The 62660-nt window shown below is 45.5% G+C and overlaps 3 protein-coding genes across 4 annotated transcripts; 2 read left to right on the top strand and 1 right to left on the bottom strand.

The window, feature by feature from the left end:
• Positions 1-5713: 5713 nt before the first annotated feature.
• SKIL (SKI like proto-oncogene) lies at positions 5714-25071 on the top strand. Of its 2 annotated transcripts, none has more exons than XM_086754786.1 (7): positions 5714-6016; positions 6644-8579; positions 13460-13557; positions 14983-15221; positions 15433-15674; positions 16781-17005; positions 19873-25071. In XM_086754786.1, the coding sequence occupies exons 2-7, from the start codon at positions 7473-7475 to the stop codon at positions 20032-20034; spliced, it is 2073 nt and encodes a 690-aa protein (XP_086610912.1). In that variant the 5' UTR covers positions 5714-6016; positions 6644-7472; the 3' UTR covers positions 20035-25071. The 2 variants fall into 2 exon arrangements, with proteins under 2 accessions (XP_086610912.1, XP_086610910.1); XM_086754784.1 differs by lacking the exon at positions 5714-6016 and adding an exon at positions 6255-6268.
• Positions 25072-28061: 2990 nt separating this feature from the next.
• Positions 28062-37719, top strand: CLDN11 (claudin 11). The gene is made up of 3 exons (XM_086754639.1): positions 28062-28495; positions 31070-31234; positions 36553-37719. Exons 1-3 carry the CDS (start codon positions 28270-28272, stop codon positions 36783-36785), a joined length of 624 nt encoding a protein of 207 aa, XP_086610765.1. The 5' UTR covers positions 28062-28269; the 3' UTR covers positions 36786-37719.
• Positions 37720-40482: 2763 nt separating this feature from the next.
• On the bottom strand, positions 40483-56704 carry SLC7A14 (solute carrier family 7 member 14). The gene is made up of 7 exons (XM_086754955.1): positions 56401-56704; positions 50748-50984; positions 49772-49989; positions 47749-47895; positions 46681-46889; positions 45251-46128; positions 40483-44169 (listed from the first exon to the last, which is right to left on the bottom strand). Exons 1-7 carry the CDS (start codon positions 56702-56704, stop codon positions 43847-43849), a joined length of 2316 nt encoding a protein of 771 aa, XP_086611081.1. The 3' UTR covers positions 40483-43846.
• Positions 56705-62660: the final 5956 nt, after the last annotated feature.

The raw sequence follows: 62660 nt of genomic DNA, 5'->3' as shown, positions 1-62660 counted from the left end.
TTGTTTCTGTTCAGTTTGGTGGCCAACTGCTCTCAGCTCAGTCTGAGCAATTGTTTATGTTAAGACTAATAGCTTGTATCATCTGTATATACTTCATACCTTAACTGCTAAGCGTGTATCCTCACTTCGTGATGGATGGCATAAGCAGTTTAAGCAAGAAAGATATCTGAAATTGCCTGTAGATTAATGAGGCTTTCCTGGGAAGAGGGAGTTGGACATTGGAGGCCGTTTCAGAAAAAGAGCATTTTACCATATCTTGGGTTTTCTTGAGAAGAAATGTTTTTTTTAAGACTTTCTTGTTTCTCTGCTTGTGATAAAGAGAATCTGAACGGCACACTTGAAATGTGTGATCTTAAATCACCAGTGATTAAAGGTAGAGAAGCATCTACCTCCTGGATCTGTTTGACTCTTGGGGGAGGTGGGCATAAATAGAATGAGAAATCTGTTGCATCCGCACTTGACTTCTAAGCTTAGGTTGAGTGGTGAAGCATCTAGCTGAACAGATGTAGAAACTAAGTCATAGCTCAGGTTCTTTACTATCTGTAGCGTTTTGTACAGCACTATTTCCAAAGTAGCTTGTCCTTTAAGATGTGGAGCATGCTAAGATCTGTAACAGGGTATCTAATACACTATTTTGTCTATACTTAACCTGTCGTAGGAGTATCACAAGAGTGGCCATAAATACTACAACTTACCATTAAAAATCACCACTGAAATATCTTTTTCTCTTTAAAATGTGCAAGGTATCTCTCGTATCTTCAGAGAAGAAAATGCATAATTTTTGTTCTCTGTCCAGTGTTAAATTGTGCTCACCTTTATAAGCTGTGTAAGCACTTTAAAAAAATACTGCTTTATCTTTCTGTAGAAACCTCCCTTTGTTCATAAATATGCAACTTGAATTTTATTCATAAAACTGTGACAAAGTTCTTTACAGGCTTAGCAGTCTGACAAACAACTTTGCATCTATGTTAGCCAGCTCAACTGAAAGATAATTTTGTTCTGTTTCAATATGCAGTAGTTTAAAGGATTTATTTTTATTTGCGCTTAGAAATGCAGATTAGCTTGTCTTACTTGCCCCTCTTCCTAGTGTGCAAAGGGAAGAGGTGTTGACCCCGGTGACTGTCAAAGGTGGCCTGCAAGGACTTGAAAGGGGCATTTGTGTAGCGAGGATGGGACTTAGTATTTTTTTAAACATACTTCCCCACCCACCCCCCCCCCCGGTATTTTGGAGGGCTGTATTTCTTGGGTGTGTCCTGCTTGGTATTACCTTAGGAATACATGAAATAAAAATTACGTACTTTCTAGGGAGCCTCTTAGTTTCCTGTACATAATTTTTACTTTATTCGAAGAGGAGACTTTAGCAGTTACTAATTGTAAAGTAAGAAATTATTTTTTAAATAATAACTTTTCCTCCTTAGAGCTGACTTAAAAGAGTAAAGACAAAAATTCTGTACAGGCTGCCTCGGTGTTAAACCTAAGGTGTTGAAACCAAGCAGTGCAGGTGCTATTTGTGAATTACATTTTAAGACAACCTTAAATGTTAATTTTGTAAGCTTCCAAAGAGCTTCAGCACTTCCTGAAAATTCAGAGGCATTAATAATGAAAGAAAGATTCCTCCTATGCTCTATTAATGCAATTTAGTGCCTCTTGCAAAGGTCTCTTACTCGGGTTTTAGTTGCACAGTATCTTTGGAACTGCTTTTCACTGGCTACAGTAGAAGTTGTAGGCAGAGTTAACATCTTTTTTTAGACAATCCTCTCTACCTACCAACTTTGCCATTGCTCGATTATTGTAGCTCTATAGCAACACTATCATTACAGCACAATAGCTACCAGAATCTGCAACCTGAAATGGTAAAGCTGCGGAACCCAAATTAAGCAGTGACACTAAATTCCTAACCTTCCATGACATCAGTAGGTCTAATAAAAGATGTAGTATCTGCCTACGTGCATTGCTTTCCTTACATCCATAGATCAGTCCAGCTTTGGTGTTATAAATCTTGCATGTTCTTGAGTAAATTTAAAATGGAAATATGATATAATGCATTTCACTGATTTGTATTTGGAAAGATTTTTTAAAATCAGATTCTGTACTCCTAGAGGGTGGAGAAGAAGCATCCAGAGCGTTTGGACAATTACAGCACAGGTCCATGTCTTTTGAGATCAGTTCCAAAGGCTGGTACGTTCAGAAATCTGTTTTTATTCTGCTACATTGTTGTGGCTTTTAAGCATGTGCTTAGTAAATGAGCACAGTTAGTATTCTTCATAAACTTACTTTTTCATAAAGCTATTTGTTGTCCTACTCTCAAACATTTTATTTCAGTAGAATAAAGAATTAAACAATTTAAACAGTCATTTGAGATCAAACACGAAAGCACTTTTGTGTGTTCTCCATCAATTTCCTCAGTCTCCCTGCTCTGCACAAAAGCAGTTCATGTTTTTGTGTAAGGCTAGTGATTGTACTCTGGCAACTGCTTTACCTCTTGTTGTTTGCTTAGCTGTACATGGAGAAAAAATACCAGTATTTATAAAATCCTTCTGCAGAATCATTACGTGAAGCAATCCTCTTTCCTTAAGGCTGGAAATGCAGAAGCATCTGATGTAGCAGCCAGAGTGAGATGATGCTTGCACAGTCCTGTGTAATTGTGTTGCTGCAGGCTAAAGAACAGCATTTATGAAAAGCACCAGGGCGCTGCACATTGCTGCACAATGCTGGAATTCATTTAAACACGTTTATAACGCATCCCTGTTTTGAAAAGTACAGGCAACAAGCCTAGATATAAGACTGCATATTGAGGTGGAATGACTGATGTTTATTAACCACTGTGTTTTGCTAAATTACATCAAGTGCTGTCGGATGCAAAGATGAGCCAAGAGTAGGTTTATGGTCCGACATCCATGAAATTTCCTTAAATACACAAACCCTTTCTGTGGTGAATCTCGAGCGGCTGGAGAGCAGAGAGGTGTCAGTCCTCATCATCCCTCAGTTCATGAAACTCAAATAATGCGTAGAGCCTGATGGTTTTGTACCTGTGTGTTTCAGCTGTGGTTCTGCTGCTGTGGAGGAGTTACACAGATGAAGTCTGGCAAAAGGGCTGGAAAGTAGCAGGGTAAATGTAAGTAAGGAAAAATGCCCTCCCTGTAATGGTAGTAGTTATTATGATAAATGCTCCTTGAGGAAAGATTGAGTCAATCTCTAGAGCTTTACAATAAAAATAAACAAAATTATAATGGAAAAGGACAAATAAGAGTATTAAAGAGGGAAAAAAAATTGCATTCTTCCCCAAGATTAAATCTTGGTTCCAGTTTTTGGGAAGCTTTTATCTCTGCTTTGGCCTACATAGAATGGAAAGAATTTATGCCTGCCTTCTCTGTTTTCTCTAGCCTGTGAAAACAGCAGTTACGATTTTCTGTAGGCATTCTATGAAATATCTATTTCAAACAGCTGCAAGAAAGAGCACACAATTTCATTTGGAGGTTTACATCCCTCAACAAAATGAAGGCTGCTTTTTCGTACCCCTTCATTTGTAGGAAAGCCGCCTGCCCAAGACTGCAGCAATATGGCAACGGTAAAAAAATGGTCCTTGTTCAACACCTTTCGCTGAATATAAAAATTGAGGTCGTGCTCTATTTCAGTTTTACAATTCCTTCATCTGTCCCCGAATTCTTTCGTAACAGAAAGGTCAAGTGGTTTTCTTTAGGTTTTAAAAAATAAATATAACCATTATTGTCTTTGTGATCACAGAGTTACCGTTAGAAGCCCAGGCACTATTTATGTAGTTATTCTACTACTTAAACTGTCCGCAATTTATTATTTTTGCAATACAAAGCACCAGGGGTCCCAAAGATTGCACTAGCTGCTGTGCAAACACAGTAGGATAGCTCCTACCTACGGATGTGACCCATCTAAGGTTAGCAACAATGGCAAAACCTGCACAAAATATCACCAGTCACCCCAGATCACTCTCTGCCCAGCCGTCATCAGAAGGAAATGCTGTAGATATTGCCACTGATGCGGTGCTTTAAAAAAGAGTCACAAGGTGACCCGTGAAGCAGCTTTGCAGTGATTCTAGCAGGCCTCTCTCTCCATCAATAAAAATAAACCCTGCCAGCCTGCAGGACACTAAAGTGAATCAAACCCCTCTGCTGATCAGCGGCTGGGCAGTGAGGTGCGTTTTATGTGCTCTGTGCCAATCCTTCTGGAGCTGACACGGAAAGGGCCCGCTCGCTGTGTGCCGGTCACGGAGCTGACACGGAAAGGGCCCGCTCGCTGTGTGCCGGTCCTGGAGCTGACACGGAATGGGCCCGCTCGCTGTGTGCCAGTCCCGGAGCTGACACGGAAAGGGCCCGCTCGCTGTGTGCTGGTCCCGGAGCTGACATGGAAAGGGCCCGCTCGCTGTGTGCCAGTCCTGGAGCTGACACGGAAAGGGCCCGCTCGCTGTGTGCCGGTCACGGAGCTGACACGGAAAGGGCCCGCTCGCTGTGTGCCGGTCACGGAGCTGACACGGAAAGGGCCCGCTCGCTGTGTGCTGGTCCTGGAGCTGACACGGAAAGGGCCCGCTCGCTGTGTGCCAGTCCTGGAGCTGACACGGAAAGGGCCCGCTCGCTGTGTGCCGGTCCTGGAGCTGACACGGAATGGGCCCGCTCGCTGTGTGCCAGTCCCGGAGCTGACACGGAATGGGCCCGCTCGCTGTGTGCCAGTCCCGGAGCTGACACGGAAAGGGCCCGCTCGCTGTGTGCTGGTCCCGGAGCTGACACGGAAAGGGCCCGCTCGCTGTGTGCCGGTCACGTAGCTGACACGGAAAGGGCCCGCTCGCTGCGTGCCGGTCCCGGAGCTGACACGGAAAGGGCCCGCTCGCTGTGTGCCGGTCACGTAGCTGACACGGAAAGGGCCCGCTCGCTGTGTGCCGGTCCCGGAGCTGACACGGAATGAGCCTGTTGGCCGGTGTTCAGCGGTGCCTGCTGGTTGTACAGCTGCCCCATCTTCACGTGCTACGCTTTTATACTCGCTTTGCATCAAAATGTGTAACTGTGCGGGACGAAAGGCCACGGCAAATTGGATTGTGTCTTAATCTGAGCGGAAGCGCTGTCTTTACAAAGAAGATGTAAACCAAAAAGCTGCAGGCTGCTGGCAGCCAGAGGCAGCTGGTAATACATAACTAAGTTGTACAAAGACTAAGCCGTCCCTGAGGAGCATCCCCCCCTTCCAGCAACGAGCCTGGAGCGGGAGAAGCCCCTCACGTTACCCCCTCTTCGCAGAAGCGATTGTGCCAATTCCCAGCCGGGCTCTACCACCGATTTTGGCGTCTCCTCGCTGTCAGTGCCTCACGGTGAGCCAGCGGCTGGAAGGCGAGGTCTGTAAAACCCCTTTGGGGACAGACACCATCACGGTCTCCTGCTGTCCCCGCACCTCCCCGTCCCCAGTGGCGGGGTCTCAAGAGCGCAGCCCCCCCCCTCGCGTTGGGGGGCCCCTCACACAGTGGCCCTGGCTGTAGACCGCTGCTACGCCTGGCAGCTCCCTGCCGGTGTCCGGGCCTCCTCTCCCGCCGCAGCCGCTCCCTCTTCCCTTCTCCCTCTCCGCCATGGCCGCTCCCGCCTCCCCGCCCCAGCCACCGCTCCGCACCCCGGCCGTCAGCGCCTCCCGGGCGCCGCGAGGACGAGCAGAAATAACACTTTTTAATTTTTTTTTTTTTTCCTGTGGGTTTTTGTTCCCCCCCCCTTTTTCCTGTTGGCCGTGGCGGGGGTGGGGGAGGCAGAGCCGCGCTGGGCTTCCCGGCGCTGAGGCGGCGGCCGCTCCCGCCGCTGCCCCAGACAGTGGGCGGGGCTGCGGCGGCGGCGGCGGCGCGCGCCGCCGGCGGGTTCGTGCCCGCGCGCCGCCGTCGCCGCCGCCGCCGCCGCCGCCGTCTCCGTGTCTGCCTCCGCCGCCGCCGCCGTCTCCGCAGTGAGGTCACGGGTGGGCGGTGCGTCCGCGGCGCCTGTTCCGCTCCCCGGCTTACCGGAGCACCCCGCGATAACGGGTGAGGAACCGGGGAGTTATCGGAGGGGGGAGGCTTGTGGGGGGGAGGGGGCGCGGCCGGCCCCGCGGTGGAGGAGGGGCGGGAGCGCCTGAGGGGGGGATGGGGCTGAGCCGGGGGGAGGGGAGCGCCGGTCCCGGGAGCAGGGAGCGGCGGCGGGGGGGTGCGGGCGAACGAGCGGGGAGGGACCGACGCGGAGGGGGGAGCCCGGCGGCGGTGGTGAGCGCAGCCCGGAGCGGTGCCGGCGGGGCCGAGGTGAGTCACGGCGCGGCGGGGGAGGGAGGGAGACAGCGAGCGGCGGGGTGCGGCGTCCCGGGCCCTTCCGGGAAGGGGCTGCGGGGCCGGCTGGCGGGCGGAGGGGCTGGAGGGCGCCCGCCCGTCCTCTCTCCGGCGATCACCCCCCCCACCCCCCCGCGGCCGTGGGAGGGCCGCCCCGGTGCCCGCGGCTGGGCGGGAGTCGGCTGGTGCCGGCGGCCCCCGTCTGCCCGGGCTGTGACGGGGCTCGCGGCTTTGGGGGGAAGCTCCCTGCACCCCCAGCTTCCGCCGTCGGCGGGGGAACGGCTCCCCCCTCTGCCACCGCGAACTCGCGTCTGGGGGATTGCTTGTGACTGCTGCGCTCTCTTTCCGCAGGGTGTCTGGAGGCACCGGTAGAACTCGGCGGTGGCACAGGACATGGGTTTAGCCGGTGGCCTGGATCGTACCTCTGTTACTGGTAACTCGGGCTGGGAAAATTCCGGCACACGCCCGTGACATCCCTGCGAAAGGTGACTCTCTAGGGACGTTTGGTTTTTGCCGGCGATCGGGATCAGCCCTCAGTTTGGGATTTTATTTGTGAACTACCATAGTAAGTCTCGTGGCGGTGGTGAAATCACGAAGTTGGCAGCACGATAACGCAAGCCTTTAAGACTGCGTTTGATCTCCGAGGACTGAAAGTGGCGAATAAAATCTTCATACAATTTAAACTGAATTTTGGATCAGTTGCATTAAGATCAGCGTTCTTCAAACAGAGACAATTTTTGTATTTTAATATTTAAATAGAGGCTTATTTGAAAAGACGGTATATTTTTTAAAGGAAAAAAAATTATCAAGGATAGACACTCCTGCATCAACTCATCATTTTTTACTGAATCACTGTAGAAGACTACTGTGTAAAATAGCAGGTAGAGTATGAAGAATTTTGTATACATACTGCAGTGAGTTTTTTATATGAGAAAATTGAACGAATAACTATAAAACTAAAAGAAAAATTTGTGTAACCTCTCTTATTAATTTTATGGTATTACATGCAAAATGGGTTACAGCTTTTACTGTTGGAGGCTGAAGAAGTAACATTTTACTGAAAGGGGTGCAAAACTTGGTGTGCCTGGGGTAATCAGGATCACTTGAAATTGTTTTTTGTATGAACAAGCAGGAAGATGCACATTCAAGACTGACTTAATTAAAGCTCTGGTGTTCAGCAATGGAAAGCCCACAAATAAACTTCCCTCTAGGTCTAGTTTCAGACCAAAAAAGGACTGCGATCCAAGAGGATGGGAGTCCTCCGTTAAAAAAAGCAATGACAGAAATGCACGTAAGTAGCAAAGTACGAGTTGTAATAAATAAATTGCCAACAATAAAGAAAGAAAACTTGGACGAATATGACGAAACTGCTGTGGAGGCTGATGGGGAAACCGCCAAGCCAAACAGTTCTTCGCTATCTGAGCCTTTGAATTTAAATCCAGGTTTGAAACACACGTTGGCACAGTTCCACTTGAGCAGCCAGAGTTCACTGGGCGGACCAGCGGCTTTTTCAGCTCGTTATTCCCAGGAAAGCATGTCACCCTCTGTCTTCTTGCCTCTTCCATCGCCGCAAATACTTTCTGGGCCGTTGCTCATCCCGCCAGACAGCTCCACAGAACTCACCCAGACTCTGCTGGAGGGGGAATCTATCTCTTGTTTTAAAGTTGGAGGAGAAAAAAGACTTTGCCTGCCTCAGGTGTTGAATTCAGTTCTCCGAGAGTTTTCCTTGCAACAGATCAATACGGTGTGTGATGAACTGTATATATACTGCTCAAGGTGCACTTCTGACCAGCTTCATATTCTGAAGGTTTTGGGAATTCTTCCATTTAATGCTCCATCCTGTGGGCTCATTACACTGACTGATGCTCAGAGACTATGCAATGCTTTACTCCGTCCTCGCACTTTTCCACAAAATGGCAGTTTTCTCCCTGGTAAGAACACCTTTGCCCAATTGAAAGAGACTGGCAGCGCTTTTGAAGTCGAGCATGAATGCTTGGGCAAGTGCCAAGGGTTGTTTGCACCTCAGTTCTACCTTGCGCCGGATGACCCGTGTATCCAGTGTTTGGAGTGCTATGGGATGTTCTCGCCCCAGACGTTTGTGATGCATTCACACAGATCCCCGGACAAGAGGACCTGCCACTGGGGATTTGAATCGGCCAAGTGGCACTGCTACCTGCATATCAACCAAAAATACTTAGGAACATCAGAGGAGCGGGAACTGAAGCATCTCTTGGAGGAAATGAAGGAGAAATTTAGTGAGAAAAATCAGAAAAGAACTCGGTCCAAAGTAAGTTCACCTACTTTTGTAAAACTCCCACATCTCTCTCTGCTCACACATAAATACTTGTTTTGGAAGCGCGTTTCTTGCCTTTTGTAAATGGGAATGCTTGGCAAATCAAGCCTAAGTTAAATCTGTGGGAGCGCTTCACTGTGGAAATACATTTTCATTAAAAGGTGCGGTAATTTGTTCCCTCTTTGGGCTGTAACTTCATTTGAGCTGGTTTGGTGGTGTTGGTTCTTGTTCTGAAGTATGCAGTCTCTGAAAAACCTCAGAGCTATTGTGGAAATTTTCATTCTCCCATTTGACCTTTGTTTTCTGCAGTGTGTGTTGCAGCAGCTGAGCAAAGCAGAAAGGAGCCTGAAAATCAAGTATTACAAATTATTTCTTCATTTGTTATTTTTACTCAGCACACGCACGTGCGGTGTGTGGTGACCTGACTTGCTAACCACCTATGTCATGACTTTGCGTGTAGGGTATTGATAGCATTGATAGCATTGATAAGTTGCTATTTTGAAGCCCAAAGTCTGCTTGTTCAGCAATAGCTTGCTGTTTAAACCAGTTGTATGGAGAAACATGCCAAAAAGAGGGGGTTTTAAGCAGCCCAAGTAATGAGCTGTGGGCCGGTATCTTGACAATGGTTAATAATAGACGTTGTATTTTTTCCTAAAATACTGCTGTAAGTCTGCACTGAGGTTCAAAAATAGAGAGCTTATTTTTCCCTTAGAGAGCCTCTACTGCAAATAAGATGAGCACCAAATAAGTATTGAACATCATAGATGTTTCCATTCATAGAAGGTACAATTTTGGGGGTATAATTCTAACTTAAGAGGTTTTAAGATGATTCTTGCCCCGTGACTGTTTTTCATTTCAGTGTATTTGGTATTTATATGTCTGTTTGATGGCTACTGGTGTGATTACATATCCATTTTGCCTGTTGGATATTTTGTGGTGGATTTCAAAATAGCAGCACGAGCAGGGCAGATGGTTGAGCCCAAAAGGGTGTGTTGCAAGTTGACACCTTTCAGCATAAACTTCTGAAAAGTCAGTATTGCAGAAAGGCTTACCGCTCTAACAGGTATTTTTACAGTTATGCCAGTCTACAGTAAGGGATTTTAGCAGAAAATTTACACGGAAGTCTGCAGTATGGCATGCTTCCACATACTGAATTAGTTGAAAATGCAACTTCATAGTTGAAGTTCGTAGCAAGGAGACTTTGCTTTTCATCTGATAAAGACATGGCTGTCTTTATCCTTGCAATGTCAGCGTAGGTAATAAACTATAGTGTACTGGATGCTTCTGTGGGAATAGTCTTCTGTGTTCATACCTATAATGCTGCTTCCCTTTTCACAGTGGCAGATTTCAGACCGTGAGATCTTTCAGTTTCATGTGTACAGATGAAAAAAACCAACTGAAATTAGCAGTAACAGAAATTTGGGCTGAACTGATGCAAATGAAAAACAAAAACTCTTTCTGGAGTCTTCCATTGCAGGCCTGTATAGTTCTTTCTTACAAAGCAGCATATGAAATCCAAATGAGAGAGAAGCTGTGAAAACTTGGAACAAAGATAAAAAGGTGGAGGCGGGTTCTTCTTCTTTTTTTTTTTTTAATCTCATGGATATTCATCTGGGAAGTACAAAAGACTAGAAGAGTTTAATAGCAGTGTTGGAGCACAGCCTCTGTTTCCTTGTCCTGGGGAAGCCTGGACTGCTTCAGGCATCTTTTCTCGCCCTTATGGTATGAGAGAAGTATTAGGTACAAAGGGGTAGAGATTCCCTTTTCTTACACTCCTAGGGAAATTTATTTGCAGGATGGTCCGTGTGCTATTCTGTCACCTTCTTACCACCTTTGCTGAGTCAGCCCTCAGAAGTGCCGACACATCTTTGAGATTATCTTGGAGGGCCAAGGAAGAACAGTTGCCCTTGGCTAGGTCTTGGTCCATCCAGTAGTAAAAAAAAATTGCAAATTAAATCCCATAGTCTTCAGAGCATCCTAGATCCTGTGCCTTGCCGTTCTCCTTAGCATTTCACTCTGATTTCACTCACCTCCCAGTGTAAGTATGCTCTTGCTTTCAGTATTTTAAGAGCAGACGATGTAGGCTCTCACCTGCTGTGCTGACAGGGTTAATTTCTTTCTGTTCTTTGCGCTAGTCAGGAAGCTGTAAGGTGCAGATTTGATTGTCGCAGAGTTTCTCATTTTCTGTTGAGTTCTAGACTCTGCGGTGTAACATCCCCTGCTCTTCACGGGAACAGCTGTCACTGAGTCTGCTGATCTCTGTGCTGTCAGATCCTCATTCCCTCTGACTTTGCGACAGTTTCTGATAATTGCTCTGCACTACAATTTTGTGTTACTTCTCAGACCGGTTCCTTGAATTCATCACCGTGCCTGGGGAACAGCTTGCCCTGTGAAGAGTTTGGCGTATTTTTGTAAATCGCATCTCTGCTAAAGCTACTGGCTTAATGATTAGGCTGATCCACTACTTATTTTTATATGTTTTGTTTTTTTTTTTTTCTTAAAGAACAGCTTTGCACAACTAGCTTCAGAAGAAAAATAAGACATCTTTTTAACATAGGGCTTTCAAACAGTTTAGGTAGGAGTAATTCAGTTTTAAGTTTACTTGGATATATTGTGCTTGTAGAATTTTTTAAGAGCATCTAAACTAAACAGATTGTTAGGTAATGAAGTACACATGTATATGTTGAAATAGATACTTCATCTCTATTTTATTAACTTAGATGATGAGGAAGGTATCGTGTTAGAGAAAGACTTTGTATTTATTTATGATTACTGTTCATTTTCTTCCCTAAGTAAAAAAATTGATTGCATGTTACGTAATTCATTTGCAAAATGCACACTAATGGGTAGACAGTACAGTTGGTTTCTGCTTGAAATAGGTGAGAATGTAAAAATCTGACCTAGTAACTTGAAAATACAGATTATCTGATACATAATTTCATCAGTAAATATGTTAACAAGTTAAAATGTGAGTCCTAAAACATGGACAAGATGTGAATCAGAAGTTAAAATTGGATTACTGTGTACTAGCTGTAAGCTAAGTAGGAGAATGTGCACATTATTTAAATTATAGGAGTGATCTGAATAAGTAGAAAAAACTTGACCAGTGTCAGGATGACGCCGTTTTTCTAGCGATTATTTGCTGTATTTCAAATCTTTATTATTTAAAGACTTGATTATGAACTTACTATTATGGAGCTCAGCTTCCTTGTAGCCTCCCTGCTTTCTGTCTGCATTTGAGGAATTTGGGATTTGTTCTCTCTGATGATCAGGTGGCTTTTGGTTCTGCAGGCCTCGGTACAAGCCGCGTGTGTCATTGGGTACTCTCTTGCCTGCCAGAGGTGAAGTTCTGTGACGGTTTATTTCAGGGTGTGCAAACACAAACTTTTCTGATCGTGTATCTTGTACACAAGAAGTTGAGAAGATGTTGGAACGCTAGATGAAACCTTTGGTACAGTAGGATTTTTATTTATTTATATTTTTAATCTTTATAGGCTTTTTTAAAATTGAGCAACTTTCCAAACTTACTGGTTCTGACTGGAACGATGTTAACTTTCTTCACAGCAGCTCGTGTAGTGCTGTGCTTTGGATTTGTGGCTGAAGTAGTGTTGGTAACACACCAGCGTTGTGGCTGCTGCTGAGCAGCGCTTAGGCAGTGTCAATGCTTTCTCTGTTTCCTGCTCAGCCCCTGCACTGAGTACGGTGGAATTTGGGAAGGGGACAAAGCCAGGACAGCTGGCCTAAATTGGCCAAGGAGATATTCCATACCATGTAGTGTTATGGTCAGGGAAAAAAAAAAAAAATGCTAGAAGAAGAAGAAAGGGGGTTTTGACATCCAAGGTGGATGCTGTTTGGAGACTGGCTGGGCATCAGTGTGCCTGTGGGAGGTGGTGAGCGTCACTTTGCCTCACTTGGTTTTTTTCCTCTTTCCTTTGGTTATTAAACTGTCTTTATCTCAACCCGGGAGCTTTCTTCCTTTTGTCCCCATCCCCTGGGGATGGTGGTGAGGGAGCAACTGCGTGGCTGCTGGGCTGGGGTCAACCACACCTTGCCCGAAAACCCACTTCCCAAGGCAACTTTAATAGAATGAAATTAAGAACCAATTTCTTAGCTATGAGTCTTGTTTAAACGTATGACGAGACACCTTTCGCTTGAAATTAGTAGTAACTGCAGTGGAACACAAAGTATCACCAGGAACTTTGACTAAAGAATAATTCCAAAAATGTTTCTTGAGACAAAGAGAACAAGAATTACTATCCAGATACAAAATGCACAGAAGTTTTTTAACATGATATATTCTGATGTGCCTCGAGTAATTTTGTTTGTTGCTGCAAAGGGAATGGAGTTGCCATGTTACTGCAGCAGCTTTACCCACTTCTGTAATAAAAGTTTGTGATAACTAAAGAAAGTTCTGTCTCTGGAACACCAGTAATTGTTCCGTCTTATTCACAGGACAACCTCTTATTTTTTGTTTTATTTTGTAGTAAGTGTCTGGCAGGTGCTTACTATGATGTGGATGCTTTATTGCAAATGGCTCCTACAGCCTTTTGGGAATTCTAGCTTCTGCTTTCTGTTTCTCCCAAGTATTTTTAGCATGCCTCTGGCAGAGTTCTGGGAACTCAGCAGAGCTTTTATATAGGATTGTAAAGAGATTCTCTTTTCATTTCATTGCTACTTTACCCGGAATGGGAAATTTGGGATCGAAGAAACTTCTGTGGCTGCATCTCTGCCAAAGACACACAATTTTCCAGTACCCCAGTTTCTCTGGTGTGTATGTATTAATGATGTAAATGCCATTCCATTGAGAAGCGTTTATGAAAGTGTAAATAACATGTACCCATCTTCCAATTACCAATTTATTTTCTTTTCTTTAGGCAGATTCACAGCAGAGCCTGGAATTACCTCAGTGGTATCCAGTTGTAAAGCAAGAAGCAGAAACTGATCCTCCACCACCCTCCTTTTTCCATCCCAGGTAACTGAATTTCCTGTGTAGAACTGTAAGAACTGTATGTACAAGTATGTAAATACTTTTGTGTATTTAAAGATAATTCAAACTGAAAAAAAGATACTTCAATGTGAGCTGTTAGGAGAACTCCAAGGGATTTCACAAGAATAATTGAACTGTAACTTTTAATGCATTTCTTGGTGTAAATATTAATGAACTGCTTGTGAGTGATTTTTGGTACGAGATTCAAGCTATGATCTATGAGTGTTCTTCAGTTGCAATACAATTGAAATGTAATTACAATTTCCCTTTTCAGAGTAGAAATAACAGAAGGTAATTTTTAATCTTTCCTGTTATGACACAATGCATGCATATGGAAAGCTGAGTAGGTCTTATTTACCATGAGTGCAACTTAATTTCCTTTCCAAAAAGGCTTGTAAAAAGTGTTTGGAGGCTTTATTCCACACTGGAACAATGACTACAGCTGAATTGACTGTTGATCAGTTTCCTGGTTGTAGAAAACAAGTGCATTTCCTCAATGTAGTACAAAGTTTGTTGTCTGCATCAACGACGGAAACAGTTTTTCTTGACACATCTCTTGCCCTCATCCCCGTGTGGTGATGCGTTTACTGTGTATGGGTGAGATCAGACTCTTTTGGCTAGCAGCTTGCATCAAAGCAACACACACACACATCAGATTAGCTCCCACACAAACGTGTGAGCGGTGGATCTTCTGTGATGGTCCCTCGGTTTGCTGTTTCTGTTGGTGCCTTCCTTCAGATCTAGGAGAGAGGCACGTGTTGAAGACAGCAGCGTTAACTCCAGCATCCTGACGCTGATTATCCTGGCACTGACCTTAGCACATCTGGCACTCTTTTCCTCTGTAGCAGACACAAGCTGAGTGGCTAGGTTAGAGCGATACAGAAGCGTGCTCCCAGGAGTCCAGGAGCTGTGAAAATCCAGATGGATTGGTCAGTATGTGTGGGGAAAAAGGGTCTGGCATTGGTCTCAGACATGCCTCAGCACTGCTAGTACGCGGCTTTGCTATTTAGAGTGGCATGCTCATGCCCACTACACTGATTGCTTCCTCCATTGCCAATATAAAGATTATGAAAATACTAGAGAGTCTGGATTCAGTGGCATTCTAATTTCACTCTTTGCATTTAAATGAAGACTTCGTGTGATTTTCTGTGTGATTTTTTTAATCAGCCATGTTTGAAAAATCCTCTGGTTTAATAGCCTCAAAACCTTATCTAGATAATCTACTCAGTAAAGATTAAGTGGATCATTAGGATTTCCTTTTGGATAGGAAAAAATTTAAAAGGACATGCTTATTTTTCACTGAAACATTTACAGTTTGAAATCATGATAAATTAAACTTACTGCTCCCTACCAGTCATCATGTATTATGCCTTACCTTTAATTCTTAATTTTACTGTTCTACTTTTTCAGTTACTACCTTTACATGTGTGATAAAGTGGTTGCCCCAAATGTATCCCTTGCATCCCAATATAAAGATGTTGCAAAAACAACAGTCAAAGCTTCAGAAGTAATTAAATCCTCACCTGGACAGTCAGAGAAGAGGCTTAGTAGTGGAAAGCACAAAAAAGCTGCCTCCTATCCAGAGCTTTCTCTTGAAGAACAGGAAAAAATTGACTTGAAAACCGGTGTGGAGCAGCATAAATGTTTTGGTGAGTAGTGAAAATTATGTTGAAATCTTTTCAATTTTTATACCATATAATTTTGGAAAGCTTAAGACCAAGCTATTATTTTGTAATGTCACTTCAGTTTTCCGAAAATTCTTTTGGCCTTCTTATAATATTTTGTTTTATTTGGATTTTTTTTCACTCTAGAAGATTGATTTTCTTTGATTATTATGCTGTGTTCTTCTTTTCTCTGTAGATCCATCTGTGTCAACTCATTCTACAAGAGGTGGAAAATCTGAACGTATTTCTTCCAAGATTGCTAGAGACTCTAGGCATGTTGTAGTAGGTGGTGATGTGCGAAGCTTGTCCCCGACTCTCATGAAGGACATCAGTTGTGAAGATGACAAAGGAAGGATCATGGAAGAAGTAATGAAAACCTACATCAAACAGCAAGAAAAACTAAATGCTATTTTGCGGAGGAAACAGCAGCTTCAAATGGTACAGTGCCAGTCTGAGTGCATTTCACCTTTGTCATCAGTAAACTGACGTTAGCTTGTTGGTTCTAGAATCAATATTGCAGATTACATTCATTTAGAAACACAAAAACACATGATGATTTTCCCCCAGCTTGAATCCAGATACCAAATCTTTAATGTTCCTTATGCTCGTCGGGTTCACGTCCACTACTAATTGGTGACTTTTTCAGTTTGCAGCTACTGTGTTCAAGCAGCTCCTTTTCTATTTTATGCAAACTAAAACTACTTTTTAAACTTTAAAATGTTTTCCAAAGTTGTATGTATTTTGGCAAATATAGTTTAGGTAATCTAAAACTTCTCAGTTTTCATGATTTTAAAGATGCAGACACCAGTATTCTAGGAATGGTCTTTTCACTGGCCTTTGTAAAAAAGAATACTACCTTCCTATTTCTGTTTCATAAACACTTGTTTTTAGAGGGATTTTGTTAGTCTTTTAGTAATGGATGACATTAGAAACTGGTGTTCATTTGTGATTTTGCCTTATTTTTGTTTTCTGCATTAAGGTAAATAACTGACTGTGCTTCTTACGTTCATAGACGAGACCTAATTTTTTCTTTTATTTTGTTTAACGTTAAGCTCAGAATCTATGAGCTCAGAAAGGGCCCTAGAGCTGCTGCTTTTAAGTTGTTCTGCTGTTGGAGGTAAAGCTGGTAGCTAAGTTAAAAAAATTTAAGACTTTAAAAATATCTAAATGCTAGTGGAAACAGAAGTCAAACACATTTATTCTGTTTTCTGATAATACACTTCTTACATCTTCAGAGTATATTTTAGTAAATTGGTGCTGCTGGTTTCTGAGGTTCACTGCTGGAAGTTGAGAATCTGATTCTGGAAACTCTGTGTATGTGGAAGTAAACATAGTTTCTTTATATTGAAATGCTTGCTTCAAAATTCAAGGCTACCATTGATAAGTAGACAACTACTATTGTCAAGTGGTTGTTATCAGTAGATAAATGTGCTCTTTGTGGCCTCATTGTTTTCAGATACACATATAAATCCAGTTTTTTACTTTTCTGGTCTTAGAACCAAGATGTATGTGATCCTGATTTTTTTTTTTTTTTTTTTTTACAGGAAGTGGAAATGTTAAGCAACTCTAAAGCTATGAAGGAATTAACTGAAGAGCAACAGAATTTACAAAAAGAACTTGAATGTTTGCAAACAGAGCATGCTCAAAGAATGGAAGAATTTTATTTTGAGCAGAGAGACTTGGAGAAGAAACTGGACCAAGTGATGAAGCAAAAGTGTAGCTGTGACTCCAATTTAGAAAAAGACAAAGAGGCTGAATATGCAGCACAGGTGAGAAAAGTTTGTTTCAAACCAAACCGTATTTAGTGTATCAGGAAACTGTGAAGCTGTTGCTCAACCACCTTAAGGTCTCATCCTTTCCGTGTGTTCAGATGCCATAGACTAATACCAAAATAGGTCGCAGTGACAGCAATATTTATTTCCTTATCCCTTGATTGAAACTGAAGTAGAATGCAACTTACAGAAGCACATCACCTGTCAAGCGCTAGTTATAGAAACTCTTAATATTTTTCTTCCTTTATGTTAAAAAAATAATCCAAACCTCTCAACCACCTCTTTGTCAAGTTAGTAGCATACCTTGCTGCTTTTTCTGTTCCTTGGTGGTAGAATCTTCTGCACCATTTGATGAGCCCCCTTCTGTGATCTATCAAAGCATTTGGTCGAGGAGTTCCCTTGGAAATTAAAATCGTATTTTTCACTTCCATTTCTCCTCTTGGGTTCATAAGTCAAACCCTATGGAGATACTTTTTTTTTTCTTTTTAACTTTTACTATTGCTTTCTTCACATTGGGAGTTATTCATGTTATTCCAATGGGAAACATCCAGTTAGTGTCAAAGGGAGCCTTGGAATGCGCTTTTTCAAAATCAGTTGCAGTTAAGATTAAGTGTATATTGATGTATTTCGTAGTGTGTCACAGAAAACTAGTCCTCACAGGCTTTTTTAAAGTAAACAAAATCTGAAACTTAAGCTCGGTAAAGCTTTGTGGGCATTTGATCGTCGCTGTGTGCATTTCCTGTTCTTACTCTCTCAAACTAAGAAACAGGCAGTACTTGAGAAACAGGTTTTGGTGTTTTTGGGGAGTAGGACAGAAACTAACATCATAAATCCTTCTCATGAATTTAATTTTGTGACATCCCACTCCACAGATTCCTAGCCTTTGCTGCCAGAAATAATCCTCTCTGACTAAGGCCTGATTTACTAAACATCTGGTACAAGCCCTGTTACTGCAAGTAACAACATGTTCTAATTTATGATGATAATGATGTATAGCGCGTTATATGGGGCTGGTGTAGTTTGCTTTCTTTAGAGGGTAAAAGCCATAGATTGTTCCCCAAGGAGATTGGTTGCTTGTTTCTTTTGAAGTTAGACCTTGAAAACTTTAATATGTTCCTTGCATGAAAGTTTACTTTGTTATTACCTGTGTGGTAGAGCCATTCACAGCATGTAATTTGAACCTTTTTCTGCATTTATCGCGTCTTGCAATAGATTTTGGACCCCAAAAGTACCCAAGTTAAACAGAGGTCCTGGTAACAGAGAGCTTCCCCAAGCTGTGTGTACAGTAATTAAAAAAAGTCTCGATCTGATGTATTCTTGAAGCAGTTGCCCAGGCTGCCCTTTCTCTCTGAGAACTGTGGACAGGGAAGAACGCTCTTCGTCCATTAAAAAAATTAATAATTTGGGATTTTGAACTTGTTTAAATGTCTATTCTTCTTTCTAGACCTGCCTGAAGATGCACTAAGTGTCTTCTCCCTCTTTTGACTTCTTTATTGAGTTGTCTAGTTTAATTGTTACTTTACCCTGTCAATCACAATAGGGCAGTGTAACCAGTACTGAAACCTTTTCTTAGAGCTGGAAATCAAAACTCAACCAGAGGTGTGCTTGTGCAGTACGTGCTGCGACGTGCAGGCAGTGGGCGTTACCGTACTGCACCAGTTTGCTTAATCCAAGTAGTGGAGCCAGAAGACTGGCATTAATGTGCAAGGAAAATATTGCTGTCTAAGAATGGCTTAAATATTTCTGATTATACTACTAACCGTTTAAATATTTCTGAGTATACGAGTGGAGATGAAGGGCCACTGAATGTGATGTTTCTCTGAAATCAGCACAGCAGTTCCTTTGCCCAGTACCTTTTATAGCACTGGGCAAACACCAGTGATCCCGTACGCTCCCGCTTCTTTTATTCTCTGGAGCTGTCTTCCTCATTTTCAGTGAGATGTATGCTTAGTGATGATTTAGATCAAATAGATACCTATCATTATAAAGGCAGATGGAATTTTAGGTTGTGAGGTCTTTTTTGTAGGAAATAGCCCCTTAAATCAGTGGTAGAAAAGATAAGTGATTTCCAGTCCCCTCCTTGTTTTAACTGGTGGTAGTATACATATAAGCAATTTGGCAATAACTAGCCTACACTTGAAAAATTCATCAGACATTTCCAGATCTCACAGTAAATAAGTTTTGATAACACTCTAGCAAGTTTGAGTTTTATTGTATTCCAAAGATGAAAAACTTACTTAATTTCTGTGTTTAAACACAAAATACTTTACAGAATAGACTCATATTTATGTTTGAGCACACATATAAATGTACAGGCAGTTACCGTCAAGATTTTCTGAATCTCATTTCTGGTAATCCTGTTTCATTTTTACTAAAGAGTATCAGAAAACAGTGTTCATAGTTTTGTTTGTTCTAGAAATGCATTCAGGCTTTGAAATAAAGCAGTAGTATTTTGTCAGGTAAGAGGAATGAGCCTGGGAAATGAAAAGGTGCTATTTATTCTGGGATTTGTGAAACATCTGATGCAGACGTCATCACAGTCTTTCTAACAGATTAGATGTACTGAAATGATCTAGTGTGACAGTTCATATAACTACAATTTGTATGTATTTAAAAATTACTTTCCCTTTTTTAATTACCGTATGATGTTTTTGCAACTGTGCATATTGATATCATCTGCTAGTGCTGTAGTAGGTAACTGCATAATTCTTGATAACTGTAGAAGATGAGCTGATAAATGCTGCTGGACTGAAATAATTTTATGTGATGCATAGGATGGTCATCAGTGACATCGTTAAATGAATAGTTGGTGTTTACAAATAAGTTTATTCAAATTTGCTCTGTCTCTCCTCTCTATTTTACAGCTAGCAGAATTGAGGCAGAGATTGGATCATGCAGAGGCAGATAGACAAGAGCTTCAAGACGAACTGAGGCAAGAACGAGAGGCAAGGGAAAAGTTAGAGATGATGATAAAGGAACTGAAGCTACAGATCTTGAAGTCTTCAAAAAATGGAAAAGGAAAATAGAAACTGGAAGAGGAAGCATGACTGCGTCCTTCAAACAGGGTGTTTTCGTTTTTAATGAATTGTGAGCAGTTTCTGTGTGATAAGAAAAAATATTCTCTACAGATTTCTATTTCCCAGACAAGTCTAGGTGAAGATATACATATATATAAATAAATAGATAGGTATACATTTTTAGATTTTCCTAACCAATGAAAATCTGCATTTATTTCTACTGCTGTTTTTCTCAAACAATGAAAAATATGAAACTCTTTATGTAGAGTGACCAGTTTCTGTCTATTCCTAATGCAGTCTTGAGGACCCTTTAACACTGTCTGTTAAAACATATGTGGTGATCTTTATTTTGGTATCAATTGCACATCCAGTTATAAAAGTACATTAAAAAATTTCTTGAATTCTTCAGGGTCAAAAATGGTTTGGGTTTCAGTGAGAATTACATGTTTTTAAAGTGGGGGAAAGTAAAGGCAGCTTTTAACCTGTAAGGTATTACTCAAGATTGCCACAGTGATAGATGGTTGGTCACCTCAGGTGATTCACCAGGGTGAATTTTGCCCATAATTTCATTGCGTGAAGTCAAGCTGATATTTTTGGTATTTTCTATTTAACAACTCGTTATCAATCTAAAGAGTTTTAAAGCCAGCATTTGATTGCCATGCTGGAAGAAGAAAAATAGGGGTTTTTTAAAATTAAAAAATTAACAATTACGATGGCATATTTGGAAATTAAAAATTTGCATAGATTCTTTTGTTTTCTTCTGTATAGTAGGTATGAAAGTAACATTAATAAAAGGCTTAAAGGTGGGGCTTTTCCTTCTGGAAACTGAGAAATTTAACTGGTTTTCAGATACTAATACTTTCAAGAAAAATAGTATTTATTTTAAAAGTGTGTATTAGTTTCTTTAGTACCCTAAGCCTCCACACTTTGAGCTCCTTGCCAACTTGAGGATTTTTCTTTCATTAGATAGAACAGGCCTTAACTGACATTGTGATAATAGCTTAAAAAATAAAATTCTGAGAATATGGCACTTTGAAAATCATTTTGATAGTCTCTGTATTTGAATGGCATAGTAATGTTGCCATGAATTAAGAAATACGGCATGTTTGTTAAGCTATAACACTGAAAATGTGTGCTTGTACAGCATTACTGTTTTGTGTATATATGATGTTTGAGTGCTTCAGAAGTCTGGTTGCTGGTGGGTTAAATGCATGACTACAAAGTTGGATGAAGAAATACTTTTTTGCACTTCTCTCCAAAAAGTTTGATACAGCTGACAGATGTTAGCTGATTACGTCAGTAACTAGGAAGCTTTTAGCAGTTCTAGTGTTTCACCACATCATTTTAACCCGTGCTTTAGCTTCTGGTTTTGAGGTGCTTAGGTTTATTATTCTCTTAATAATTCAGTTAATTCTGGATGAAACCACATTGGGTTTGTTTGTTTTTTTTCCTGAATTAGTAAAACAGAAAAATTCTGAGTTCTTTTTTGTTTCTCTTTTAGTGGTATAACAGGACTGAATATCACAGAGAAAGATAAAATTGCACATATCTTTAAACTGAGTGAGAAATGAGGTGGTAAAGTAAATGTCATGGAATCATAGGATGATTCTTTTATAGCTGTGTATAATTTTGTTGGTGGACTTTGTGTCATATTTACACTGACAATTAAAGCCATTTAGATGAAAAAAAAAGCAAACAATTTTTTTTAATCAGTTTTGATCAGAAAAGAGGACCCAGATCACATTTTTCTCTTCTTCATCTCCAAATTATTGCTTTAAAGAAAAAAGAAAAGTAAAAAAGTCTGTCTTCGCAGTGTAGCTATGCTTTGGAGGGAAAGGTGTGGAGTGTGGGGGATTCTGGTGGATTCTATGGACCACCAAGGATCCTGTGCACCACTTGGTTTAAAAACACAATGAATGTTTTATTTTAACAGCCACCAAAAAGATGGCTGTAGGGAGAGCAGGCAAGCGTATTGATGAAAGTGTGATTATTAGAGAATGGAGCTTGGAGTAGTCCAACGTGGTTGACAAAACCTTCCTTGCATTAGCTAGATGGATGAATAAGAAAACACGGTCCTGGGAAATGGGAAAGTTTCATTGGGTTATTATCAAAGGATCAAAAGATATAATTTGTAGTTGCTTTTCAGTAGCGATGTTTTGAACCAGACCTGTTCGATTGTCAGTGTAGATATGGCCGTACAGACTTGTTGAATGCAGCAGCAGTAACTAGTTTACCACAGTATTTATAGCTTAGCCGCTGAATGTATGGAATCCTCACGGGATTATTATATTTGAATACTGTATATTCCATTTTCATTCTGGTCTTGTCTATATCATGTGACTTCTGCTCAGATTTCCCCTTTTGCTGCCAATTGATCTTCACCAGTGGCAGCTGCGGTGGAGTACTGGTGTAGCCCGGGTTCCTGTGCCTCAGCCAGCACTTCAGCCATCCCTGAATCAGCTGCTAACTGGTTTATGCTGCAGACCGGTAAAATGCTGGTGGCCACGGTTTGTACTGATATTTTCACTTTTGCAAGAACTCGAGCAGCTATATGAAGATTTAGCAATTCCAGCTGCAGATAAGGCCTCCTAATAGTTTTAAAACATCTGGCTAAAAAAGCTAGTGGAGCATTTATTAAAATGAGTTTAAAAGTAACTTTGTAAATATTCCATTTAGTTAATCTGAAGTTAGAATGCATTTTAAATTATTGTAATCCTCTTAAAATTCTTAAATATTACTTTCAGGCTCTGTACGTAACATAAATAATTTTCATATGTGTAGACTTGATTTTATACTGATTTTAAGTAATAATGTATACATAAATGTGCCATAGATTTTGTGTGTTCACAGTCTTTGAAAGATAGTTTTTTAGTAAATTGTAAATAATACTGTATAAGTTCTAGAACAAATATATGTTGACCTTTTTTCACTACCTTACACTAGTTATATTGAATGGTTTATTTTACAGCCTAACATAGGAACTTGGAATGCCCCCTTACGGGCCCTCACTTAAGTGCACACTTAATGGTAGGAACGAATTCTGTCATTAGGTCCTCGCTTTTAGTCACAGCATGCTCATTTTATCTGTTCTTCTTTATTTTGCCTTCAGTTATTGCTTGCTGATCTTTCAGGCAGTAAGTCATTTTCCCAGCTAGTTGTGACATGAAGCTTTTAGGAAAAAAAAAAATCCTGAAATTGTCCTTAATTTTGAAAGTTGCATTATGAAATACGTAGACCAAGATCCAAGTTGCCTAGTGTACCTTTTGCAACAAGGTAAGTAGGATTCAAGGTGAATATCTAGTTTGCTTCTGTACTTTCTTTTTAAAAGAGAACTTTTACACGCTTTGTGTACTCTACCGAACAAGAAAATGTAAGAGCTCGGAGAGTGAAACTCTCGTAATTTTGGCAGTCTGAAAGCACCCTTGTTCACCGTGTAGCCCTGTATCCCTAGACGAAAGAGATTTTTATCTAAATCTCCAAACTTAGAACTGAGTCTGTGTTTTAGTTTTTGTGAAGCATATCGTTTAGCTTGCGTATTTAGATAAATGTAGTTACGTTTCACATTCTTAAACTAATTTTATTCTGTATTTAATATATTAATAGCTTAGGTGTAAAATCATTTGTATATAGTAAAGGCATAATGCAGTTAGTGAAGTAGGAAAAGTTGAGTGGGAGCATAAAGCTACTGATGGCCTGAAAAATTAAGGCTTGGCCCATATTTTAGAAGTCACAATGCTTTATTCATATATCCTTGTTTTATATGGGGGGAGGGGATAGCTAGAATGTGTTATGAAATTTTTTGAAAATTTTCCTAGCATTAGTCATGAAGTTGGCCTTGAAATGCTGTCATGGTCAGCTTCCTAGAATTCACTTGTTTGTAGAGTATATATTTTGATTGTCGGTAAAGATAACAACTTTGTATTTTTTCTGCACTTAATTTGTGTAATTAATCCACGTAACAGAGTTTTCTATAACATGGTGAAGTCGACAAAAGACATAACTATACCTACCTGTTAATCTGTGCTTGCAATATTTCGGTAATTTTATTTAAGCTGTCAATAGCAAGCAGCAGAAAGCTGCAAATTTCAATTTTCCTTTTGCTCATTATCTTTGTAGTGTGAGAATTCATCAATTTTCATTACAGAAAGCTTGTAGAATTTTATGTTTGTTGCATATCTCTATTTCAAAAGGACATACTTTTTTTTTTTTTTTTGCTTTTGTGAAAGTCAGCAGTTACTGCTTACAAATTGCACGACAATTTTGTGGTGTGTCTCCATTACTTAAAAAATTGTTTTTTTTCAGGGTTAGTGGTTCAGTTGGACAATGCTTGAAAAATGACTTTTAAGCACTTCAAGCACAGCAAACAAATGTTAAAAAATTTTGCTATTTGAAAATTGATTAAATGCAACAGTATCAATTGAATCTTTTTTTCTTCAAATATAGATACCTCACTTAAAGGAAAGCACAGCTGTACTGTATTTAATTCTAGGAAATAATAAAAACTTGGTCTAAAATATTTTATTGCCATTATGTTGCTTTCTGTGATTGAAAAAAATCTGTGTCTGTGTTTTCATACTCACTCTCGAAAGTATTTATTGATGTTGACGTGCCAGTATAATTATTTAAATAAATTACAGAAGGTAGCTGCAAAGCAAGAGAGTCTGTGTTCGCTCAAAGGGATCAGGTTGAATAACTATTCTGAAACCAGAGTAAAAGTCTGTGAAAAATGATCAGTACATTCAACAATTTTTAATACTTTGCCAATGATGTACAGTCTTCAGGTTGCTGTGGTTGCATTACATGACACACAAAACTGTCCTCTACCTCACGTGAGATTTAACAGATATTTTATATGGGTTTAGTAAACAAGATGCATCTATCTGGTCACTTAGTTTACAAATTTTGAATTATATTTATTGAAACATGACATACTGTGCTCTTAGCTTATACCTCAATTGTATTTTGTGCTGTTATCCATTTTCATGCCTTGTAAATACCTGTATAGATCGTGGATTCAAAAACAAATAAAGAACTGTAATGTCGGAACGCTTGTCTTTGTTGTATTTTTGAGCACGGACTTCTAAACTGGGCTTTTTCTTTCCCTCAAATCAGAGCAAAAATGCTTTGTCTTTGTTTTAAGGTCTTGCATATAGGAAGTCCTGATTATGTTTCAGATTGTTGCAGACTCTTAATGCTACCATGTACTTGCCTGTATTTTACAGCTGAAGAGAGAAATGAGCAATATTAACCAGGATGAAGATGGAATGGGTAATATTTTGATGAGCTCAGCCTTTAGCATGGAAGAAATTTAACAGCTAGCTGTACCACTTAAAGAATTAACCTCATTTATTTCTGCATCCCATGTTATATTTTTATACTGCTGTATTTCCGAGTGAGGGAGAGGCTATCCAGCTGAAAATCCTGCAAAGAAAAAGTTCGAGGTGAGTCATTTGTGTAAGAAAAGCTCATAGGGTGTTGATAGCTTGTGTAAGTATGACTAACTGCAACGCGTGTTGTTTGTCCAGGAAAACAATTCTGATCAAGGAAAAACGCCTTGAGTGATGGGGTAAAAAATTTGATTTTTAAGGTGTTCACACTGCTGCTGAAATAATGCATGTGTAGCACTCGCTTTAACAATGGCAAATTTTTAAAGTTTATTTAGCATATAGCTAGGAGCTGTTCTTTATTTCTTATTTTATTGGTCTTGTGAGTCGTTCACTTGTAGCATACTGACTAAGATTCACTTAAATATGGGTGGTGTTATTTATAATACTGACAAAATAGTAAATGTTTCCTGTCTCCATCAACATTAATGAAGTAATTCAAGCTGTGCCCTGTGGGCACCAAATTGAGTGCTGTTGGATAGTCCAAGTTAACTGAAGTGTCGGATTTACTTGTAAGTTGAGCTGCTTCACGCTCTTCGACAAATGCATTTGTGAGGCAAGACGGGCAGCATAAGAAGCTTTTGTGGTCAAGGAAATTATAACAGGAGGATGTGTCCACAGCCTGTGAATTCATGTCCTGCAGCATTTTAAAAAGTTGGGGTTTGTGTGTTAGGATACTCCTGCACTATCACCGTGTAAAATGCTTCCAATCTCAGCTGTGGGATGAAATGGGATATCAAGATGTTGCAAAATTTTCTTGTATTTTGAAGAAATACTAAATACTTTGAAGTACGTTAGAAAACTAAATATTAGTGTGATTTAAAGAATATGAATGGGTTTAAAACTCCAAAGGACTGTGCGGTGATGGTATCGTTAGACGACAGAGGTTGGGATCGGTCATCCCAAAGTGGTTAAGTATCCTTATGCCTGGTATGAGTCGAAGAGCGGTGTTGGGCTATGTACAGTTATACTTGGTGCAAACAGATCAAATATTTTACTTGCAGCATGCTGTAAAGTTAGATGGAAGAAATGCTAGACTGAAAAAATGCAAAGTGAGTCAGCGAAGGGGAGAGGCAGGAAGGTGTTCATTTGTCAGCACATCTCCCAGATTCAGGAGGTGACATGTGATCTTTCCAATGCAATTGTGCGGTCTGGGAAGTGGAACAACACTGGTTTCACTCAGGAGATGACAAGTTTATCTCCTGAATAATAGCTAAACGGGAATATTGTTTGAGGAAAGATTAAATCCATCTAAAACCAAACCCTAGGCAACAGGAAAACGGTGGTTGGCTGTAAGTAACAGCTGGCTCCACTTGAAGTGGGTGCAGTGGAAGAATAAGCTGGGCTGAAAGGTGGAATCGCATCAGGAGAGTCAGTGGCAACATGGCTTCAAAAAAAAAAACCAAAAAACAAACAAAAAAACAAAAAAACCCCTCAAAAAACAGGCGTGGAAAAAACAAGGAGTAACCAACAATATAAAACAAATGTGAAAACCACTATTCATTTTCTATTTATTATAAAAACTCCTCTTCAAAGATAATTTTCAACTATTTATGTAGTAACTCCAGTGTTCAGACGAAGCTTTGACAAGACAAAGCTGCGGCCTCATGTCCTTGAATTTTGAATCTAAGGAACATGTGACAAACGAAGCTTAGAGTGGTCTTGTTCATGTTTTTCACTTAATTTGCTAAAGAATGGGGAAAAAATACTGCTAGACGAAGAGCAGGATATATTTCATTCCCGGCACCTTAATCCTGGACTGTAGCTTCCAGTATTTCTTTTTCACTGATGGCTCTAGGAATGAATCAAATTCACTGTTGTGTCGTTTTTCTCGCCCGGTTCCTCCCGTCCCCGATGCAATGGGGACCGCTCTCCGCTAGCGGTCTCTCCAGGCACGGGTTATCCGCCTGCATCCAGCCCTTCCCTTGCGAAACCAGAGGCGCTGGAGGATGCGCAGCGGTGAAACTTCCTTCGGGATGTGTTTACAAAGGCAAGGTAAGACAGTATCCTGCCTGCCTGTTTCTCCTGATGCAGAACAGGCTGAGAAGTTTCTCTTCTCTTGTGACTTTTAAGAGGGCTGTTCCTTGTTCTATTAAGTACCCTAAAATTTACACCTGGAACAGATCTGAGTGAAAAGCTGCTTATTTTAATTTTAGCATTCAAAAGTGGAAATGAGGTGCTGTTAAGCACACATTTAAGACTCCACGAGTGTTAGTTAATACTTTTGAAAAGCCAGGCACAAGCAGAGAATGCAGTGATGGGTCTCTTACGTTTTTGCAGTTACTGAAAACATCAGGAAAGACCCAGGACTGATCCTGCCCTTTCACGGCAGCCATGCCGATGGCTTTGACGAGATGGTCACCACCTCTTGAGTAACTCTGTCTACCACCTTTCCTGCCCTGTCTTTCCATGAGGAGGTATCAGTGCCATCAGTTGTTTTCAGCTTGAAAACACTGCCTTAATTTTTCTCCCTTGATGCTATGTTTTGAATAGTAGGCTGCTTGCATTTGAATAAAGCAGTTTTTCAGGCACGGGTGGGTGTAGTGCTGTGTCTCTTCCTCTCCACACCCTCCTTCCCCTCCAACTCTCCTGCTGAACTGGCAGAAGTTGGGGCTCCCCGCTCGCTCCTCCCACACGTTATGGGGCTGGAGGCAGCTCTGACCCCTCCCAGGGAGGGAGCTGGGCAGAGGCAGCCGAGTTGCCTGCAGCAGCAGCACTCGAGGACCTCTTCCTGTCCCTCTTCCTCGCAGCTCCCAGTAGATCCCAGCAGCCGGGATCCACAGCAGGGAGCCTGCCGGCTGACTTTTGCTGAACCCCCGCGTGTGCTCTCCCGTCCAGCTCGTCCCACCGAGGGATCGACATGGTGGCCACCTGCCTGCACCTGGGCGGATTTATCTGCAGTTTCATCGGCTGGATCGGGGTGGTTGTGGCGACGGCCACCAATGACTGGGTGGTGACTTGCGGCTACACCATCACCACCTGCAGGAAAATGGATGAGCTGGGATCCAAGGGGCTGTGGGCGGACTGCGTCATGGCGACAGGTCTCTATCACTGCAAGCCCCTCGTGGACATCCTCATACTGCCAGGTACGTGTGCCCCATCCTCCCCCTTCCCACCCAGAGGCGAGGAGCGGAGCTCCTTCAACTTCATAGCTGCAGGAGATGGTCCATTAAACATGCGAAAGAACGTGCATGATAGCTCTCAACATGATTCTCATTAAATTATACCGGGTTTTAATCGTACCCAGGTATCGTGTGTTATCTGTGACTATTAAAGCCTAGTTAATATTTAATCGTTGCTTTTAGTAAACGCTTGCTGTTCTTTCCACATCTCATACCTAGATTGCCTTGCAAAACAGATGCAGTATATCGAGGTAAAACAGAGTACTCAGAGACAGGAGTATTTTGAGTTTTCCTTTGAGATGACGCTGAACTATTACAAATGTTAAAGTTCTATTCCTTAAAATGATTTTGAGTATAATGACTCTTTCAGCATCTATTATTAATGCTGCTATGGCTTTTACTCTTTTGAAAGATCATCATTAGTCTTGATGGTCTTGATGCTTCCCATGTGTTCTAAGGCAGGGCAGAACTTTTACTCGGCAAACAGATGTAACTACATTTAACTTGTCTTGTCCCTGTATGTTTAGTTAACGATCTTACCTGTTTCAATCACTGTTAACTCCGTAGTGCTGCTTCATTCTGCTCTGTTTTAGATCGCACCTCCTCTAGCATTTCAGAGATGCCTCTTCCAAGCTGACAGGGTAGACATGGTCATTCCTTCTAGTTTTCTTTCATGTCTTTGTATTTATTTGTTTAAACTGTTGTGAAAATAATTTTGGAAGAGGTTAGAAAGATTGTTCTCAAATTTCTCTCCGTTACAGAGCCTTGTCGGTATCACATAGCGTTTAGCAACGTTAAATCTCTCAGACTGGCTGCTCTTCTCCCTTTTTCTGTGTATGTAGACTTTTATTTTAGTAGGTTTACTTTCCTTATTGCTACTAATGTTCAACATGATCTGGCACAGAAGGCAGAGAAAAGGCTTGTCCCGGTGAATGAAATGTAACAAATAGGGAAATGGGTCTTTCAGAGCAGAAAGCAACGCTTCTCTCCAACAGAAACAGCCCACAAAATGAGATGCTTCTGCTTGTACCCTATTTGATACCCACAGCTTTCCATGAGAGGGAAATTCATCCCAGTGCGCCTGATACCTGAAGTATATTTAGAGTCTTGTATTGCCTGAGTCAAGTCTTTAAAATGAATGTGTTTGTATTCTCGTTTAATTGGGATCGATTGCACAGAAACCACGCTGGGCACTGCCATCTCCTTTGTTTAGAGTCTCATTTTTTGCCCTGAAATCCTCAAGTAATTTTTTTTTGTTGTTGTTACAGTTCCTCCTGAAAAAATCAAGCAAATATTCAACATACACAGATTCTCCATTTCCAGGAACAGTAAAATCTTCATTCCTGGTGTCGTACGAGTATGTCAGTGGGATTTGCTTGAGGCCCCTGTTTGCTGATACTGTTTGAGACACCAGGAAACCTCGTGTCTGCATGTGGCGGCTTCATTTTGTTACTGAGAGGGGAAGGAGAGCCAGCATACTCGCTCTGCTAAGTCTGCCTGAGAGCTGGTGGGGAGGGTCACCAGGCACTGGAGCAAACCTGACACTTGTTCTTTTGCATGCAAGTAATGAACAATTTTTATAAGTTTTATATATGAAAATATATAAAAGTAAATTCTATACACATAATATGTAATATTTTTTTTTCAAAGATACATTAGACCCTCACAGAAATGTGATGTCCCTGCCCAGCACGCCTGCAGTCCCCGTCCCCCTTGCTGCCTTGTGTTAGGCTGCTGGTGCTGCACAGGGACAGGGACAGGGACAGGCAGGAGAAGGATGGGAACTGGTGAAATGTCAGGGCATCCCATGATGTCCGTAGGGACCCAGAGGAATGACATGGCCACTGGCTAGGAGAACTCGAGCAGGTCTGCAAAGTTCAGTCATTTCTTCTCCCTAAGGAAGAGCTGTGCCAGTGGCCAGCTCGAGTCACGGTCTCCACTGAAACCCCGCTGCCGGGCTGGACTCCTGAGGTGCAGCATCGAGACATGGCAGGGGTGGCTGAGCATCCCTCCTCCTCCCAGGTCAGCAGTCCTCAGCTCCTCGGGGCAGCTGGTGGTAGTGTCTCCTGGATCTGCACATTTCAGCAGCGGGTCTTCAACTATCCATCCCTCTGGGTGACTGTGGACCTCCTCTGCTCACAGCAAGCTGCTCTTTAAGACTTTAAATTCTTGTTATTTAACCAAATCTCTGTGAAAAGATACAGGAAAACTCCCTCCTAGCTGTTTCTCCTACTTTCCCTTCCTGCATTTCCCAGCTGCTCAGTGATTTCTCAGTGTCTTGCTGGGAAGAGCTCGTGTTTTCCAGGCAGTGCTGTTTGTTCAGTGGAAACTGTTGAGCATGCGTATCCCATGTTCATGCACTGTGCTGTGGGTCTCCCTGTCATGCCTGCTGAGGGTTTAACTGTTTACACAAAGGATTGAACCTATCTCCTGTACTCCATGTGAGCCTTGGGAGCTAATCAAGCAGGAGCCTTTGTCCAAAGCTCTCCTCCTCTTGTGCCAACTAATCAAAATCCTCTTTCCTTGCCTTGCCAACAGGGTACGTCCAAGCATGTCGAGCGCTGATGATCGCTGCCTCCGTCCTGGGCCTTCCTGCTATCTTCTTGCTGATAACGGTCTTGCCCTGCATCCGGATGGGCCATGAGCCTGGAGCTGCCAAGTACCGGCGGTCCCAGCTGGGAGGGATCCTCATCATCCTCCTGGGTAAGGTGCCTGCCGCGTGTGAAGAGCTGGAGGTCTTCCTCCAGTGCCGGACGGCATGGTGCAGGATGGTTGAGCCTGTTCCTCTCAAAGCACAGTTGTCCAGGCTGGGCTGAAGCTCTCACCAGCAGCACTGTTTTTGCTGGTTTGCTCTGGAAGAGACGCTATTTTTTGAAAAGGGTCTGAACTCCCAAGCTGCTTAGGGCAAGGGCACTCTGCGAATTTCGCTCAGCATCGCAGATGCAGCCAGACCAAAGTAAGCTGAGGCATTTGGGAAGGGAAACCTGCAGCTGAGAGAGCGCTGGTCCTGTAGAGACATCAAGGGAGGGAGCAAGGAGGTGGCCTGGACCTGGGAAGAGGGCTGGCATGTACCCCTCTGGCCGGCTTTGCCCTCGGCCTCCAAGTTCCCCTGGGAATTTCTTCCCATCCTTGGTGCCTGTGGAGGAGATTGTTTTGAGCAGCGCAGACTGTGGAGCTCATTGTCCCCAGCACAGCACCTGCATGTTCTTGAAGCCTCGTCATCTCAGCAACAGGCTGCGGGGCCTTGTTTTCACCCGTCTGTGCGGCAGAGGAGGAGGGGGCAGGGAAAGTGGCCTCTTTGTGTGGCTCTGCTGATCGCTGGCAGCTCGCGCTGACATCATGCCCGTCTTCTTTCTTTCTTCTTCTCATTTTTTTTTCAAGTGGGCACTGGATGTAGCTGCACGCTGGAAGGGGCTGTCCTCTGGATGCTCCTTCCTTGCGAGTGGCCTCTCCCCCAGTTCCTTGGTCAGAAGCGGACGGTACAAGTCAGTATGTCCAAAATCCAAGGGACCGAGGGGCCCTTTCAACATCTGTGGGGTTTAAGGACACGTTGCTACAACTGGAAGTCCTAAAATCAGCTTTATAGGGCCTGTTTAGGATATCCCGATCCACGTTAGAGAGCTGTTGGAATGCAACCTTCATCCCTGTCCCGAAACTTTGAGTTGCGTATTTGGGCTTGGCAAAGTGAAAGAAATTTTTTGTTTGTTTGTTTTTCTGCCTGTGAATGAGGAGGAGAAGAGGGCTTGCCACGCTCCATCAGCCAGACTCCTCTTTGCCTTGGAACACGGTTTTCCCACTAAGTGGATCCTGTGAGGCAAGGCAATGTATATTTACATGGACATCAGCAGACAAATGCTCTTTGGGTCAGATTTAGACTTCTTGCTGATTTTTACCCCTGTGAGTTTTGAAGCATCTGCAGGTGAAGTCACTGATGTCCTGAGTGATCTGGGCTGGGAACAGCAGGTTGGGCACAATGTTTTAGGCACAATTACAATAATGCTCTTTCTGTGAGATCACAAATGAAGAATAAATAAGTTCCTTTTAAGCATTTTTTTCTTTCTTTCTTTTTTTTTTTTTTAAGCCAAACCAACCCACATTTATTTTTACAATCCCCCAAATTTTTCCAGGCCGATCAGCAAGACAGTCCCTTTGGAAGAAGAATAATGTGCAGAGCTTGAGACTTTGAGATTTTTAAAGCTGATTAGTGATCTGTTATTTGCAAAAGGACATGTTACCATTCCAGAGCATTTAATAAGCATGAATCAGGCCTTGAAAGTCATAATACTGACTTAAAATTATTATATTCTGGAAGTAATACATCCTGGACTGCTCTGATTTACCCTCTGGCCACTGGACTCTTGTTCCTGGTTTTCCCCAGCCACATGGGTTCCAGCCTTTTCCTTTAAGTGGAGACCAACTCCCAGCGCTCGGGTTGAAAGAAAACAAACCCCAGACGCTCACTAACAGGGCAGAATTAGAGAGTGGAGACGCAATCAGGGGAGCTGGCCCCACAGCAAACTTCACTGGTTCCTTGGGGAAGGGATGGCAGTTTGTCACTGGAATTTATTAAAAAAGAAAACAGAGGTTGAAGCAGTGTGGAAAAAAAAAACAGCAACACCCCCAAACCAAAAAAGAAGTTGATAACTTGCCAGGAAAACAATAGGTTCAGATATTCCACTGATTTTCCTGTCAGCTGATAATAGCAGGCTGCAGAGCGCAACCTGTGTGCACGCCCTCCTGTCCTGCCTGCTGATGTATTTATGCCTTTGCTTGATCCTGTCTGCCTGAAAGAATTGATTTATCGCTGAAAACAACCGTCAGCAGAGGTTTACTCTGAGCCAGGATGAAAACATTTCATACGCTGGTGTTGATGGAAAAACCCTGCCCCATCCTGTGTTGTTGATGCTAATTCAGGAGACCCCGTGCTGGCGACCACGCGGGCGTTTTCCTAACGGAGATGAGGGACCCGAGACACTGGAAAATACAGATGAAGAATACCTTAGTTATTGGCAATTACTGCTGCAAAATGACAGTATTAGCTATTGTAGACTAAATGAAAGATGTTAATAAGTTTTTCTGGACACTGCATGAGATTTACTTGTAAAACCACAGATATCAGGATAAAAAGATTGCCTTGAACGTAGAAACAAAGCAATCATGGATATCTATTATTTCAGCCAAATGCTTTGAAAGAGAAATCTGTGTGACTTTGAGTCAGCAACTCAGAGTGATTAAATTTAGCTGTGAAAGAGGAGTATTCTTTCATCTGCAGAAAGCCTTTAACTTGCTGTTAAGGAATTTGGCAGGGACTCGCTGTCCCTCGAGTTGGAGTAATCCTGCTCTGTCTCCCCCACTCCCCAAGCACCTTCTGTGCTTCTTGTCTCTGTGTGCTTCCATCTGACTAAAATATGCCTGTAACGTAGAATATTAAGAGCTTCAGCTCAAGGGTTTGAGCCAGTGCAAGTCCATAGACAAAGAGGACTGGGAAATGCTGGGAGCCCGGGATGTGTCCCTGTGGATCCCCAGCCATCTGATGGAGCGAGGCCAACCATACTGTGTCTATGGAGATGGCTCTGACTGTTAGCACAAAAGAGAAGGGGTAATAATTTTTGTTCAAACACCTTTTCCATGTATTCTAGAACTTGAAACTTGCCCTGAAATGCCTTTTCCAATCCCTTTGGATTTCTGGGCAAATCAACATTTTTTTTTCAGCCTTTCTCTGTGATACAGCTAGACCAAAACTCGAGTTCATAAAGAAATACCGCAATTGTGGGCTGTTCTTTTTGCATCTTCTCGGAGGATTTTCAGCCCAATCTAGTCTATGCAAAGCCATGAAACCCAGTCCCGTTCCAGGGCGTTCCTCGTGCTGAGCCGCGGGGTCGCCAGTGGCTGACAGCAGCTGGTGGCTTCCGAAGACAGAGGGGCCAAACTCACCCCTGCAAAGCCCTCGGCTTGTGTTTCACAGCTTTCTAGCATTGTCAGCATTAAAATAAGGTAGGTTTGCATGTAGCTGAGCCAGACGCACAAGAGATGCCATTGTGTTGGCGTCCCTGAGAGCTCTTCTCACCCCGGTGCAAGTGTTTTCTTCAGTGGTGGGGGAGGCTCTGGGTAGATAAGGCTCTTACAGTCTACGGACATAAATATATATATATATATATATATATATATATATTTATTGCTGACAGAAGAAGAAAAGATGATTGTGTCTTTTTGGACAACAAAGAAGCATTTTTTTCCAGAGTCCGTTAGAATGCTTTGTGGATTCCCAACTGATACATTTTTGTTTTAAAGCGTTAGAGGCTGTTTGCATGACTGTTTGCAGGACTGTTCCACAGGCAGGAGAAATGCTGCTCTCCTCTCCCTGCCTTCTCCAAAAATTCCTTCCAAAGCCACAGGGTCCTTGCTTTGAGGAGGCCCGAAATTGTTACTGGCTTTATTAGCATCCTTCAAATGTTCTTCTCTTTTCCGCAAGAAAATATTTTCTCTCACAATAACTGCAGCTATTGGGGATGGGTTTTCTGCTGTACCGGCCAGGAGCTATGGTTTGTTCTCTGCTTTAACTAAACAATTTTATTTTTAATCCCATCCTCTTTTTTTTTTCTTTTTTTTTTTTTTTTTCTTCCCCCCTCTTGCAACCTTAACTTTTTGACACTGCCTGCCTTTTCCACCTTTTAACACGGTCGGTGGAAATCTGTAACGCTGCCACGGTCCTGTTATTATTTTGCTCTGATTCTCTGATAGCCACGAGGACGGAGTTCTGCGCAGCTGGTCCCGCAGGCAAGTAAATATTGACAGATTAATTCTTCTCAGATGTACGAGCCATAAAGGACTATTGTTTTAGGACCTGCTCCTGCGAGGTGATTAATGCCGTCAACTCCCGGTGCCCTCGGTGCGTTGCAGGATGGAGGTAGGCCCCTTAGCGAGGGTAGCGAGCGTGACCTCGCGTAGCACAAAGAGAGCGCAGGGCATGTGTTTTCTCCTTGCTCGGAACAAACCACGTGTGAGTGCTGGTCACTGAAAACGCCGCGATCTCCAGCCTGGCTGCCTGCAAAGTGCTGAGTTTGAACCCATTTTGCTGTCCTGAGGGTACCTGTTTCACGTCACCTGCCTAGCAGTCCTTGTGACACCACCACGGCAGCCTTCCTGCTTTTCATGGAAAAAAAAATATGGAATTTTCAGCAAAATTTGAAGTCCTCAGTCATTTTTTTGACCCCATGTACACTCTAGGTAAAATACTGCTTTCCCTTCAGATGAGGTCCCATTTCTGTTCAACTCAGTAGGTTTCTGGAGAACCTTGCTGGGTTTGTCTCCATCACTTGATACAGAGAAGTTTTCCATGGGGAAGTGGAATTTGCTTTCCGGAGCTGAGAGACATTCTTCTCCTTAAAAAAACCACAGCAATGCTGTTGTACTGCTGCTTATTTTGTCGCTGCCAGTTTTCTGCTTGTATTTTCCGCTCTCTCTTGCTCAGTGCCGGGGTGGTTCGTTAGTGTTTGTGTGAGCCTTCAGAAGAGCAACTGCAGTGATGCTGATCGACATGGGCTGAAGGCGTAGCACGTGATTTCGTGCAGAAATAGTGATTTAAACAGATATTGCTGTCTCACTGCTTCATATCTAAAGTGTTCCTAATTCTGCAGCTCTCCAGAGCATCAGGTTCAGGGATGGCTTTCATTCTTCCCCCTTAAGGATATTTCTAGGCAGCAAATCTGTTTCCCTCACAAGAAATATATCAGGTGGTGTCAGGCAGCAGTTGTTTGTCCTTTCTGTTTGTTGGTGCCTGAAAGAAATGGCTGTTTGCTCTCGACCTCTCTCCCCACAAGGCTCCCACGCTGCCTCCGGCTTGGAGATCTCTTCGACCAAGCCCTCGTGCTCCTGGGTCCCACCATGGGATGGCAAGGGAGGAGGGATGGGTTTCCTCTCCGTCCCCTGTCCTGCGGAGCCTTCCCGCCCCTTTGGCCTGCTTTGTGTCCCCGCAGTTGGGTTACATGCTGGAGTTATCTTTCCTTTCCATCTGTCCCCAGCCATGTGCGGCGTCGTGGCAACGATCTGGTTTCCCGTCTGCGCCCACCGTGAGACCACCATTATGAGCTTCGGCTACTCCCTGTACACAGGCTGGATCGGCTCTGCCCTCTGCCTCTTCGGTGGCTGCGTCATCGTCTGCTGCTCGGGAGATGCCCAGACGTTCGGTGAAAACCGTTTCTACTACGCCTCGGGATCCAGCTCCCCTACTCATGCAAAGAGTGCTCACGTCTAAACGTCCCAGGGACGTTCTGCGGCTGCCATCGGATGCTTTGGCTGGTGGGTTTGTGTGCCCTGGGTTTGCTTCTACTGACGCACACCGCTATCAGGCTCCCAGGGGAAGATTTAGAAAAGCAGCACAAATGCCTGGTAGTTTGAAGCGTTATTCTCCCCACCTGTTACCCCTTTTTTCTAGAAAGAAAGCTCCAGCCAGCCCTACCTCTTGGTCCTTCCCATTTTGTCCTGACCACATGCCCCATCTTCTCGCAGCCAGGATGACTCAGATGGTTTGGGGTTCCCATGTGGGTTTTTGAGTTTTAATTTTATTTTCTAGCTCCCGTGATTATAGGAGAGTTTAAAGCAATAAACCAGAGATTGTTAGAAGGACTCTGGCAGCTTCTCCCACCACGTCACTCTGCTTTTCCTGCTCAAGGTCCCTGCTTTGGCACGGCTTGGGCGAGGGGGCAGGGGGAAGGCTGTGCTCTCCAACCAGGCAAATGTTTCTCTTTTGGAACAAGAGGAGGGGAATTTTTTCTGCCTTTCTCTGTAAATACTTTTGTATGAGTTTCAGCATTTCAGTAACGGTATTTCCCCCACCCCCCAGTCATCAGTATGAAGGAAATGGAACCCAAAGGTCCTAACGACACGGTAGATAACAGTGCCTTTTATAGAGTTTTACATGACTTTGGGGGCTCTAATCCCCACACTCTGGTTTGGTTTTTCTTTTTTTCCTTTGTACAGATCAGTTACTAAAAATGTATTTTTACTTTTTTTTTTTTTTAAAACTCCTTGCTTTCTTCCTCTACGTTTGTGTTCTGTCTTGCACCGTTAAAGTAGCACATTTTAACATGGAGTGTAATGTACCTGTTACAGCACAATTCTGGTGAATACTGATGATGCCTTTGTACTTTCAGTGAAATACTGTACAATAAATAACAGACAACCTGCAACCACTGGCTTCTTTTTCTCCTTCCTTCCTCTGTGTTTCTATGACAAGGGTTTCCTGATTATTTTGACGATTTTTGTTTCTTTTTTTTTTTTTTTTTTTTTAGCATTTCAGGACGAGAGATGCTCCTCTGCTGTGGAATTAAGTGGGCCCTTTGGGTTTTTTTTGGGAATATTTAAAATAGGAGTAATCTTCTTGCATGGTTCCGATCGCTGTCTTATCTGTTTGTTCCTTCGATGTTCCCAGTAGCAACATGCACCGGTGGTACCGGCTCATGGTGCTCTTGGCATCGGGGAGACTTAGAAACCCGCTGAGGTGGTGGAGATGTACTCCCAGCACCGCTCGGGCTCACCCAAGTTGAGAAGTCGTGTTGCTGGAACTGCTCTCAACTAAAATAAGAGCCTGACCTGGGGTCATCGCTCTGATTAAAACCATGTAAGATCAAGATCTAACTCTGTCCTTACCAGAGGCTGTAGCGATTTAATTACATGTATACAAAATCCCATCTGTTCCTGGAGATGTTAACTCAGTTCAAGTAATTTGTGTAAGCCAGGCTGCGGGAGGAGGAAAAGAGTAACAGCCGCGGTTCAGGCCTGGACGTGAAGAGCCCAGGTGTTGAGTGTAGGAGAGGGGGTTGAGCAAGCAGAGGAGCCGACCGACCAAATTGTTTGGGGTGATGGATAAGAATTTGAAAACCAGGCTGGGTGGATTTAGGGACTGTCCTTTCCTCTGGGCCTGCTTCAGCTGGAGAATCCAAACTGGGTGGTACGGCCATGCTGCAGCTCACGCACCTTGCCTCCTCTGTGTGGAAAGACAAGGTGGGAGTGTTTAAAAGGAGCAAAAAAGGAGGGTGGCTGCGCTCCAGAACGACCCTTTTCCAGCACAGACGAGAGATGTGCAGCAGCTCTAACATCTGCCTTTAAGACCGAGCAGTCTTGAAGGCATCTCTGTTGTGCAGGCCTTGTGTCGCTGCCATCCTATACAATGCACCCGCGCCGCTGCCCGCCGCGGGGCCCTCAACGGGACACTTGTGCCCATTACATCACAGAGAGGGCACAGGCAGTTGTTGTATGCGCCCGAGAGATGCGATAAGTGCTGCCATTGATGCGCGGGTGCCACGGGCCAAGGGGCAGCGCACAGGCGTGCCAGCTTGCGCAGGCCGCTGCGGGGATTGTGGATTGTGTGCCGCTGCCCGTGGCTTTGGCTGAGCGACGGCTCTGCCGGTTAACCCCGGGGCCGACGGCGGCGTGGGAGACCTCGGAGCAGAAAGCTGCTGGAACGCTGCCCTGGAAATGGCCCTGGAGCAAACCCGGAGGAAAAAGCACAGGGAAACCTGTCTGAGGCGCTTGAGGGGGGATTTTGGCAAGGTGTTGGTGTTGCTGGAGGGTTCTGGGGCAGCAGCGTGTGTCCCAGTGAGGAACAAGCACTAGCAGACAGCGCGTACGGGGTTTTTTTTTGCTGCCCACACCATCAGCAACTTGACATCTTCAGGTGCGTGGGGCTGGGGACCCCAGGCAAGGGCTGGCGCTGGGGCTTTGCTCACCCTTGCCCATGGTTACAGGTTACCGGCAGCCGATCCCAAATCCAGCCCTTAAAAGGCCCTGGGCAAGGTGCTCGGAGGAAGGAAGAAGTTTTATTTCAGGGAAGAGAAGAAAAAAAACCCAAACAAACAAAGCAAAACAACCCCGGAGCAGCCACAGGGAAAACTGGCATCTGCAACTGTGGGGCGCGAGGAGATGGGGCCAAGAATGGGACAGGATGTTAGTGCTGGCACCACAGAGGGGAAGTGTTTGGAGGAAGCACAAAGAACATTAAACTTTTCTTTTTTTGAGGATAAAAGCTGAAATACCTGCTTTGCGCCCTCCCAAAATGCCCTGCCCTCCCGCAGGGTTCTCCTGCCTGGGTTGGCTGCAGTGCTGTCAGCTCTTGAGGGCTTTTGGTACTCATATGCTGACCCAAAGTCTCAAAATAGAGTGAAATGTAATTCTCCTGGACGGAAAAACTGCTCTCGCCGTGCCCCGTACCAGCTGTGGAGTGGTGGCTGTGAGCTCCAGTGGCCATGCTGACATGGAGGTGGTGCTCCCCGACGCCCCAGTGGAGCCGTCCCCGGCCCCACCAGGACCAGCTACAGCTCCCGATCATGGGAGTGTGCCTGGTAACCTCCCTGTTCCCCAAATACTGGGAATAACAGGAGGGAGCCCATGAGGGGATGCTGATGGCCTTGAGCACCCTGAAGGGGAGAGGTGGCGGTGGCCTTGTGAGCGCTGCCTGCCTCCCCCGTGCCCATCCCGGGGGATGACGGTGCTGTGACACCCCAATTACTCCAGGGAAAAGTGGGTGCCAGCAGCACTGCGAGCAGACAGGAAGACATCGGTGCTCCCGGGGGCTTCACACTCCAATAGTCAACCTGCGATTGTTGGCTTTAGTTTTTTTTTTTCTTTTTTTTTGTTTAATAGTGTAAACTGATAACCATTTTTTTTTTCACAACAGTGCAAGTAAATACCAAAGTCAGCCCACTGAAATGGATCTTATACAAAGGTAATTCTGAAACACTTAAGGCAAGATTTGTTCATCTCCAGCTTCAATTTAGCATTGAAAAAATATCAGCTCTTCAGCTACTGATTGGCTTAACAAAATTGATACGGGAATTTTTTTTTAAATTGTGTTTTAAAAGATTTACATTACTATGGAAACTGACACATTTGTCTCTGGCTTTCTTTAAAAATCCATTAGTTCCTGTTTGATTTTTAAATGTAAAGGCACACAATAAAGCTTTATGCATTTATTAAAATATACAGATTTTGGTAAATTTAGAATTTTTTTTCTTAGTATCTTGATAATATATATATATTATATGTATAGTTGTCAACAACACCATCATTTGAAAATAAAAATCACTCCACAACATATCTGCATATTTTTTTCTTTCTCATTACACACTACAAGATCCCATTGTACAATGCACCAATGGGCTTTTGGAAACCACACACACAAAAAAAATAGAACAAACTTTTTTTTTAACAAATACACAAATTTCATACCAGAACTGTAGAGAATTGTTACACCAGAAAGTACCATCTGCAAAAAAAAGCCAGATATACATCAGAAAGACCAAACAAAATGAAGTGAAGATCATTTACAAGCTGGATTTACAATATCCCATGTTGCTGGGGGTGTGGTTTCTCTGCTGCGTGGAGGATGCCGGCGTGCTGGGCCTCGTAACCGAATGGTCGTCATCGTGTGGAGTGAATTTGTGGAGGGATTGAGATCTTATAGAGTCGGTCTGGAAGATTTGAGGTATTTATGCTCCATCTGCATCATGCGTTGGGCCCCGTGGAGGGCGGTCAGGCGTGGAGGGGCTGCCTGCCTCTCACCGCTGGTGGGAGCGGGGTGGGACCTCTCTGTCCATGTCCTCCTGATTGGTCAGGGGTGTGAGAACCTCTCTGAGGGCACCCAGGGGGAAAGGTTGAGTTTTGGGGTTACACCCAAACAAGCACTTGCACCTCCTCCTGGCATCCAGCACTTCCCTGGGAAGGGGAAGGAGGATGGGTGAACAGGGACAAGAGCAGCTGAAGGGCTTCGCTCAATGGGTGCGTCCAACGGAGAGGCTCCTACAGACGCCAGAGAGCAAGGGATCAAGCCCTCGTCAAATTATATGGCATAACTAGAGCGGACATGACGACAGACACTGGTACTGGTAACTGCTCTGTAGCAAGAGATTAAGGCTGCAAAGGGAATAACAGGCTTCGATTTGGCAGGGTACTTGAGCATGAGTTTGCAGTTCTGCAGATGCCCAAATACCGTGCGGAAGCAGGACGAAGATAGCTACCTCGTATACAGTATAGTACAAGAGCTGGTAGGAAAATAGCATCAATCTCTCCCTGAAAACGTAAAGCCAGACCTGCAAGGTGCCATCTCTCTTGGGTATTTCTAAGGCATCGAGGACGAGAGCAGCCAAGCGCGAGTGAGAGGTGACCTTTGCCAGAGGCGCTCGGCACTTCCAGGAAGGCTTCCCGAGCTGGCCCGTGAGCGGTGGTGCACATTGCAAACAGCTTTTTGGTGGGACGTGCTTGGGACTTCTGCTTGTAGAAGCATGGCAGGGGTGGGCAGCGGGAGGGGATGATGGAGCGAAGCTTACAGGTCCTTTCGCTAAATCCTCACTCCCATCCTGAAGCCCTCGTGGAGGCCAAATTTCCCTTAGCTTGCCCGGGGTACTTAAAAATCTGCAGGATCAGATACCCTTTTCCACTGGGAAAAGGACTGTAGTTTGTGACTCTTTGAGACAGGAGCTGCAGGTGGGAAACTTTTGCAGCCATGGCCAGAGCCTTTCCATCAAGCTCCAGAAGTGATGGGGATGCGTGTGGGTCCAGGCATCCTCTGCACCCGGCAGCCCCCTTGCCCACAAAGGGTGGCAGGTAGGCTCTGCACTGCGTTTTGGGCTGTTGGAAACCCCACCTCATGCCCCGTCAATGTTAAATTGCCCCCTGGGAAGCCAGGAGCAACTCCTGGCACTGGAGGTTGATCTGGGCTGCTCCAGAAGAGCCATGAGGATGGATCTGGCTGCAGCCTTCATCAGCCAGGAGGAGGATGGGTGTCGCTTTCTGATGGGGTGTTTCCTCAATTATTATTTATTCAAAAAGCTGTTCCTCCGTCGCAGTGTTTTAAACTAAGCAGGTCAGTAATGGTCTCCAGGAAATGGACCTGCTGGGTGCCAGTTGCTAATCATTGACTCAGCAGTGTGGCTGCTGTCTGTGCTGAGGGACTGTGGCCAAACCCCATCACTGCTGTCGGTGCTGTGGGGACGCTGGCAATGGGCAACCTGATAGTGCTGCTGGGGGTCATGACCATGCTCGGGCCATACAAGAGGGTTTATCTATAAGAAACATCCACCTGCAGACCACCTCTGTCCCACGAGCCACCAGCTCTGTTTGGTTTCAAATTGAAACACGGCAATGTTCAGAACAAGCAGTGTTTTGGGTTTTTTCATGCAGCCTCCACCAAGCCAGGGTCAGAAACAGAGAAAACAGTACAAGGTGGAGATGCAGCAGGGAAGGAGATTTCAGCAGCTGAGTCCTCTCTGCTTGCCACGTGTGGCCCAGCCCTGCCAAGACGTGGCTGACCCACCTGGATGTTGGTGTTTTGTGGGGCAGGAGCATCAACGAGGCACGGATGCATCCATGAAGCACTGAGGCCAGAGCAAGCACTGAAATATGCCCACTGCAGTGAGGGAATGACAGTGTAGACACTTTTACTTGTAAAAGATACAACGTGGTGGAAGCAGCGCTCAGCCTCAGACCGGTGATGCTCAGAGAAATGGCGTGTGGTCCTCGTTGACTACTCACACAAGACGGGTTAAGCCAAGAGCAGGTCACAGCCCTCAGTGTGACCAGAAATGGGATCAGGCTCCCAACCGCAGATTTGGGATGTTCGGCATGGTGGGATTTCAAGGTTTGATTGAGACATGGACTACTTTTGAATCCCAGTATTCAGGACGCTCAGATTCCGGGTGTGGGGATGGACACGGGGGTCGTACTGCCATGTGTACAGAGTGCCTTTGTGCCAGAACAGGCCATGGAAATGCTGTGTGATGGGACCAACATCCCTGGAGCCACCTCTGAGCTGCTCCCTTGAAAAAGGTTTGTCTATCTCCACGTCATACCTACCTACCATTCTGGCCCTCTAGCTCAGCTATAACTTCTAGGGTGGTCCAAAGGAAAAAACACATGTGCTAAGAAAGTTCCAAAAATGCAAAAGCAGCAGCCCACTGCTGTGACCATCAGGCAGATATTCCCTGGGGACAACTTGTCTCATCCCCTCATGCAACTCCTTCCACCTCTCAATGCCCTCCCAGTTTGGCACATCTCCACTGCCTCCACTGGTGTGGCCAGTGCCAGGAGATCAACCGGTCCTGGGAATCAGCTGGCATTCACCAGAGCGAGACCCGACCGGTGGAACCAGGATGGGTCACAGGTGTATTTATTTCAGGGTCAACGGCAATCACAGAGCGTGTCCCGAGGACCGGAGGTGAGCAGGGTGGTGGTGGATGACCCGGGAAGGACGGGACGGGATGGGGGAGCCGTGGGGACCCTTCCTCATCAGTCGGGTGGCACGGCGCCCCACTGTCCGCCCTGCTACTCGGGCGAGTAGTCCAACTCGTCGTTGGCGATGAGAGCCTCCGAGGGCGGTTTGTGCCTGCCTTTGCTTTTCGACCTGCTACTCGTCCGATGGCTTTCCTTTGCTCCTGCCATTTGCTGGTACGAGAAGCTCTTGTCCTCAGAGGGACCCCAGCCCGGATAGCCCTCACCCTCGGTGGCGTAGGAGAAGCCATCATCCACGGAGAAGGGATCGACGTCCACATCATAGCGCTGGTAGGTGCTCTGGTGGAGGGCCTCCTCCCGGGCGCTGATCTCCAAGGTGCTGTTCCACATCCCATAGCCAAAGTAGATGAGCAGACCTGCAGCAGGTGAGAGGGAGAGGGTTGGACCCTGGCCATCCACATTGGCCCTGCAACCCTGCGTAAAACACTGCTAAAGATGTGCTGGGCCCCGAAACGGCATCTGCCCCCCAAAACCCACATCAGTGTGGGTTGGGGATCCAGCCTGGCTTGCCACCAGCATCCTCCCACCCAATGCCCGGCTGGTGCCAGCGGTGAGGGTTAAGTGTATGTAAACACACGTATATTTTTTAAGCCAGTGTATGTTGTAGTTGATGTCTGCTCTTCAAACCCATCCAGTTTGTGTTTTTGGGCTGCCAGCTGTGACCCGAGGGCTGCATGTTTTAAACATCAGCTGGGATCGCTGCTGCCCACGTCACTGTGCCATCTGCAGCTTTTTTTCTCTAAAGAGTCCTTGACTTTGATATTCTCTTGTTGCTTCAGTTTTTTTTCCTGGGTTGTGGAGTAAGGCGAATTGCAACGTAAAGCAAGGGAAACTACGGTCATGCTGGGCTCCTGGCTATGTGCTAGAAAGCCTAAATTTGGCAAAAAAAAGGGTCCACAACAGAGCCTTTGAGTCCCTAGATCCCCCCCGCCACAAAGTTAAGGGCTTAGACCAAGAAAAGGAGATACAGTCTATGGATCCCTTGGCTCTGTCTCTCCCAGAGCTGTTGGAGCTGGGCAGCTCTGGGCTTTGGAAACGCAGTGCTGAGATTTCGGTGTGGGCTGCTGAAGAGCTCAAGTGGGTGAAAAAGCAAGAAAGGAGGCAGATTTCTGTAGGAAACCTGCCGGCGAGGCAAGTTCCAGAACCCACCTACTTTGCATCAAAAGACTCGTCAAAATAGTCACCTTTGCATGGAGCAGTTTAATTCCATCACACTGACATTTTCTGGAGGTGTAATTTTCCATTTCGTTGTGGTTCGGGTGCTTGATTAACCAAGGTTTCTAGGAACTTGAGGATGACAAGGGGCAAATGCAAAGGACTGGGTATGTTCCAGCTGAAGAAGCACGAGCTTAAGCACTCTAATTAGGGAAGTTATTATTAACATCCTTTCAAAAAAGTGTCAGTTAAAAAAATAAAATAAATGAATCTGAGACTCACCCACAAAACACCAGACGGCAAATCGGATCCACGTGACTGTGGAGAGCTTCAGCATGAGATAGATATTCACCAGCATAGCAAAGGCAGGGACAAAGGGCAGGCAAGGGGCCATGTAGGGCAGCTTCTTGGGGTTTTCTGGCTGCTGCAAGATCACAAACACCAGCACGATGATGAGCAGGATCATCAGCACAACGAGGAGGACAGCCCACCAGCTCTGCTCGTAGATGTAGTCTGCCCCGAAAATAATGAAGGAGCAGAAGATGAACATCAGGACGAAGAGCAGGAGGACGCAGGTGGTGACCGTGTGGCCAGTGGCCACTGTGGGGCGGTCCATTTTCCCCGGCAGTCCAAGGTGGATCCGCATCGTGTAGTAGCGAGGGCCGATCAACTTCTTCAGCTTGATGAGGTAGATGTTCTCAGACTCATCTGCCTCTATCCCTGAGGTCATGTCAACTGTGCCATAATTGGGGTGATTCACATTGTAGGTGGATTTATCGGATTTCCCAATTAGCATCTCGTTGTCCCCCAGCGATGGCAGATTTTTGGCCCCGCACGTGTTGGTTGGTGGGCCAGCAAACTCTTCTCCTTCACTCCCTGGGGAGCAAGCTTCCTTCTCACAGTCAGCCAGGATGCCCTCCTTCTTCTTGGTGTGCTCCTCTGATAGGAATTTGACGAAGCCGTCGATGTCGCTTTCGGGCTGGTATCGGAGGAGCAGGACGCAGACAGAGACCAGCGTGTAGGCGAGCAGCGTGCCAATGGACATCATTTCTATCAGGTCCCGCAGGCTGACGAGCAAGGAGAGCAGTGCTGCGAGGAATCCGGAGACGATACAAGCCACTACGGGAGTTTCCGTGTAAGAACTGACATGGGACAAAAATCTGGAGTGCGAAACAGCCGCAGAAAGTTAAAATTGCAGATGGCAGCAGTTCCCTGTCGCAGTAACCCTTACCCAGCTGGAGGGACCAGGCTCAGAGTTGTGAAACCTTCAGCTCTTACTGCTTTTTGGAGCTTAGACTCCAGACAGCCAGACTGTAACTACTGCTGAGGCTGGATCGAGAGTTAGATCTAGGTCTAACCAGCTCTGCAATGGGCACTTGGAAACTTGTGAATAAATGCCGAGATTTTATGCATATGAGCTGCTCTCCTTTGCAAGCAACTCTTGAATTAACTGCTCATCTTCCCATAAGCTGAATCTCCAGGTACCATCACCAAAAGAGAAACTCTTGCACAGATCTCTCCAGATCTTTTTCCCCGGGATTTTGCTTTGGTGCATGCCCTGTTCTGCAAGCACCAAGTCTGTGCGTGCCCTGTGCTCCCTGGGGTGATGGCACTGGGATGTCTGGGTGCAGGACAGTCCCCGTCCCTCCCAGGACACTTCCCCTTTGGACCCCAAGGGTGCAAAAATAAATGCCATCATAGGCATGACTGACCTGAAGAGCAGCCCATCACCAGCCATGGCATAAATGACTCTTGGCATTGGGAAGAGGGAGCCCAGCAAGCTGACAGTCAAGCCGGCCACGGACCCAATGGCAACGATGAACTTGGCTGCGTAGAAGCCATGGGCCACAAACATTTCCATCAGTGGGGACTCAGTGTCGATGGCATCGTAGGGCACCATCAGCGTGAGGATGATGCTCACCTGGGGAAGGCAAGAGGAGCAGGGCACTGGTGTCAGCAGCAGCTCCAGCGGCTTCTGGGGGCTTGTGGGGCATGGAGGCTGCTTTTTAAGGGTGGAAAGCCAAAAAATTTCAAGTTTGATTGGGACTGTATCCCTATGTCCCCTGTGGAGGTGATGTAGAATGCTGGAGGTAAGGCCCCTGAAGGCAACAAGGTGACAGCTTGAACCTTGCTGCAGTGGTGATGCAGGAGGCTGGTGGGACTTGGTGGTGCTAGTGACACCCACATTGGCCGCATTTTTGTGTGGGGACAGCACCACTGGAGTCATGGATTCCCCACAGGACAGACCCAGATCTGAGATGGTATCACTTGCTGGAACACTCTGATCCCATTGGAGCCAAAGAGAAACTAGTGTCAAGGGAAGCCCACCATGCCACAGGAGAGGCAGTGAGTGAGTTTCCTTGAAGCAACAAGAACAATATTTTTCTTCTTTGTTACTCAATTTTGCTCTTTTACAGGGAAAATCCCTGAGTACAGACATGCATTTATTGGAGTGCAGAGCATCATGAGGAAAAAAACAGCTGCCACCATCTCCCTGCAGCTGGCAGAGGGACCTCAGCAGGGTGACAGGAGCCTGGGGACAAACCGAGCTGGGGCCAAGGGGAGCCCTGGCAGGACATGGCACTCACACAGAAGTACTGATGTCTCAGTTCCCACCAAAGAAAGTGCCCTTGCTCGATGGTCAGACTGGCACCTCAGGTCACGGGGAGGGGAGCCGTGCAGATGCCCAGAAGGGATATAGTATTTAGATATATGTATGCATATACATACAAAAAATATATACATTTATGTACATTTACATATGTATAGCTAGTACTTACAGACACGTATGCTGTCAAGCACGTGACGAGTGAGGCCGTGATGGCGTAGGGGATGGAGGTGTTGGGACTCTTTGCTTCTTCTCCCGTGGTAGCGATGATGTCGAAGCCGATGAAGGCATAGAAACACGTCGCAGCTCCTTTGAGCACCTGTGTGGAGGATCAAGCATCTGAGGCTTGCACCCAGCCAGGGAGAGGGAATGAAGGAGCCTAGTTCTGCCTTGTCTGAGCTAAGGGGTGAGTGGGGCAGATCGGGCAGTGCGCATGTAGAGTTGGGTGTTCCTGTCTGGGGAATGACCCTGGGAACACCCATAACTCTGTGATCTGGTCTAGGGAAAAGATTTCAACGTCCAGCCCGTGGCACCAGAGGCATCTGCAGCTCACCCGTGGTGCACCTCAAACCCACGCTCGCCCAGCACCCGAATCTGCTGGGAGACCCTGACAGCGACAGAGGAGATGATTAACCGGTTCCAGGTTTGCTTTCACAATACTCCACCCCAAATCCGTTTATATTCTCAGGGATTTGGAGCATGTTTACACGTTCCATCTTCACAAGATGTCTCATGTGGCAGCCAGATCCGCTAGCAGAGGGAGCAGAAGAGAGCGGCAACAGCCAGATGTGCGCCACTTTCCAAACAACCCCTGTTTGGCTTGGAAGCTGCAGACAGGTTAGGAGCACATGTCGGAGCACTTGGATGAGGAATTATTTGTACTGTTTAGTTATTTTTTTAAGTGATTTTTAAAAATACACAGTATGAGGAAGGACATTTAGGTGATTGAAATGCTGAAGCAGGCTAAAGCCTGCGTGCCTGCCAGTGTGCTGATTTGCCGTTGTAAAACCCTCGCTCACATCCAGCTACCTGGGTACTGTGTGCCCGTCACATCTCCGTCATCACAACTGTCTGGTGATGGAGCAGACAGTAAAATTCTCCTATTTCAGGTGTAATTACCTTTTTAAAGCATCCCCTGTGCTCCTGGGGATTTCACGCTTGTGCTGTGCTGGATTTTACAAACAATTTGGGAGACAACCAACCAGCTGAAAATGATGGGAAGACTCTATTGATTTTGATGTGCTTCAGATACGTATCTTTAGAACCTCTGTATTTTTGCCATGAGGTATCTGGGGGGTTGAGTCACAGCAAAACAACTACTTCCTATTTTCTCTTTTTCATTCCTATCGTACGGCATAAAAAGCCAAGCACAATCCGAAGGTAAATATGACCTCTGCTCTCAGATGGGCCTCAGTGCTCTTCTCCTCACTGTTCTCTGATTTACGGAAGGGAGGTGCAGGGACTGTACGGCAGCTTGGGGCCCTTTCAATAATCAAGATTCTTGGTTTACTTTACCTTCTTGCTTATTTTTCTGCACAAAACCCCAACAGAGTCGAGCAGTGTAAATCTGAGAAAGTATCTTGGGCTTAGGCCAGCTGAGATATTTTCAGTCTCTGTTCATCCTTGGATAAAAACCAGTGCAAGCAAGCTAAAATAGCCAAATATGTCCAAATTCTCAGTAAGCTTTGAGGGAACATCCATAAAATAAGTACTGGCAGGTGGCATTATGAAGTGCTCAAAACAAATGCTTGAGAACATTGTTGTTGAAAACCAGCCAACACAAGTATCTCCCCCTCCGCAGAGGCTGAGCCAGAGCCATCCTGGTCTCGGATGGCCACTCCACTGCGTTTCGCTCCATTGCCTGGCAATCAGTGGCATTTCCTGGGATATACTTTCACCTGGAGTTTGTCTCACCAGGAGGACATTTTGGAAAAGTTCTGGGTTTATTCTAAGAGGTGGCAGGAGATAGGGCCAAAGCACTGCTGTACCCTTTGTGTTTGGTGGAGCAAGGAGGATCCAAGCCTGCAGTGCTGGGACTTGGAGGTCCCTGGCCAAAGTGCAAGTGGGTTTGGCGGGGTCGAGATTTGGGGAGTGCAGTGGAAGCAGGGTGTGTATACCACGAGCAAAGCTGTGTGCGTGGCATGTGGGTGGCACCGCTTAGGTGCTGCGTGTCCCTCTGTATGCCCCAGACTTACCCCTGGCCATCCAAACGGCAGGAATTGCCCTTCAGACCAGTTGTCACCTTTGACGTAGAAGAGACCGGCAATCATGATGAAGATCCAGACTGCCAGGTTGATGATGTTGAGCACATTGTTCAGCCCCACGGAGTTCTTCACCCCCATGGCCACGATGATGGTGACAATGACAGCAATGACCAGGGCCAGAAGGTCAGGGTATGACTCTTCTCCTTTCCCTAGGTGTGAGAAAAGAGGAAAAACTCTCCAGCCATAGCTGTGGACACCATCTCCAGAAACTCTGTGGGGGCTTTTTTAAACACTTCTCAGATCCTGGAGTTTTGCAGAACTCCTCGGTCTCACTGCAAAGGTGGTCTCCAGATGCCCCTGCCTCCGCTAGCTAAAGCTATGTTATTAAGGTGATAAAGCTTGGTGCCTCAAGACACTCAAGAGTTTTGGGAGGGCAGTAAACAAATGATCAGGTCCCAGTTTGCATGACATATACCTGCCAAGCACCAACTAAAAGTCAATGAAGCACTAAGTTTCATGACACAGGTACAGGACAGCTAGCTGGTTTGCTTACTGGTAGGAACCATGAACCGCTGGTGGAACTGCTACTCGTACAGGACCATGGCAGCCCTAAGTTTCTATGTGGCAGTGCTGCAGACACCGGCTTGTGCTCTCTAACAGGGCTCTACATGTGCTGTAACGGGGCCGAGCAGAGCGCTTGCACTGGGCGAAGTGCTCCTGCGCTGTCGTTAGCCTCTGACATTTGACTAATTTTTTTGGGTGGTTATTCTGCTAGCTGCCAGCTCATCCCGAAGGGGCTCAAAGTATCATGCATCCCATCCTCCCGAATCCCGTCTGCGAACCGGACTGCCAAGGCAAAGCATCAGAGGCAGACAGATGGTAAATAATGAATGAAGCCTAATATCCATGTCTGACTTCTGCCGAGCTTTCAATTACTTTTCAGGCCCTAATTAACGGTGTGACGCACCTAGTCCGTTCAGCGTCCCGACGCTGTTGATCATCCAGCGGCTGATGGTGTGGTTGGCCAGCGAATCAAACATGCTGCTGAGGGCGCTTGCACCCGCGGCCGTGCCGATCAGGTACTCCAGAATGAGGTTCCAGCCGATGAAGAACGCCACGAACTCTCCCACCGTCACATAGCTGTAGGTGTAGGCAGAGCCCGTGGTCTTGGGGACCCGCACGCCAAACTCCGCATAGCAAACGCCTGTTGAGAAAAATAGGAAGCAACGTAAGGAAAATGTGCTTGGAAAAGGAAAAAGTAAAATTGTCTTGGTCCCACCTGTCTTGAGGTGCCAGGAGGAGCCCAGAGCTGTAGTCTGCACCAGGAGGAGCCCAGAGGCATCGCAGGGGGCCATGGTGACCCTCATTCCCCAGTGGCTTGGCTTAAAAAGCAGCTCATTATCCCACTAAAATTAAGAGTGATGGAATTTTTTTTGAGGCTACGCAGTTCAAATTACCCAAATCTTTACAGCCTGTTGTGGAAGAGCCTTCTCACAGATGTGTCACCCTGATGTGGGACCCTATGGCGTGGCCAGCTGCAGCCCCCACAGCCATACAACTGAAACTGGGGGGAAATTAATGCACCGGGAGCAGAACTGGGCAGCACTGGTGGTGCGGTCCTTGGGGCTTTGATGGTGATAGATACCTTTTCTTCCCCATCCAACAATGACACCATAACATGATTTTTGGCAAGAATGTTTCTCTCAAGTGTTTTATTTGTGGCATCAATATACGGACCAGCTCCCAGTGCTTTTGGCTGCAGAAGACATCACAGCCCCGGGAAAGGCGGTCGCAGTGAGACCTGCAGAGGACAGTGTCTGGGCACAAGGAGGTCAGGGATGGTTGTAGCCATCGCATGGGATCCTGGACCAGTGCTGCCCAGCCTGATCCTGGAGCAAGACGCCACAGGAGGGCTCACACAGGGATACATCTCTGCCTGGCCCGACTGCGTGATCTCTAAACGCCTCTCTTGGAGTATCGCCGTGCAGATCCAGGCACGAGCACTGGCCTGATCGTCCCTGCTCTCATTCGTACCCATGCAAGAGGAGCTTGAAGTCACACTACATAGAGAACATAAGATATTTTAACACCTTAAAACGTTATATGTTAAGTCTCATTCTGAAGAAAACTCACTTTGTAGAAGAAGAAAAGAAAAGCAAAAAGAAGTATTTAACTGGAACTGCTTGGGAGGAGATTTCAGTGGACTTTAATACCTTCCAAGCTCCTTGTGTACTTACTACGTCAGGATACTTTTCAATAAAAACCTGACCTCTAAGCATTGCTGTCTTAAAACAACCATTAGCTTTTATTTAAAAGGAACAGATGGACTTAGTCATAAATTCCCCAAATATTAGTCAGAACAAGCACTGGAAGACCACACCCCATCCTGCGTGTTTAACGCTGGTGAAGCCCCTGCTCCGAAGACCCCAGTTCAGCTCGTACTGGTTAATGGGTTAGGGCTGTTATGATCATTGTGTAAACATGTAGTAATTGTTGAGTTCTTTATGAACTACTTTTCTCTACTTAGAAGATAATAATTGCTTCAAAATTGCAATCAGTTCAGCATAGAGAGGGGAATGAATAATTTATAAAGTGTTACGAGGTTGCTGCTTTTGCTGTAAGTGCAGTTTTTACACAGTACAAACACAGAATTATTGAATCCCTAAGCTGAATTTGGTGGTGGTTCTTTTCTCGGTGTTGGAGGGGTTTTATATTCCACTGCACGATGTTGGCAGTGCTTTTTAATGGGACTCCTCAAAGCTTGATGTCAGTAATGCAGTCCCAACTTCAGGACAGCCCCATCATGCAGCCCTACAGCCAGTCCTCGCTCAGAGCTGATGAAAAATGCATGCAAGTAGCAAAGGTAAGCGGTTCACCGATAACCCAGACCTGAATGATTTATGAAACAGGTGCTCTGGTGGGGACAAGTATCTAGTTTCTCTCTTTGACGGCCTTAAAAATCATATAAACTTTCCTGGGGGCAGCTCTACTTTTAGCCAATCACAAGATAAGGCTTAAAGAGATTGTTATTGATACAGAATGATAACGGCAAAGCAAAGATATTAATATACATAAAATGTTTGAGTTTTCAACTACTCTACTAGGATCTCAAAATAGAAGAGTAATCTTCTATTGCATTGCATACAGCAGCACGTCGTGGATATCTGTGCTAGGTATCAACATACATTAAGAAAATAAACTATTTTTTTATCACAGCACACAGCGTCCAGTCCAGGGGACAGGAGATGCAAGATCTGCCATCCATCTGCCACTGCCTGTATTGGACGGCATTAATCAGATCACTTGGCTTTGTGGTGCTGTGGGTTCTTCATCATAGCACTTCCCTCTCTGCTTAAAAAGGAAGATAGTATCATAATTTATTAGGATGCATATTTTACCGGGGTGCAGATAATATAGTTTATTAGGGTGCAGATTTTATCTCACTAATCTCTGCTGCATCAGTAGTGTATTATTGTTGTTGTTGTTGTTGTTGTTGTTGTTGTTGTTGTTGTTGTTGTTGTTGTTGTTGTTGTTGTTGTTATTATTATTATTATTATTATTATTATTATTATTATTGTAACACAACTGCCTAATAAACCGGTGTTACTCGGTTACTCCTCAGCAGCCCCGACTGTTCGGCATCTCGTCCCTGGTACCTGGGGAGCCGCAGCTCTCCCGGTGCCCCCGCGCACCCAGCCCAGCTCCACACTCTCTCCACCATGACTCTTTAAATTTGGAGACAGGTTTCTTCCCCCCCCCCCCCAATCAAGCGTGGGTGCAAGCTTCTGCAGAAAACAAACCAACGTGGTGGCTGTTTGGCAGACTGGTCTTTTTACAGAAGACCATTTCTTTTCCTTGAGTATCAGCTACGCTGTGTAATTGGCGTGACAGTCATTATGCTGGTGTAATTATACAATTATTGACATTATTCTGAAGGACATAAACACAGCTGAGTGTTTGGTCCATGACACTATCCTTTCCAAGATCCAATCTACAAAACTACGTTTTTCAGATTTAACGGCATGCGGTCACACGGGGACCGTGAGACATCCCACAGGGCACTGACACGATGGGAGCGACATTTCAGGTGAAAGAAGCCTTTGGGGAGAGGCCTTTCAGCAGAGCTGGAGGTAACACCAATTAATTCGTGCTAGCACGCAAGAAATCCAGAGGGACCACCCTCTGTTAAACACAGGGCAGCCAATTTATCGAGGCAAGTGCATGGCAAAATCCTATTTTCAGCAAGCCACCTAACCTGGCCATTGTGTTTCAGCCATAGCTCAGCTCCATCCCGCTCCCTCCTGCACCCAGGCCGTTGCTGAGCCTGCTCCCGTGTGGGTACCAAGTAAGAGCGTAGCGATCCACTCCGAAACTGAGTGGCCTGGTGCTCGAAACCCCCATCGAGACGGGTGCAAGATGGAGGTGAGAGTGAGGGATCCTCTGTGCTAGAGGCTTTGCGGAGGGACATCAGGCAGATGGTCCTGCTTGAGAGCTGAATAAAAGACCTTCAGCGAGAGAGGGAAAGAGATTGATTTAATTTATCGGTTTAATCAGTGATGCTATGTCTGCGAGTACCCTGACGGGGCACATGTTGCTTAAACCTAGGGAAAGGCATAACTGGAATTTGTCAGGTAGATGAAATTGGAAAAATCCCTATCTGAAACTGAGCTAAACAGCGTGGAAGGATTTAGGGATTTACAGATTTCCCACTGGTTCCCTGCGGCTGTTGCTCAGGGGAGCCGAATGGCTTTCTGGAAGGGACTTTTTTACCTAAAACTCGTCCTGGGCTCACTTTGCAGGTGGTAGGATGTGACTCCGTGACCTTCAATACATGGAGGGAAAGTCGGTGATCTAGTGGTCCCACCTGGCCTTAAAACTGCTAGAAATTATTTAAAATCTATCCGTGCACGCTTGCCTGAGCTCAGCACCCGGTGCTCCGGGAACGACCGTGATGTGAGAGCTGGAATCACTCCCCCAGGAACCGGATAGCCTGTCCGGCTCCCAGACCCCTGCTCGTTTTCACTTGCCAAAAAATTGTTGCTGTTATAAACAACAATTTGGGGAAGCGGCCAAGGAGACTATCAAAACACTGCATCCTTGGCAAAACACTTTCCCAGGGCTACAAAAGCAAGCGGAGATGAAAGCTGAGTGGGAAGCAGTGTGGGCTCCCATGGGCAAAGGTGGGATGAGCTCCCTGCTGTGGGGCAGAGCTCAAGTCTGGGGTGAAAAAGCCCATTTTGGAGGACAGTGTGCTTTTTTTTTTTTTTTACATAAGACCCACCCAGGCTCTGTTTGCTCTTGGTTTGCATCACGGCCAGTGAAACTTTCACAGAGGAAAGCAGACAGTGGGAAAGAACAAAGGCGATGATGCTATCTACCACCTCAGTTAAAAAATGGGCAGTTTGGTTCATTTGAGCATCGGATCTCATGGCACGCTCTCAGCTCTCGTTCTGGGCTGAACCAGTGGTAAATGTGTCCCAGCTGCCTCGTCGCTGGGGTCCAGCTGGGGTGTGGGGAGGGAGGACTGTCAGTGTGGTGGTCCCCAGCCAGCATCACTGGGATATTTTCCTGGCGTGGCTTTGGGGAGAGTGTGATGCTTGTTCCCACACTGTGCCAGGGTTATGCCTCTGGGGTGCAGGGGGTTCAAACTCACATGGACTTTGATGGGATCTCCATGGAGCAGCACTGCACTCTTCAAGGAGAGAGCACAATGTGCTTCCACCTCCCCCTACAAAAATCCAGAGACTCGAGAAGCTGAACCAGGTCGCTTTGCTGTGTTTGCTGTTCCTGTCTTCTCTCAAAGCCCTTTGCCATTTACTCAAGTTTCCTTATCCGACTCGCGGATAAAAGCTGGATACCAGACTGACACAGCACGCAAAGTCCTCTGAGCCAGGAGAGCAGGAACATCACATCATCGCGTTAGCACTGATCTGGAAAGGACAAATGCCAGCAGTACTGGCTTCATGTGGAAACCGCAGCTCGAGCCATATGCTCAGCTGGGTTCCTACGGAGGAGATAGAATTCACCGGCTTTTCACTAAAACACTTAATTCCTCTCTCTCCACACATTTGTTTGTTGGGATTTTTGATGGGAAACTCAGAGAATCATCTGGTGTGAATAAGAGCCGAACTCCAAAACTCACTGAAGAATATTTTAACTCTTATCAACGTCCACAACAAAAGAAGGTGGCTCTGGTGCCACTCAAGCCACTGATACCCTTCCAGTTGAAGCAGGGTTTCCCACAGGCCATGTTGTGCTCTTCCTCTGGTGCTGTGGCTTGGCCATGCCCTCTGCCTGGGATACGGGTTGCGAAACTCTCAAATATTTCAAAATACATTGACCACAGGCTCCATCCTTGGGGAAGCCATCAGCAGCTCATTAGGACAATTATGCTTGGGCTGCTGGCTCCCAGTATAAGGTCTGATATTTGGGCACTGAGAGACAATGCACCCCATGAGCTGGGTAAGCTCAGTGTGAAAGGGTTTTTTAATCTACGGACAGTTGCTACCTCCTCACAGCTTGTGCTACTGAGCGTGGGTCCTGTCAGGTATCCACCCACAAGTGGAGCCAGAGGATGCACGAGATGGCACCTTACTCAAAAACCCACCCACACGACTCACCTGACAAGATGGAGGCAACGGCGGCGATGATGAAGGAAACGATGACCCCGGGCCCCGCCATCTCCTTGGCCACCAGCCCGGACACCACGTACATGCCAGTTCCCACGCAGCTCCCAACACCGAGGGAGATGAGGTCAAGGGTGGTAAGGACCTTGGCCAACCTGGCGCCCTGGGCGGTGGCAGCCCCCGTGCCCTCCAGCATCGACTCCACAGGCTTGGTGCGCAGGACACGGGTGCGCAGGGCATGGCCTGCCGCCCCCCACGGCACCCGCCGTGGGTCCAGGCGCGAGAAGAAGCCACTCATGGCTGCTGCTGGGCTCAGCGGAGGTGGATCACAGGTCGTTTCGGCAGCACCTGCTCAGGGCTGTGGCTGCATCTCCCTCCTGCGCTGGCGGCCAGGCTGCAAGAGAAAGAAATGCAATTTGTAGCTGAAATAGCAAAGAAAGAGGGATGTGCTCCACATGGAGGAACCGAAAGGGGCTCCCAAGGTGTTTTCTGGCTCGGATCCTTTGCTGGGAGCCGAGGGGAGCTTTGCTTTTGCCAGTGCTGCTGCTCCAGAGACATCTCCTTTCTCCGTCCCAAGTGTTTTGTACAGCCGAGGTGCTCTGCCCCACTTTGTGTTTGTCTGCACGGTTTCAGGCCCAGTTATTAACACAGCCCCATGAGCAGCAGGAACCTGATACCCCCCAAGTGCCCATTACATGACTTGGTTGCTACCAAAAGTGATGACGGCTGTGTAGAACCACGAGGTGCTGGTGGCCACCGTGGCACCTTGGGTCCCAGCTGGGACCAAGCGCAGCCCCAAGCTCAGCAGCATCGCAGTGCGTCCAGGGAGTGGGGATGCTCCCGTGGGCACTGCGTCAGCCCACCACGGCTGTGCCCATTCACGAGGGAACTCCTGCGGGACGTTGCTGTGCTCTCTCTGCACTGGAGAAAAAATGAAAAAATAAAAAGAGGTCTGGGACTGTAGCTTTGCTCCTGTATTCAGCATGTTGAGACTGCTGCTTGCCTGTGCTGGGCTGCAGCTGGCTACAGGGCTTGATCACCACAAACTGGCCCTTACAGGGGAAGGTGATTTTTTTTTTTTTTTTTTTTTTTTTTTTTTGAGCTATAGAAGATGACTCTTACAGCTCTCTGGCTGTTCTGGTCAGTTTTTCTTTTTGCGGGCTATCGTCATCCTGGTGAACCCTAAAGTGGAAGATTTTAAAGGGTACTGCTTATTCAGATCCAAATAAATGATGCAGTTAAAGAGAGTCCCTCGTGTGGTTTTTCATTGTATATGAATACTTTTTTTTTTTTAATTAAGAGATATTGTTTTTTCTGGAGTAACTACAACAAGCTTTGGGGTCCAGCTTTTGCACAGTCAAGGCAACTCTTCAGCAACTGCCATTTCCCACTCTCTTTTCTGTAATTTTTTAGCAAACTGCATAGTTCTCAGACAAGCTCCTAATACCAGCAGTAATGACCTCCTGGTGACACGTGATGAACTTCTTGACTTTGAGGAAAATAACAAGAATCGACCCTCTCTCAATGCTAATAAAAAGGAAGAAAAAAAATAGGTTATTAATTAGGAATTTTAGCCTGGGAGCTTCCTTCCTGTTAATGCAGATTTTTTTTTTTTCAAATTGCCTTGAAGATAAAACAGTTATTTTTCCATCTGTACATCCAAAACAAATTACATTGTGTCTACCAGGCAGCCTTGTGTTGCTGGAGTTTATTAAATGAAACAAAGCATTCATTTCAGGTTTTGGTTGATCACAGTTCAAATTGTGCTGATTTTTTACCTCCAGTAATCACAAGCTGAAAGGCTGGATGTTCTAGCTAAGAGTAATAAAAATAAGGAAAAATTGTTACTGCTTTTGAGCCAGTGCGCATCTTTGGGTTGAGAATAAAACCGTGATTTGGCTTTTGGGTTGCTCAGGGAGCCAGCTGGTTTGCAGCACGGGCTGGATCTCAGTTTGGTTTTACGTTCTGGTGAAGGTTTGTGTTGGAAGGGGGCAGCTAAGCCAGATCTCCGCAGGTCTGTGCCGGCTGGGGTGAAGCAGAGCAGCCCTCGGGGCTGTGCCCATGTGCTGGCGTCTCCAAAGTGGCTCTGCTTGGCCAGGGCTGTGCTTCAGCCACAGAAGAAATAACTCCTCTAAGCAAAGTAATCATCACCCAAAATTCATCCTCCTTTTTCCCAAAGCACCACATCTCTGAAGCAAAGGCTGGCAAAGAGATCTTGCTGCACTTCAACCAACCGCTTCCCACCCCTTACTTAATTATTTTCCTTACTGGGACTTTACGGATGTTCCTAGTTGAGTTTGAAAGACTGAGGTTGCTGTGATTAGATTTGCACCAAATTGACTTAAACTAGCCAAGAAGCTGTGCAGAAGTACCCATCCGGTTTTCGGACTGTCACAATCTAGACGCCCTTATCTCTGCACAATTTTCTCGTGTAGTTTTGTACTGTAAGAAAATATCTTTCCCAAGCGGGCCCGTCCTTGGTTTGCTCGTGGCAAAAACCCCTTGCAAGGTGAAAATGATAGATACTGAAGAGTCAGCCCTTAACTCTTGTGAGGAAAAAGATAAGGAGAATCAATGGCTGGAGGTTGAGGCTGAAAAAATAAAAGTTGAATGATTAACTACGGGAAGAGATGAACACCGGAATGAGCCGATTTGTGTATTTGTGTCTCTTGATGTCTTTATACTGTTTCTGGATGATTTTGTGAAGGCTGTGCTTGTGTCCTGGTTCTGGCTAGGACAGAGTTAATTTTCACCTGAGCTGGGAGGGGAACTGAAGCTGGTGGCCTCTATGGCTGGGGCACCCAGCTGGGATAGGTTACCAGTTAGCCAACAGCTGGGGTAAGTTTACCCAAATTGGCCAAAGGGCCATTCCATCCCATGTGACATCATGCTCAGTGTATAAGTGAGGAGGGGGGTAAGGGGAGCCTCCTGCTATTTGGGAGGAAACTGAGCATCAGGATTTGCTGTGAGCAAATTGTTTTCCATCTATTTTTGTTATTTTCTGTTTTTCCTTTTATTTTTATATATATATCTATATCTTAACCCATTAGTTTTGCCTTCATTTTTTTATATCCTCTTTCCCTATTCCCTTGGAGGGTGAGGGGAGTGAGAGAGAAACTGCGCAGCTTGGACCCAAGCAGGGCTAAACCACGACAGCTTGTCACAGAGGAGCTACTGGGCCACCAGAAGAGGTAGGATGGATGGGATGGAGGTGCCGAAGCTGTGGGCTGGTCCTTGACCCCAACACCAGCTTGTGCTTTGGCACGGGCAGAGCTGTCCTGTGTTTTGTGGGAGTTGGGACTGATGTAGTTTGAGGTCACCAGTTTCTCATCGTCTCGTCTGTGGGCGGCTGATGAAGTGTTTGGGAAAGGTGGCATATGCTCAGGTCTCGCTGGAGGGATCCACATCCACACTGGAAAAATTATCGTGTCATCAAACTGAAGAGAGCTGAGCATGACTGTTTCAGCCCAGCTCACTCTCAAGGCACATCAGGGACTGGAAATGACTTTCTCACTTTTCTGTAAAGAACCTCAAGGGAAGACACAGCAGTCTTGTCTAGGAATAAATTTTAACTGTTAAAAGAACGAAAAACTTAAATATCTTAAAATGATTTAAATTTAAAGGAGGAACTGGGTGGTGGATCTGTAAAGTGCCCAGATTTAGGCAACTGAGCTGAACCAACTGCCCGGGGCTGGGACTGGGTGCTCCTGCATGGATGCCCATTGCCATGGGGCAGCCCAGCGCAGCCCCGGGATTTGTACAACCCCTCCTGAGTCACCAAGGGGGAAAAAGAGCCCTCCAAAACATCCGAAATGAAGTAACTCTATAATTGCTGCCATATTCATTTAAAGCGACCATTTGGAACTATTCTGGATGTTTAAGCGAGATCAGCATGTTGCTGCTCTGTAGCTTGGAAAACATCCTTTCACTCCACTTGAAGCCACTAAAAAAATATTTCATGGATGGAAATAACTTACATGGGGCAGAGACGGCTTGTTTCTGCTCTGCTCCACTAACCTTTGCTAGCTAGAAGCACACAGTGAGAGGGAAGGAGAGGTTTTATTTGTGGTTTTGCCTGCTCTCTCAGTTACAAATGTGGGAAGCTCAGGGGACCTGTGGCTCGGAGGGGGCAAGCCCAACTTGGCTAGGCGCAGCCCAGTTTTGGAGCTGCACAGCTCTCCATCATCAGGCAGTCTGGGTCGTATTTTTTTTTCTGGCTGATTCTTGCTGCTGCCGCCGCGTGCTCGTTAGCAACCCCTGTTTGTACCGAAACACTCTTCTTCATTAGGGTAAATTAACTAAAACAGCAATCAAGGTCGGAAGGAGAGGCCTAGGTATTTACATGCATGGATCTTCCTTAGTGTCTGGGCTGGTGCTGAATTATTTCTGCTATCAAGCTGCTTTCTGCTGACCACCTCATGCCAGTGAGATGTGACATGGTGTCCCACAGTCCCCAGCATTGCTCGTCCTTGTCACCCCCTCTAGATCCAGCTTCCCCATACCTCATCTGTGCTTTGGGATGAGCGTATTTGATTTTTCTTTTAACGACTCCCCTCTCTCTAGGGGTCCATAGGGTTACCCCTAAACAAAGACACCTTAAAAACTGTTGGGAACACAAGAAACAGAACATCGATGGTGACAAATGAAAAGAGAGCTGCTGCTGGTGTGTTGATGGAAAGCCAGGCAGCAGTGCTCATTAAGAGGAAAAGGTTGGATTTCCTCTGTCTCCCATGCTCACAGAAGTAATTATTACAGAGAAAAACTTGCTGATGCCCTGGCAGCAGCTGGGTTGAGGTGGCCTCAGTCCCAGCACAGGAGACAGCAGCGCCCAGTTTGCTGCAGGGGTTTGTATGAGGAAAGTCCCTTCCTCCTTGCCTGGGGGAGGTGTACCCCAGAAACGCAGGGTTGGAGCAGGTGCCTACCAAACCCCAAGGTGATGCCTGACGTGGACCTCAGAACTGTGAGGCGGATGTTCACGGTGCCGGAGCAACGGCCCTGGGAGCCGCTCTGCGTAGGGGCTGCGTGCGGAGCTGGGCTGCAGCGGGGACCCTGGGGAGGGGGAGCCCGAAAGGTTCATGGGGTGCGAGAGGTGGCTTAAGGGGATGCAAGAGGCAGCAAACCCACTGCGATCCCAGACAAAGGACAAGAGAATGAGAAATGAATGTGCCAGCATGACTTTTCCTGCTCCCTCTCCTGTTTTTCTTTGAATTCCTAGCTCGGTAACGGTGAGGTAATGGTATGAGGAGACACAAGATCTGAATTTCGTTACAGCTCCTACAGCAGGCACAGAAATGACGTCAGCGTCGCGATGCGGTGCGAGCAGGGCAGCAGCTCCGGCGGCCGCCGACTGGAGGGTTGCCTTCTGCCGGGGCCGCTCATCGCCTTCGTGTTTTTGTTGCGGAGGCAATTTGATTTGGAGTTTTATGTGCTTGTTTTTACAGTGCTGATCCCCAGCTGGGCTGCCGCTGTAAGAGCTGGCTCTGTCTCTGCTGCCAGCCTTCCCTAAAGGGATTTAAAAGCCAGGCACTGAGCCCAGAGCCAGGGCTGGTCCCTGCTGATCCCAGCACAGCTCACGTGGGTCCAGCTTCAGCAATCTGGCCTTGTGCTTTGCTGTTAATTTTGTGCTTTTTATTTTTAATCTTTCCATTTTTACCTCTGCTTCAGCAATCCAAGTGGAGCTATGATTAATTTGAACTAAAATTCTTGCTAAATTAAATTAGTGATGTATTTCCGGTTTAAGAAAACTTTCTGTGTTGCATCAACTAAAGAAAAATGGGTTCAGGGATTTTTTTTCTTCACAGCAGAATGGAAGTGGAGGGGTTGAACAGCCCTTTTCTGTGTTACTTCCATCTGTGTTACTTTAAGAGCTTTGCCAATGTTAGCACTGCTGTAAGATGGCTAAACATCATTATCTTCTTTTGTCAAAAAGTAAAATAACCAAAGACGTAGGGCAAGGATGTCACGCATCCAGAGCCAGCCCACAGGGGTCCTTAAATTTCGTGTTCTAGTCTCTAGTGGAAGAGTCAAAGGAGCATAGACAGGTAATTCAGTGAAACAACTAGCACATGCACAGAGATTACCCCTTTTCACCCCTCTCCATCCTTCAGAGGGGTGGTACAGGGTGTGAGTTTTAAACACTGTCATTTCTGAGGAGAGACTGGGCTGGCTGAATAACCAGGGAAAAGTAGGAGAGAGAGACTGGGAGAGGTGTTAAACCTTTCGTTTCCAAATGGTGGGTCCTGTTTCCAAAGCTG

This window comes from Chlamydotis macqueenii, chromosome 9 (genome assembly GCF_036417535.1).
Source record: "Chlamydotis macqueenii isolate bChlMac1 chromosome 9, bChlMac1.mat, whole genome shotgun sequence".
NCBI lineage: Eukaryota > Metazoa > Chordata > Aves > Otidiformes > Otididae > Chlamydotis > Chlamydotis macqueenii.
Note: the sequence above shows the minus strand (reverse complement) of the source record. Positions and strands in the feature narration are given on the sequence as shown.

Excerpts from the sequence above, each read along its gene's own strand:
- SKIL (XM_086754786.1), top strand. The coding sequence starts at position 7,473 with ATGGAAAGCCCACAAATAAACTTCCCTCTAGGTCTAGTTTCAGACCAA. Across the intron at positions 15,222-15,432 it reads GGAGCAGCATAAATGTTTTG|ATCCATCTGTGTCAACTCAT; the intron begins GTGAGTAGTGAA and ends TTTTCTCTGTAG. Across the intron at positions 15,675-16,780 it reads GGAAACAGCAGCTTCAAATG|GAAGTGGAAATGTTAAGCAA; the intron begins GTACAGTGCCAG and ends TTTTTTTTACAG.
- CLDN11 (XM_086754639.1), top strand. The coding sequence starts at position 28,270 with ATGGTGGCCACCTGCCTGCACCTGGGCGGATTTATCTGCAGTTTCATC. Across the intron at positions 28,496-31,069 it reads GGACATCCTCATACTGCCAG|GGTACGTCCAAGCATGTCGA; the intron begins GTACGTGTGCCC and ends CCTTGCCAACAG. Across the intron at positions 31,235-36,552 it reads GATCCTCATCATCCTCCTGG|CCATGTGCGGCGTCGTGGCA; the intron begins GTAAGGTGCCTG and ends ATCTGTCCCCAG.
- SLC7A14 (XM_086754955.1), bottom strand. The coding sequence starts at position 56,704 with ATGAGTGGCTTCTTCTCGCGCCTGGACCCACGGCGGGTGCCGTGGGGG. Across the intron at positions 47,896-49,771 it reads TGCCGTTTGGATGGCCAGGG|GTGCTCAAAGGAGCTGCGAC; the intron begins GTAAGTCTGGGG and ends TCCTCCACACAG. Across the intron at positions 44,170-45,250 it reads TGCCGTCTGGTGTTTTGTGG|GTCTGCTCATCTACTTTGGC; the intron begins GTGAGTCTCAGA and ends CACCTGCTGCAG.